Source organism: Nicotiana tabacum, chromosome 7 (genome assembly GCF_000715075.1).
Source record: "Nicotiana tabacum cultivar K326 chromosome 7, ASM71507v2, whole genome shotgun sequence".
In the NCBI taxonomy this organism is placed as follows: Eukaryota; Viridiplantae; Streptophyta; class Magnoliopsida; order Solanales; family Solanaceae; genus Nicotiana; species Nicotiana tabacum.
In genome coordinates, this window is record NC_134086.1 from 44,674,966 (window position 1) to 44,747,054 (window position 72,089).

Consider the following 72,089-nt stretch of genomic DNA (forward strand, 5'->3'; position numbering starts at 1 on the left):
CATGATTATTATTTTGTCTTTTTTCAGACTTATCGCGTCTAATTGACATATTCGCTTCAGGAAGCGGAGCTGACCCTGTGGGACGGGCTTCATGATTTTTCAGCAAAAGGGTATTATGTTGCTCAGCCACCAGAAGGCGTGAGATCAATTCAGAATACTTTTTAAAACCCCTTTCACGGTATTGCTACTGTAATACCATATTTGAGGCATAAAAATCGTAAGAGTCTTTTCCAATAAATCCTCATCATTCATAACATCCCCACATAATTTCAATTAGGAAGTTATAGGAAATACAATAGAGTTATACTCACTTACGGTCTTAAAATCTTGCAACCGTAAGTGCATCCACTCATATCGAGTCCTTGGCAATACCGTAGCCTTAAGATGATCATACCTTTCCTTCAGACCAGTCCACAATTCAAGTGGATCTTTCACTATTAAATATTCAACCTACAAACCTTCATTCAAATGACGACGAAGGAAAATCATGGCCTTCGCTTTGTCCTAGCTTGATGATGTCACGACCCTAACCCGGACCCGGTCATGGTGGCACCTCTTGTGAAGACAAGGCTATCCAACTATTCTCAATTAGACGTTAAACAATTAATCAACAATAAAATAGCTTAATCCATGATTAATAATACGAAGTAACAGATAATATCAATAAAATGCGGAAGTACAACCCAACACAGCCCTAACCGGGGTGTCACTAGGCATGAGCATCTATAAGTCATAATAAAAGTCTTTTAAGTCTGTAAGCTAGTACAGATGTCTGAAAAGAGATAGAAATGATAAAGGAGTAGAGACACGGGGCTGCAGACGCCAACAGCTACCTCTGAACTCCGAATGTCCGCCTGAAGCTGGAGGGATCAGCACTGGGGAGCGGGACTAGCTACACCTGAATCTGCACACAGGGTGCATGGAGTAAAGTGAATACTCCAACTCAGTGAGTAACAAGTGTAAATAACGACTGAAAGTAAGAAAACACGTAAGGCACAAGGCATTCTATAATGAAGCAGTAAAACCCTTTAAAAGCAGTAAACCAGTGAAAAGTTAAGTAAACAATCCTTTGTCAACAAGTAAACAGGTAATTGACAGGCAGTTAAGGTAAAGTAAACAAATAGAAGCTTGCCCTTCGGGCAACATATCAGAATAATACCAGCCCCTCGGGCTCAATCTCACATCACAATGGGTATCCGCGCTCACTGGGAGTGTGTAGACTCCTAGAGGGGCCCCTTACAGCCCAAGCGCAATATCAAGCCATCTCGTGGCATCATCACTAGGCTCTCGGCCTCACATCAATCAAGCCACCTCGTGGCGTACATATCTCAAGCCCCCGGCCTCATAATCAGTATCAAATGTTTCCTCACAACATAGGCCCTCGGCCTCACTCAGTCAAAAATCCTCACAAGCCACTCGGGCAATAGTAAAGCAGTGATTCTCAGCCCAAACATTATTTAAAAATATCATTTAAGTATTAAAACTGAGTGAACATGGCTGAGTACGAAAACAGTGGAAAATAACATGACTGAGTTCAAGTATAAAGTAAAAACAGTAAGGAAATACCAGTAAAAATCCCCGAAGGGTTCAAATAGTTGGCACAAGGCCCAAAGATGGAATTCAGCCCAAATAATGATGATAACAAATAGATTTCAGTCCAATACGCGGTAAAATCATCAGTCGGGACAGACCAAGTCACAATCCCTAAGAGTGCACGACCCCACGCTCATCATCGAGCGTGTGCCTCACCTCAATATAGCACTACGATGTGCAATCTGGGGTTTCAAACCCTCAAAACATCATTTACAAACATTACTCACCTCGAACCGGCTAAATCGCTAGCTCGCGATGCCTTTGCCCCTCGAATCGGCCTCCACGCACATCGAATCTATCCAAAATCAGAATGAGGACGTCAAAATATGCTAAGGGAATGAAGCCCAAGCGAAAACAATCAATAAAGGGCACAAATCCCGAAATTACCAAAACCCGACCCCCGAGCCCACGTCTTAAAATTCATAAATTTTTACACCAATAAATTCCTTATCCTCCACGAGTTCATACATATCAAAAGTTCTCAAATCCGACCGCAAATGGTCCTCCAAATCCCCAATCAAAAGTCCAAACTAAGCCCTAGTTCTTCAATTTTTTTAGCTTAATTTCCATGATTTTCTAAGTGTAATTCACATAAATAATCAAGTTTTTAGCCAAAATTCTTACCTCTAAACGTTTCCCCCTTGAATCCCTCTTCAATCTCCTTCAAATATCTCCAAAAATGACCAATTATGGAGGAAATAAGCCCCAAAATCGCGGACAAGACGAGTTTAAAAACCTTCTGCCCAGGCTTTATTCCTTCTTTGCGGACGCGGTCAAACCCTCGTGTTCGCGAAGCACAGATTTACTTTGACCAATTTTTCTCCTACGCGATCGCGACCAAGCCCTCGCGAACACGATGCTTTACCCAGACTAACCTTCGAGAACGCATTACCTCTCCCGCGAACGCGATGAACAACTTTACCTCTACCCAGCTGACCCAAATTCCTCTACGCGAACGCGAAGCCATTCTCGCGAACGCGATGCTTCACTTCCCAGCCCTCCGCGAATGCAAAGCCCTTCTCGCGAACGCGAAGGCCAAAAATCCACTAATTTCCACTTACTCTTCGCGAATGCGAGGGTAACTCGCGAACGCGTAGAGTAAAAACCTGCAACTTCTGCAATTTTCTAGACTCCAAAATGATCCGATTGACCACCCGAAACTCACCCGAGGCCCCCGGGACCTCAACCAAAGGCATGAACACATCCTAATACCTTATTGAAACTTGTTCCAATCATCCAAACACCTCAAATAACATCAAATCACCCAAAACACATCGGATTCAAGCCAAACTTTCTAAAATCTTCCAAATTACGCTTTCGATCAAAAACCCAACCAAACCACGTCTGAATGACCTGAAATTTTGCACACAACCCAAATGACACAACGGAGCTACTGCTACTCTCAAAATTCTATTCCGACCCCTATATCAAAATCTCGCCTACCAACCAGAAATCGCCAAAATATCAACTTCGCAAATTCAAGCCTAAAACTACTCCAAACCTCCAAAACCTATTCCGATCACACACCTAAGTCATAAATCACCTCCCAAAGCTAACCGAACCATCGGAACTCACATCCGAGCCCTCTAACACATAAGTCTACATCCGGTTGACTTTTCCAACCTAACTTTCCTTAAAAAAGACTAAGTGTCTCAGCCTTCACCAAAATCATTCCGGATTCGATCCGACCAACCCGATTCCACAAAACATGGATAACGAAGCATAAAGAAGCAGAAATGGGGAAAACGGAGCAGTAACTCATGAGACGACTGGTCGGGTCGTCACATCATCCCCAACTTAAACAAACGTTCGTCCTCGAACCTGTCAAGAAACATACCTGAAGCCTCAAACGGGTGAGGATATTTGCTCCGCATCTCCCGCTCAGTCTCCCAAGTAGCCTTCTCCACGGGCTGACCTCTCCACTGCACTTTCACTAAAGCTATATCCTTTGACCTCAACTTTCAAACCTGACGACCCAAAATAGCTAATGGCTTCATATCATAAGTCAACTCATCATCCAACTGAACCGTGATGAAATCCAAAACATGAGACGGATCTCCAATATACTTCCAGGGCATAGAAACATGAAATATCGGGTGCACACTCGACAAGCTGGGTGGCAAAGCAAGCTCATAAGCCACCTCCCCAATCCTCCGAAGCACCTTAAAAGGCCCAATGAACCGCAGACTCAGTTTCCCTTTCTTCCCAAATCTCATAACACCCTTCATGGGTGAAACCTTCAACAGAACCTTCTCACCGATCATGTAGGACACATCTCGAACCTTCCTGCTCTTTTGCCTTGACTGCGTTGTACGAAGTCTCTCCTGAATCACCTTCACTTTATCTAAAGTATCCTACACCAAATAAATCTCCAATAGCCTAACCTCGTCGGGCTCGAACCAACCAATTGGATATCTACACCGCCTCCCACATAAAGCCTCATATGAAGCCATCTGAATATTAGACTGGTAGTTGTTGTTATAAGCAAACTATGCAAGCGGTAGAAATTGATCCCATGACCCTCCAAAATCAATGACACAAGCACGCAACATGTCCTCCAATATCTGAATAGTGCACTCGGACTGCCCGTCCGTCTAAGGGTAAAAAGTTGTGCTCAACTCAACCTGAGTACCCAACTCTCGCTGCACAGACCTCCAAAACTGCAAAGTAAACTGAGTGCCCCTATCTGAAATGATGGAAATTGGGACACCATGCAAATGAACAATCTCCCGGATATAGATCTCTACCATCCGCTTTGAAGAATATGTAGTACACATAGGAATGAAGTGCGCATATTTGGTCAGCCGATCCACAATCACCCAAATAGCATCGAACTTTCTCAAAGTCCGTGGAAGTCCAAACAACAAAGTCCATAGTGATCCTTTCCCACTTCCACTCGGGAATATCCATCTGCTAAAGCAAGCCCCCGGTCTCTGATGCTCATATTTCACCTGCTGACAATTGAGACACCGAGCTACAAATCCCACAATGTCTTTCTTCTTTCTCTGCCACCAATAGTGTTGTCTCAGATCTTGATACATCTTCGCGGCACCCAAATGAATGGAATACCGCAAGCTATGGGCCTCCTCAAGAATCAACTCCCAAAGCCCATCCACATTGGGCACACAGATCTGGCCCTATGGTCACATCTCTAGCATCATCATGCTGAACTTTGTCCTTAAGGACAAGCAAGTGCGGATCATCATACTAGAGCTCTCTGATGCGATCATATGAGGAAGACCAAGAAACCACACAAGCCAATACCCGACTGGGCTCTGAAATATCTAGCCTCACGAACCGATTGTCCAAGGCCTGAACATCAACTGCAAGAGGTCTCTCCCCAACTGGAACATACGCCAAACTCCCCATACTCACTGCCTTTCAGCTCAAGGCATCGGCCACCACATTGGCCTTTCCCGGATGGTACAATATAGTGATATCATAATCCTTAAGCAACTCCAACCATCTCTGTTGCCTCAAATTAAGATCCTTCTGCTTGAACAAGTGCTGGAGGCTATGATGATCAGTAAACACTTTGCAAGACACACCATACAAGTAATGTCTCCAAATCTTCAGCGCATGAACTATGGCAGCCAACTCTAACTCATGAATGGCGTAGTTCTTCTCATGAGGCTTCAACTGACGAGAAGCATAAGCAATAACTCTATCCTCCTGCATCAATACACAACCAATCCCAACTCTCGAAGCATTACAATACACGGTATATGAACCTGAGGCTGATGGCAAAACCAACACTGGAGCTATGGTCAAAGCTTTCTTGAGCTTCTGAAAGTTCTCCTCACACTCGTTCGACCATACAAATGAAGCACCCTTCTGAGTCAACTTGGTCAAGGGCGATGTGATATATGAGAATCCCTGAACAAAATGACGATAATAACCCGCCAAACCGGGAAAGCTGTGAATCTTTGTGGCTGAGGATAGTCTGGGCCAACTCTGTACCACCTCTATATTCTTCGGATCAACCTGTATACCCTCGCTGGCCACCACGTTCCCCAAGAAAGCCAATGAACCGAGCCAAAACTCACACTTGGAGAATTATGCATAAAGCTTATCCTCCTTCAATCTCTGCAACACAACTCTCAAATGCTCTGCGTGCTCCTCCTAACTACGCGAGTACACCAGAATATCATCAATGAAGACTATGACAAACGAATCAAGATAAGGCCGGAACACGTTGTTCATCAAATGCATGAACACTGTTGGGGCATTGGTCTGCCCAAACGACATCACCAAGAACTCATAATGACCATATCGGGTCCTGAAAGCTGTCTTAAGAATATCCGAATCCTTGATCTTCAACTGGTGATAGCCTGAACGGTGATCAATCTTGGAGAACACTTTCGCTCCCTGAAGCTGGTCGAATAAATCATCAATGCAAGGCAATGGATACTTGTTCTAAATTGTTACTTTGTTCAATTGCCTATAATCAATACACATTCTCATTGTGCCATCCTTCTTTTTCACAAACAGAACCGGCGTACCCCAAGGTGACACACTAGGCCGAATGAACCCTTTATTAAGGAGTTCCTGAAGCTGTTCTTTTAATTCCTTCAGCTCTGCTAGTTCCATACGATACGATAGAATAGAAATGGGCTAAGTGACTGGCACCAGGTCAATACCAAAATCAATATCCCTATCCGAAGGCATGCCCGACAGGTATGCAGGAAACACATCAGGAAAATCCCTCACAACTGGAATAGAATCAATACTGGGAGTCTCAGTACCGACATCCCGCACAAAGGCTAGATACGAAAGACAATCCTTCCCAACCATACGTTGGGCTTTCAAGAATGAGATCACTCTACTGGGAACATAATCAGTCACACCTCATCACTCGATCCGTGGCACACCCGGTATAGCTAATGTAACTGTCTTAGCATGACAGTCCAGAATAGCACGACACGGAGATAACCAATCCATGCCCAAAATGACATCAAAATCCACCATTCTTAATAATAATAGATCCACTCGGGTCTCCAAACCCCCAATAGCCACCACACACGACCGGTACACATGGTCTACAACAACAGTATCGTCTACCGGGGTAGATACATGAACAGGTAAAGTAAGGAACTCACGGGGCGTACCCAAATAACAAGCAAAATACGAGGATACATAAGAAAAGGTAGAACCGGGATCAAATAATACAGAGGCATCTCTGCGGCAGACTGAAACAATATATGTAATGACAGCATCTGAAGCAATAGCATCGGGTCTACTTGGAAGTGCATAGAAACAGGCCTGACCGCCCCCTGATCGACCTTCCCCTCTGGGGCGACCCCTGGCTGACTGCCCCCACCCCTAGCTGATTGAGCGGGTAGTGGTAAAGAAACTGGCGCTGAAGCCGATGACTGGCCTCTCTGGTGAGATGAACTAGCAAAACGACGAGGACACTAGCTCCACATGTGACCCATCTCGCCATACTCATAACAACTCCCAGGTGCTGGAGAAGGGGACTGAAGGGAACCCCTCGCACCAGAGTGACTAGCAAATGCACTCGACATAGAAGAGCCTTGAACTGATGGAGCACGAGTCGAACTCTGAGCTGGAAGGGCACTAAGTGATGACTGGCCCTAATGAGAACTGTGAGAACCATGACCTGCCGATGCCCCACGATAACCTAGACGAGCTGGCTGAGTAGACCTGAATGGACGGCCTCTGCCGTGCTGAAACTGACTCCTCAAATGAGCACCACTATAGCTACCAGATCCTCGAGGCCTTTTGGCCTCCCTCTCCTCTCGCTCCTAGCGACGAACAGACTCAATCTCACAGGCGATATCCACAACCTCCTCGAAAGTAGCACCAGTCACCCTCTCCCTGGCCATGAGAATACGGAGTTGATAAGTAAGATCATCAACAAACCTCCTAATCCTCGCTCTATCTGTCGGGACCAACCAGATGGCATGACGAGCCAACTCAGAGAACCTCAACTCATACTGCGACACGGTCATCTCCCCCTGACGCAACCACTCAAACTACCTACGCAGCTCCTCTCTACGAGATTGCGGCACATACTTCTCCAGAAAGAGAACGGAGAACTGTTGGCAGGTAAGGGGTGTTGCACCAACAGGCCTACGCCTCTCAAAATCCTCCCACCAAGTGAAAGCAGCTCCTGAAAACTGGTAGGTGGTAAAAGCGACCCCGCTGGTCTCCAGAATACCCGTTGTACGAAGCATCCTCTGACACTTGTCCAAAAAGCCCTGGGCATCCTCGCCCTCTACACCGCTAAAGGTCGGAGTCTGAAGTCTACCAAATCTCTCCAACCTACGCTGCTCATCCTCCGGCATGGCAAGAACTACGTAGTCCTGAGTAGCTACAACCGGCTGGGTTAGATGTGCCCCCAGCGTCTGGAGTCCCTGCACGACCTACTCAGGTGTGCGAGCGGTAGGAGTCTGATTGCCTCCCCCAGCCTGAGAAGTAACTGCGGCTGTAGTGGATGAAATCGCCTGAGCTAGGCTAGTGCAAACTGATAAGATTTGAGCCAAGGCCTCCTAAAGACCCGGAATCACGATGGGTACAGCTGGTGCCTGAGCTGGTGCTGCTGGAGCATCCATAGCTGGAACCTGGTCCTGAGCTGGGGCAGCTGGTGGATCTGCAGGTGCTGCCCTAGCTGCTCTGCCTCTACCACGACTGCGTCCTCGGCCTCTGGTGGCCACAGCTAGTGGCACTAGTGGTCTTCCATCCTGTCCAGTAGCGCGTGTCCTCACCATCTATGAAAGAATAGAATAACAGAAGTTTAGTACTCGGATCAACAAGTTCGTACGACAAGAGTTTCAAGAATATGAAGTTTTTCCTAAAGATTCTGCAGCCTCTCGAGGATAAACACAGACGTCTCTGTACCGATCCGCGAGACTCTACTAAACCTGCTCATGAGTCGTGAGACCTATGTAACCTAGTCTCTGATACCAACTTGTCACGACCCTAACCCGGACCCGGTCGTGATGGCGCCTCTCGTGAAGACAAGGCCAACCAACTATTCCCAATTCGACGTTAAACAGTTAATCAACAATAAAATAGCCTAAACCATGATTAATAATACGAAGTAGAAGATAATATCAATAAAATACGGAAGTACAACCCAACACAGCCCTAACCAGGGTGTCATTAGTCATGAGCATCTATAAGTCATAATACAAGTCTGCTAAGTCTGTAAGCTAGTGCAGATGTCTGAAAAGAGATAGAAATGATAAAGGAGTAGAGACACGGGGCTGCGGACGCCAACAACTACCTCGTGAACTCCGAATGTCCGCCTGAAGCTGGAGGGATCAGCACTCGGGAGCGGGACCAGCTACGCCTGAATCTGCACACAAGGTGCAGGGAGTAAGTGAGTACTCCAACTTAGTGAGTAACAAATGTAAATAACGACTAAAAGTAAGAAAACACGTAAGGCACAAGGCATTCTAAAATGAAGCAGTAAAACCCTTTAAAAGCAGTAAACCAGTGAAAAGTTAAGTAAACAATCCTTTGTCAACAAGTAAACAGGTAATTGACAGGCAGTTAAGGTAAAGTAAATAAATAGAAGTTCACCCCTCGGGCACAGTATCAACAAATCTACCCCTCGGGCAACATCTCAGAACAGTACCAGCCCCTGGGGCTCAATCTCATATCACAATGGGTACCCGCGCTCACTGGGGTGTGCAGACTCCTAGAGGGGCCCCTTACGGCCCAAGCGCAATATCAAGCCATCTCGTGGCATCATCACTAGGCTCTCAGCCTCATATCAATCAAGCCACCTCGTGGCGTACATATCTCAGGCCCTCGGCCTCATAATCAGTATCAAATGTTTCCTCACAACATAGGCCCTCGGCCTCACTCAGTCAAAAATCCTCACAAGCCACTCGGGCAATAGTAAAGCAGTGTTTCTCAGCCCAAACATCATTTACAAATATCATTTAAATATTAAAACTGAGTGAACATGGCTGAGTACGAAAACAATGGAAAATAACATGACTGAGTTCAAGTATAAAGTCAAAACAGTGAGAAAATACCATTAAAAATTCTCAAAGGGTTCAAATAGTTGGCAAAAGGCCCAAAGATGGCATTCAGCCCAAATAATGATGATAACAAATAGATTCCAGTCCAATATGCGGTAAAATCATCAGTCGGGATGGACCAAGTCACAATCCCCAATAGTGCATGACCCCACGCTCGTCATCAAGCGTGTGCCTCACCTCAATATAGCACTACGATGTGAAATCCGGTGTTTCAAACCCTCAGAACATCATTTACAATTATTACTTACCTCGAACCGGCTAAATCTCTAGCTCGCGACGCCTTTGCCCCTCGAATCGGCCTCCACGCGCGTCGAATCTATCCAAAATCAGAACGAGGACATCAAAAAATGCTAAGCGAACGAAGCCCAAGCGAAAACAATCAATAAAGGGCACAAATCCCAAAATTACCAAAACCCGACCCCCGGACCCACGTCTCGAAATTTAGAAAATTTTACACCAATAGATTCTTTATCTTCCCACGAGTTCATACATATCAAAAGTTCTCAAATCCGACCCCAAATGATCCTCTTAATCCCCAATCAAAAGTCCAAATTTTCAAGCCCTAGTTCTTCAAAAAAAAATTAGCTTAATTTCCATGATTTTCTAGGTGGAATTCACATAATAATCGAGTTTTTAGCCAAAATTCTTACCTCCAAATGTTTCCCCCTTGAATCCCTCTTCAATCTCCTTCAAATATCTCCAAAAATGACCAACTATGGAGGAAATAAGCCCCAAAATCGCAGACAAGACGAGTTTAAAAACCTTCTGCCCAAGCATTTATTCCTTCTTCACGAACGCGGTCAAACCCTTGTGTTCGCGAAGCACAGATTTACTTTGACCAATTTTTCTCCTACGCGATCGCGACCAAGCCCTCGCGAACGCGATGCTTTACCCAGACAAACCTTCGCGAACGCATTACCTCTCCCGCGAACGCGATGAACAACTTGACCTCAACCCAGCTGACCCAAATTCCTCTACGCGAACGCGAAGCCATTCTCGCGAACGCAATGCTTCACTTCCCAGCCCTCCGCGAACGCGAAGGCCAAAATTCCACTGACTCTTCGCGAACGCGAGAGTCCACTCGCGAACGCGAAGAGTAAAAACTTGCAACAGCTGAACCTACAACTTTTGCAATTTTCTAAACTCCAAAATGATCTGATTGACCACCCGAAACTTACCCGAGGCCCCCGAGACCTTAACCAAAGGCACGAAATCATCCTAATACCTTATTAAAACTTGTTCCAACCATCCAAACACCTCAAATAATATCAAATCACCCAAAACACATCGGATTCAAGCCAAACTTTCTAAAATCTTCCAAATTACGCTTTCGATAAAAAACTCAACCAAACCGCGTCCGAATGACCTGAAATTTTGCACACACATCTCAAATGACACAACGAAGCTATTGCAACTCTCAGAATTCCATTCCGACCCCTATATCAAAATCTCGCCTACCAACCGGAAATCGCCAAAATATCAACTTTGTCAATTCAAGCCTAAAACTACTTCAAATCTCCAAAACCCATTCTGATCACACACCTAAGTCATAAATCACCTCTCGAAGCTAACGAACCATCGGAACTCACATCCGAGCCTTCTAATACATAAGTCAACATCCGGTTGACTTTTCCAATCTAACTTTCCTTAAAAGAGACTAAGTGTCTCAGCCTTCACCAAAATCATTCCGGATTCGATCTGACCAACCCGATACCACAAAACACGGATAATGAAGCATAAAGAAGCATAATTGGAAAAACGGAGCGGTAACTCATGAGACGACTGGCCGGGTCGTCACAGATGCGTCATTACCCTGAGTAATGGTGTCACTAAGGCCTTTAACGGCTAAGTGAATCTCAGCATCGAGAACAAAATGATAGGTAATTCTTTTTAGAAATGTCAAGTGCCACAAATTCAAGCTTTGACAAATTCGACATCATGAAAACTATCAAAGAAGATAAATAATTAGAAATCATTAGTATAATAGCGTAAAGAATCTTAAAAATTGACATAATATCAAATTTATGATCTATATACAGTAAAGTGATAATTCCATAAAAAAGAATGCTATTTTTTTCTTCAAATTATTATTATATCTTTGATGTTAACTAGAACAAAAATATTTTCTAACTTTAACACAATTTTAAAAGTCGAATAGCATAAAACAAGTATTCTTCTCTCAATTAATTCTATTAACATGAAAATTAGCATGACAATCATGCAAATATCTTAAAATAAAGAAACATAGAATTCTTTATTTTTACACATATCTAGAGATGAGAAATTATAAAACTGCATATTAAAGATACTAATCATGAAATCAAAATATACAACGAAGAAAACAAAATGAACAAATATATATGAACAACGAAAAGAGCTCGACTTCGTGCTGATAACGTATTAAGAAATGTAGCTCAAAGTAATAATATAAAACAAGAAGATAAGTAGATTAAGAGAAGAAGAGATAACTTTCTTATTTCATCAAATGTTCAAGTGTCTTCCATCTCACATTTCATGCCTCTATTTATACTATTACATATGAATGTAACAAAATGATTGTCTTAAACATGACATTAACAATTGAGATCATGGGGAAGATCATGGGGAGGGGTTATGGAGGTGTGAGAGTTACAATTATAATAGTAGTGAGAGGTTATTCACATCATGGGTGAAAATAGTAGGAGTAATGGATATCCACATTAAGTATAGGCTTTACAACATAATAAATTTTTTTTCCTTAAATAATTCAACTACCCCGTTAGGGTGTGTTTGGTATGAATGAAAACATTTTCCGGAAAATATTTTCCAATTTTCCCATGTTTGGTTGACTTAAATGTTTTGGAAAACATTTTCCTTATGAAGTCGAAAATATTTTCCTTATCAAGAGAAGGGAAAATATTTTCCAAAACTCCTTCTTAACCTTCCCCACCCTCACCAACCCACCCCACCCCCTCTCTCCAAAAAGGGCTTTTTTTTTAAAATTTCAGTTTTTCCGTTATCACCCACCCTACTACCCCTCCACCCCACCCCCACTCCCCCACCCGCAAAAAATTATTTTTTTAATCTTTTTTTTTGCAATTTCCAATTTCAAATTTCTGTTTTTTTCGTTTTTCTGTACCACCCACCCCAATCCCCCCTCCCCCCACAAAAAAAAATTTTACTTTTTTTTTGTAATTTAAATTTCTATTTTTTTTGTTTTACTGTCCCCCCCCTCCCCCCAGGTTCGCCCCCCACACCCCCTGCCCCCTCCCCGGAAAAAATATTTTTTAAATATATTTTTCAGTTTTAATTTTTTAATTTATCGGTTTAAAGGCTCAAAATTTTACAAGTTCCAAAATTATGAGTTCAGAGGTTTATGTGTTTGGAAGTTTACGGGTTTAGAAATTATAAAGTTTACGGGTTTAAAATTCCGCAATTTTGAAAGTTTAGCGGTTCGAAAGTTTATGAAATTTGTGGGTCAGGAAGGTTATTGGTTTGAAAGTTTATGACTTCATGTTTATTATATCTAAATTATTTATGAATACTCTTGAGAAATCATTTTCCTTAATTTGCGTACCAAACATCGAAAAATGAATAAGATTATACTTGTTTTCCATAAAAACATTTTCTTGGAAAACATTTTCCGTTATACCAAAGACACCCTTAAACACTAAATTTTTTTCCTTAAAACTGCTCTCGCTTATTCGTCGCTGCTTGGCTTCCTTGCTTGTCACCTCTTCTTTTATTTCCCCTTCACCCCTTTCATCGGTTACGTGAATTCTGCACTCAAATATGCCTACTTCGTTCAACGGAATTTTAGGGTTTCAATGATCAGCATTGCCATTTTTCTCCTCATTTATCCGTTCTTTTGCATTTTCAAACTGAATTTCCCGAATTTGCTCTACATTTCGCTCAATTCTCATCGTCTACCCACCGAATCCGCTCTCTCGAAATTCTAACTGATCGCCCAAGGTGAACTCTGGTAATGTCGTTATGCTATCCATTTCTTCAATTAATTTTATTTTTTTAACTTTTTAAATGATTTTAATTTTCTGAAAAGAAAATTTTATTTTTGAATTTTATTATAAGCGATTCATCGATGTATAACTCATCAATTGTTTCGTCAATTTCACAATTTATGTGTGACTTTAGTAGTGGCATTGTGCCAAATGTGCAGTTCATGATCAATGTACTTGACATACCAATTTTTCTGGGAACACTCACTGATTTTTATTTAGTTTTTTCATTCACGTATTGCTACATATCAAGACATGCATTATGGATTTCCTTTATAAAATATCACATTTTTTGTTGGATAAGTGAAACTTTTCATCATTGATATTCTTTTTTGCTGAGAACGGATACTTGTGGTATTTTATTCGACAAAATGTTGGGAATTTAATATGGATGTATTGTTCATACAGGATTAGATAAATAGAAATAATCACATCCGCAAGAAGGTTCAAGTAGCACACATCACGGGTAAAGTACGATAAGGTTCACTTGACATGGTTTGGTCATGTCCTGCGTCGACCTCCAGATACACCGGTTTATCGGTGTGAAACAATGATGAGTGAAGGTGTTAAAAGAAGATGACGTAGACTTAAAATTATGTGGAAGGAGGTTATCTCTAAGGGCCTGCAACTTCTTGGGATCCACATAGACTTAGCAAAAATAGGGTATAATATTGGCGATACATATTAGTTGTGGAAATGTTTAGACATTAGAACTTTTGTTGTAGGTTTTAAGCTTTCTAGAAGTGGTTTAACCTTTCAGAGATTTATACATTTACGAAATATGTAGAACTTCTAGTACTTTTATTTGTACTTGCATAATATTGGCATGAGATGATTTTAATGGAGTAACGTGGTCAGTGAGGATTCATATAGCTAACCCCAACTTGTTTGGGCTGAGGCATAGTTGCAGTAACATTTGTAGTAGTAGTAGTAGTAGTAATTGATGTTGTAAGTTCTAATTTTGCCTTACATTAGGTTTTCAAGAGTATTACTTGGGGTAGGGTTCCCATGGGTTGATAACCAACGTAACATGGTCTAACTATGATGAATCCTCCGAATACTCGACAGAGCAGAATGGACACAAAGAATTTTATAACCTATTCCAACTAATTTGGGACTAAGTTGTTGATTAACAGATTGATTGAATCCGGGAAACTTCCTCAATTTTATTTTACTTTTTTGGGTGACACTCTTATCAAAGTTTTTTCACTCATAAACCGATATTCTATTACATGTAATGCGCTTAACATTTAACAAAGCATTTGTAATATCCTCTTAGCAAAGGGGTCCACACTACACGAGTCTATGGGTCGAGGTTACTTCTACATTATTAGGAAAATTTTGATTTTCATAATCCAGAAGTTAGCTTGTTATCATGACCTTGCCACACTTGAGTCCTGACGACTTCCTTTTGTTACCCATTTCCTTCGTGTCTTACATTTCCGTGATGTTACAACTTTAAGGCTAGCGTTCTATAAAGAATAATGGACGTTAGGCTGCTAAGTTATATATGCTAATGAAGGACCAATCTTTTGTTCATGGTAAGTCTAGAAAAGAGCTTTAACTCTGATTTCTGTGAATGCAATATGAGCTTAATTGCAATCTTTTAGCTAGTAAGCTCTATCAAGTTCAGATCTGTTGATGCCAAAATTTTCTCAACTCATATACATGTACAAAATGCAACTATTAATGATGAAAGAAACGTGTAAATGGTCGCCCGTTCACTTTAATTATTTACTTATCCCATGAAAAGGGACTTGTAACTTGCAAGGCTAGGAGTGCTTACTGCAGCCATGAGGTGGAAGTCCCCTATTTTAAGTCTTATTATGCTCTTTATTCTGCATCTAGTATTTTTTGTCCTTCCTTTGCGTCAAGAATTATAGGTTGTTCACTTAGTACATAACTTAATCAAACATAGTTTTCTAGCATAAAATTTGAAAGTACATAACTTAATCAAACATAGTTTTCTAGCATAAAATTCGTCAAATTTACTGGAAAGTTATCTTTTTAAAATGCAGATTTTTAAAGCTCGATGGTATGTCCTCTTGGAAGTGGGAGAATGAAAGCCTTGGCAAGGCTTCTTGTAGCTAAAAATATCCAACAAGCAGCTTCAGGTGAATAATACAACTCAATTTAGATGGTTTTATGTGCTTCTATGTGCATTTAGTTGTGCCTATCATGTTCGCAATAAATCTTGACCTGGTCCAGTGTACTCCTCGTTGTCTTATATCCTTCTATTTGCTTTTCCCACTAAATCTTTTTTTCTTTTGTTTTTGAGATTATTTCCTCTATTTCTCACTGCCTTCTTTCCTTGGCAGACGAAGCAGGCCGCCTTAAATTTGCTGCTCAGTACATTCAAAGAGAATTGAGAGAGGCAGATGAATCAAATTTGATTGATGAAGAAGGTATCTATGTACTCTAGCTTTTGCACCTCTGGTCCAGATACTTGATGGGGAAGATGAGAAAAAGTTCATGGTGATCTTGGCTTGATTTACATGCTTTATTGATAAAGATATACCTTTTCATCTAGATTCACAATTTAACACTTAGGGGTAAATACTAGTTTAAGAAATCTCGGTGCAGCAAGCTTTGAAGTTTCAGGTGTATCATTTGGTTTACCATTTAACTCATCTACTGTTTGCTCTTATTCTTCAATTACATTGACATGCTCTTTTTGCAGATATGCACATTTTTGGTTTGAGGCCACTTACTGATCCTTTGCATTTGGTAAGGTCCAGAAAGTGCACCTGTTAGTTCTGGAATAAGATCACCGTACTTGTTGATATCATTGTAAAATTTTATTGCTAGACAAGTTCTCATCCCATAATTGCTTCACATTTGTGCGCACAGTTCAGAAGAGAGTACGGGTTTTTTTTTTTTTTTTTTTCTAAGTCAGTATTAAAAAAACATGAAAAATAGCATGATAACAATATAAAATGCAGTACCATACATGTTTTCTTTAACCTCGGATATAGCTAAATAAGCTTCATCTGCAGGGCTGTGCATGGACTGCCATATGTTTTAAGGCAGAAATTGGGTCACAAGTAGTTGTACCGCTACTTATAACACTCAGCTATGACTTTTGTCTGAATGTGTCTGAGGAGAAACTGCTGAAGAAACCACATCCTTCAGCATCTACTCTGATAAATTACCCATCTTATGTGGAATAAAAAATCAGAGAATCTTGGAGGAACTTCTGTTTCATGTTTTGCTTGAAAAGGTAGTAAAGGAAAAAAACAACAACTGCGCTTGCTCTGTTGATAAAATGTATTGATGGACTAAAGTAGAAAGGGCTGGTTTGGCAGGGTTATGCTACTTTGGCAAGTGATTACCCTAGGACTTGATGTGATGATATTCGTGGGAATAGTAGAACAAGTGAGTCCTTTGGACTTTGATATCTTGATTGAGTTCACACATATGAAGAGATATTAGTTACTGTATTACAACACCAACACCAACAACAAACCCAGTGAAATCCCACAAGTAGGGTCTGGGGAGGATAGTGTGTACGCTGACTTACCCTTACCTTGTGAAGATAGAGAGGCAGGTTCCGATAGACCCTCGGCTCAAGTGTTACTGTATTATAGAATTTTAAATTTAGAAATTGAAGATAGTATTTTAAAATTCTGAGAAGTTACGAATAAATTGAAGATATTCTTTTGGCTGCTGCGGTGCTGCCATTAGAAGAAATTAGACCTTTAAATTAAGGCGAGGGGCAAAGGTATATGTTAATATGAAGTTATAACAACAACTGTAAAAGGGAGACAAAATTCTTGTTCAGTCAATCAATTAGATTTCAATCCCAAAATAATTCGGGTTGACAATATAAATCCTCCACAACTATTCTGTTCTATTTGAGTCCACAATACAAAATGTATGGTACTTCTCAAAATTTACATTTATGTTGAAGTCTCTAACCAGAGTAAAAATGATGTTGGTAAGAACTTACTTTAATTTTAACAACTACTACGCCTGATTCCTACTTCTAGTATCGTATATATAGATCCTTTATGTCTATTTTATCTTCTACTCTTAACTAATCCGCCTTTTGAGAAAGTCATTTCTAACAATTCTCATCCATGTGCTTATTAAGTCTACCTTATTCAATGTTTGCGCCTTCAATCATCGTAATGGATTAGAAAAGTTAAATTTGGAAGGGGAGGAATGCAAGGTGTTTTGAAGATATAAGTAGCCCTGTACAGAAGATCAAAATGAATTGCATTCTTCTTTTTAGTTTTTGGTGTAAAGCAGAATGTATAGATTACCAGGATTCAATCATAGAAGTCTTAGGCTCCTTGTAAGAAGAACAAGGAAGTTTAATTTTTGTTTTTGTCTTAGCTCTTCTTGATGTAATCTTGGTTCCAGTACAAAATTTGTGCTGATGATTTATTAATATATCGGATCTCTTACCATCTAAAAAAAAGGTTAAATTATGGCTCCTAATCAATAATCCTATCAGCAAAGGTGAGCGGACTTTTTATTGCTAAAGACTTACTTGGAGTTCAAATTTGAGACTTTTGTTTTTTATTTCGGTTTTAGAAACCAAATTGTTTTGTTTTGTTGTTGGAGAACAATTAGCGCATTAGGATCTGAAAGAATTGGTTTTGTGTTTGTTTGGAGGAACTAGTGTTGGGTTTGTCTTTTGAATTTCTCATTAAAGCTATAAATCATGTTTGAGGTTTTCCTACGGATGAGATTAATTCATTGGAACCAACTAAATATCTTTCTGTTTTTTCTTTTCGTTAAGTGTGTGTATACACGGAGAGAGAGATATAGTATATATATATATATATATATATATATATGTTGAAAAAAGTTGTTCTTAAAAAGCAAAGATCATGAAGAAGTTGGGAGAGGGGTGATTGAAAAGCCAGAATGTGATGAAACACACACTCGTCAACACTTTGTGGTACCTTTTTTGTTCTACCCAACAGGTGGGTTCCACATCGTTTTGTTTGCTCAAAACATGATTGTTTAAGAATCAGATTTTGTTCAAATGGATCCTTGATGACGATGCTAGTAAAATGTTGTCTCTAGACATTGTTACTGGACGAGAATATCATTAATTCCAAACACTATTTTTGAATTTAATGCCACTCAGTTACCAATAGTCTATTTTTCAAAATTTATGATACCCCTTTTTTGGTAAAACCTAAGGGTTCCTCCACAAAGTTCGTTCACGGAGGGTGAGTCAGGGCCTAGGGTCAGGCCAAATGGCGTAGTCGATGGACAACATGTGAATATTCCTGTACTAACCTTTGTTGCTCGCGAGGGGCGGAGGAGGCTAGATTAGCCGAAAGATAGTTATCGGTTCAAGACCGTAAGGTGTCCCTGCTTTTTCAGGGTAAGACGGGGCAGAGAAAATGCCTCGAGCCAATGTTCGTATATCCGGCGCTACGACAACAGGTTGGTTTTGATGTCGAAATATTCAAAAAAGTAGTTGAAAAAATATTAAAAATGAAGTAGTTAGTTAAAATGTTGTTGCATCAAATTTAAAGTAATAGAGTTGTTATAGTTTATATTAGTTTGAATTCTTGGAGGGAAAAAGTTTTCCATTTCTGGAAATAGGAGAACCTTTTTTTAGGCAGAGTAAAAGTAGGCCAGTCCTCTTACTCAAAAAAAATAAAAATAAAATCTTATTGGAATGGAAAGAGTGCCCAATAACTCTCTCACTGCCCTTAACTTTGTTGCTTGTCCTCATAATGGCAGTATTTGCTTTAATTTTGGTCTCCTTCCGAACGTATTCTGTAAGTCTAGCAGCAAAGAGTTTACTCTCAACTCGTACAAGGACATATGGTTGACATCTGTTAGGAATTTTCTCCTATAATAGATTTAACACTGATAAAAAAGAATATTTGACATATATAACCAGGTGATGATAACCTCATGAGGACTTACATGATTGCTGCATGATGATAATTCCTAATGCACTGCATTTGTAGTCTCATGTATGTGGAGTAATTGATTCTTGAATATTTGTTTTAAAGGTATGCTGCAATGCTTGTAAGAAGCCAATAAAGGCCAGCCAATACGTTGCCCACACAGGTTTTTTCTGTTTTTAATAATTTAAAACATCTTGTGTTCTAGTGTTGCTATAGTTGTACATCAGTTGCTCTGCATAGTTTTATTTCTGCACTTTAATAGATGTTTTTTTCTTTCTATTTACATTTGCATGGACTTTAAATGTTTTATCTTTTAAAGTAACTCCAAAATGCTATTCTTAATGCCACAATTACAATGTAATGGATTTTATGGGATTCTTCATTTCTTTTATAGATCATATTCTCCTTTCATTGTATGTCGATGTCTGGAGCCCTTGGAGACCCTTACTTAGCCAATCTGGTATAAGTATATTCTCAAAATGCTTGTGTGACCAACCGTATTGAGTTCTTTAAGCATCTCATCTAGAAGTTTCAAACTGTCTGAGAAGATACTTTATTTGTTTAATCATTACTGTAACACTATCTCCAACAGTCCGACTTTTGTGCTTGGTTCCCTCTCTGGCATCCCTTGTTTGCTCTTGGATTGGAATAAGCGATAATCCTTGTTGTGGAAGCAGACCTTGTCATTCTTCTCCTTCAATCCCAGTGGATAAGTACACTAGGGCTGGAATACTCTTTTATCATGTCTGTGGATTACTTGGTCGATTGCCTGATTGCGCTAGTCTCATAGCCATCTCTTTCCATGAGGGGAATGCTTGGGACTGGATCAAGTGAGGTGCATCAAAGACGAGGAAGACAAGATATTGGTGGAGGAGGGAGTGGAGTACCCAGAAATTATAAACCCCTTTAGAGACTCTTCACAATTGTTATGTGCAAATGAATGCTCTAACTAATTACATCTTTTTTATGTTTCTACCATATCTTGTCTGGAATTTTGTTCCATTTCCTAAATGAATTACAGTAACTGTTCGTAATGACAAAAAAGAATGTCTCATCGTTGAAGCACATGCTAGCTAGGTCCTATGTTAGAAAGAGAGGGGAAGCATGATGATAACTGGGATATCCTAATTTGTCGACGTGATACAGAGAGTCAACATGAAATTAGTTTTTTTATTTATGGTAATGGGGCCAACTTACACGCACCTCAATTATTCCATCAGGTGCCTGCTATATCCCACCAACACATGTATCGGGTAACTATGCCCACCAAGGTTTAGGCAGATGCGAAGAAATCACCTGGTATTTTGTCTTTAGTGGGATTTTAATCCTAGCCTCTAAGGTTTGCACCCACTCCATTGATCACTTGCCTACAGCCCTGGATACATCAACATGTAAAGTTAATTTACTGGACGAGAAACCAAATGCCGTCATTGATAAGCAACAAGGTAGGGGTAAGGTTTGTGTACGCACTATCCTCCCCAAAAAAAGAACTATGTTCTCTGTTAAATGACAGTAGTTCATCCTTATTACCCTGTCCTTTTTTAACTAGTTACACAAGGTGGACTGTGTCCATCTCGCCTTACCATCTCAATCTTTTCTAGTTTTAACATAAATGTGTTCTGTTAGATTTTATCTTAAAACTCTTGCTGATGTGTTGATTTTCTATTTGAGCTTTCAAGCTTGACAAAAACCATCTTGACAGTTGCCTGTGTTTTGAGAATAATGTCACATTGTCCTTCCCTAGTAGATCATTAGAAAATGTGGAAGATCTCTAGGCTTAGAGATGTACCCTAAATTATTGAATATTGTAACAAAACGGGTTCAAACTAATGGTGGCGAAATGGTTAAAAGAAAACAGTTATCCACCCATATTATCCATTAACAAATGGGCTGGATAATGAACTTTTTAAAAACGGGTCAAATATGGATAAGAAACATATTATCCACTTAGAAAATGGATAACCAAACCAATGATAACTAGTGGGTTTAATTTTTACATTTGTAAAGCCTCAAATTGGGGTTCCTTGAGTTTGGGAGACTAGGAATTCTCTCAAAAGTAATCATATTTAATAAGCCATGGATATCCATATTATCCGCCGGTTAATCCGTTTTTTATCCGTATTAAATATGGGTCGGGTCGGATAATTTATCCGTTTTGTGTATTACTCGATTTCGAACCGCGCATATCCGACCGACTTGCCCGTTTTTCACACCTAGTTCAAACAGAGCCAAATTTATAATGAGGATTGCCAACCCTAAGTAACTTGTGGTTGAGACGTAGTAGTAGCTTCTCTCCGATGCTTCTCCTTACATTCTTTGATATATAAACAGTATCTTTTTATTCTCCTCGTGGACTAATCAACCTCAATATTTGGATGGTTGATGCACGCGGAAAGACCCTTAAATTGCCGAGTAGGCTGAGTCTTTGCACAATCCATATTAACTTCTCCAAAGTTAAAAAAAGATAATATCACCATGGCTGATTTTTGTCTTAACTTAGTCTGGAAAGTGATGACCAGCCTTAAACCTACTCTGTCTTTTGCCTTCTCTATCCTCCAATTTTTCAAATGAATATACCTCATTTTGTTTAATGCGTAAAGTTTTATCTTTTCAGAGCTTTGTAAGTCATTATACTCCGCAGAAGATATTGTTTTGGAGGTCAATGGTGGTGCAACACACAAGAAACGTCCAAGGAAAGAGAGAAAAAAGTCACTAACTGCATCTTCTAGTATCCTTTACCTATATGAGCATTGTCTTTTGTTGTCTCATGCTCTTGAAGAAAAGTTCATGATATCATCGCTGCAGTTTTCTGTAAGCTTAGATCTGATGGCATACTTAAAGTTGGTGTTAGGGTGTATAACTTCTCTTTTGCTGCTTAATAATGATTTGCTATCTTTAAATTCCTATAGACCAACCTAGATCAGTCAGAAAGCAAGCCAAACTTGAATTGTTAGAAAGTGATTTTGCTGCATTGCCATGCTGTTCAGAGGAGCATCTTTCAACTGTTTCCTTTCTTGAAGATAAAAGTATCATCCTCCTTTTGCTCATGTTCTTTGTTCTCCTTATGATCCTTATAGTTCCTTATTTTACTGACGATTCATAGGATTTAGCTTAGTTGTATTCTCGTTGGTTTTTTACTTTCAAACTTGATGCTTCTTTGGTACTGTTATTATGTTCCTCACTCTGTTCGATGAATTAAAATCATTTTTAGTGGAAGTTTATACTCCCTTATTTCATTTTATATGCCACTTTTTTCTTTTTAGTTTGTTCCAAAATAAGCTTTAACTTCCCATTTTACCGTTAATAACATTATCTTATAGCTATGGAAATATTGTGGAATCCTTTAAGACCACAAGTTCCAATGGTACTATTGATATGTGTCAGAAGTCTTTCTCTCTTTCATAAACTCCGTACCTTGTCAAACACCATCATATAAAGTGAAACGGAGGAAGAAGCTCTTTTTCAATGCTAGGAGAAAGTGTTCCCTTTTTTAATGCTACAATGTAGGTGGGAGAGGGTTGCGAAACTTTAATTCTAGGAGCTTCTATTTCTTAGGAGGTGCTTCACCAAATGAAAATGATTATGCAGTTCCAAGGAGCTTGATATTTAGCAATTTTGCAAAAACTACCTCTTGGTATGGTTCTTATGCTGGTTTCTGGTTCATTTCCCTACAACTGCAGGAATTTCATCACACTTAAATGTGGCCACCATGAGAAGTTGTTCCATGGTTACTCCTGGACTTGTAGATTGCTCAGAAGGTGTAATCTCACACCAGGAAAAACATTCCAAAATGTAGGCACTTATCCTTGGTGTAGGCAATCTCATGCATTTTCTTCTCCATCTTTCTGAATGCGTAATTCCAACTGTTTTTTGATGTTTAGTTATTACAATTATTTGGAATCAAACGGTTGTTAAAATTGGAGAATATTGTGTATTGACAGGAAAACCATTAAACCTATTGATGATGCCTCATATATGAAGAAAATTCAATATTATTATTTCATTTTAAAGATTGAGATATATGCTTGCTTTATAGGGTAGTTCAGGTCGTTTTAATTTACCAGTTGATTAGTTCCTAAACTGTAAATACATATATGCACTGGGAAAAGTCATATACAGGTCAAATTAAGTGCTTAATTTCTTTGAATTTTGTTGGGATATCCTTTTTCTTGATTTTAATGGCATTTTTCTTCATTTTGTAGTTTTGGTGCAGCAAATATTGTTACTAAGAGTTGGCCGGCAAATTCGGGAGAGGGTATTCCCTGTAAGGACAGATTTATATTTATTCATATATTTACTTCCTGTATAGTTGGAATGAAGATATTTGGTACTTCCATTTTTTGGCGTTAGCATAGGTAAAAATATCTGAAATCCGCCTCTATTCAACACTCACCTTCTTTTGTTGTACCAGGATATATCTTGTTAGGCTTTACTCCGTACATATTGTTTTGTACCAGGATATATCTTGTTAGGCTTTGCTCCGTACATATTGTGTGGAAATAAATGTCTTATTCAAGATTTCATTATCGAACTTTTTGAGTGGTAACAAGAGTACTTCCTGTAATAAATTCGGTGTTTTCTTTGGGTGCCTTATTCTTGGGGTGAAGGGTTGCAAAAGACAGATTTACCTCCTGAAGGCGGTTCACATAGTTAGCTAGCACATGGGAAAACTCTCTATACTCTTTTAGGAGAAAATAGAGGGCATTCGTGTTGGGGTCTGTTCTCATTGTTTAAAGTGGCTCATCTGTAGCTTATATTTTGAAGTTTCAGGTGAAGAGCATCAAGAAAGGTCAAGTGCAGGCAGTGACAATACTGGCAGTCCTGCTATCGCAGTTAAAATTCCCACTCAAGTCCAAAAATTTCGTTTGAAGGTTGAAGGTAGTATTCACATTTTTCCTTCAGTTACTCATAGCGACCCCAGATTCATATTAGAAAGACAAGCTCCTAAACTTCTGTAGTCAAAAGAATTTCCAAAGTCACTTTTTTTAATGCTCATGGTGATTTCTTCTTTTAGTAATTTTCTACAGTGTCTTTTTTCTTAACTTCTAATGCTAATGTTTACATGGTACTGCTTGTATGCTGTTGACCTCCAGATGTTCCAAATCCACTTGCAACTAAGATGTATTATTCTCAAAGACAACATCGTCTCAAATCAGCTCTCAGCTATCTGTATCGTGAGGGATCATGTAATGACAGTGGCAGCGAGTTTGCCTGTCCAAAAGTATTAAAAAGTAATGTTATGCCAGCTGACATATTGTATCATAGCAACAACTCCCATATACAAATTGATTACCAGCAAGAGAAGGTTTGACCTCTTTCTTTTTTCTTTCGGAAGAGGTAGTTATATTTGCTTCATCATTTCTATTTCGGATAATTACCATTCATCAAATTCATGCACCAAAATTTGTTGTAATTGGAAAAAGTGGTAAGTTACTAAGAAAACTTTCTTCCTATGTTTTATAGAAATCTTTGTCATGTGGAGCTTTATATGCCAATAGAAATTAAAGGGAACTTCAAGTAATTCTTATTTCCATTTTTATTCTTATGTTTTATTGGATAGAGATGACCTTACATGGTCGCTAAGGCTTCATATAGCCAACCCGAACTTGTTTGGGATTGAGGCATAGAAGTAGTTATTACTAGAGTTTACTTCCTATAGAAAATCCTGTAATATTGATAGAATATGAATGAAAACACACTGCTTATCATGAGAAACTAGTGCCTATAATTGCATTTCATATTCTAGTGCTTCTTTTCTCCTTCAGTGTTAAAAAGTTGCTAAGTTCTTAAGCTAGTTAAAGCCCAAGTGGAGCTTCTCCTTGCTTAGTTGGTGCTTTAGTGCTTTTGCATGCTCCTATTTGCCAGTGGGTTGTGAGTTTATCAGGGCGGCATTGGACAACTATATATATCTGGCAGTATGATGTATTAGTTTTTAACAAAGAGTTGTGAATGAATTATTTTGTGATTAGGTATATGGAATTAGAATTTAGTGTAAAAAAGAAACTAGTCACTAAAAACTTAAGCCGGTAATCTTTACATCTGGATGATAAATTTAAAATGTGTCGTGAACTTGATCTGCTTGATTTCTTTTTCATATATTTATTTTACTTAATTGTTGTTTTTACAATTAACTCAAAACAACAACAACAACATGCCTAGTGTTAATCCCACAAGTGAGACAATTAACTCAAAAGTAATAATTACTTGAGCAGAAGATTTTTTTTGGTTATCAAAAAATTCTTCTGTTCAAATAATTATTTACTTTTGTAGTTATTTTTTCTTGCATTCTTATTTCCATATTTTCTGTTCATCAGTGTTTTTCTTCACGGAAGCCCATTTAACTGTGGTTTGCACTCAAACACAAGCAAACTTTAGTTCTTTTTTGTGCTTTTCGCCTTTAAGAACTGTGATCTCCATTTGAAATTGCAACGACAGATGAACTTATCTTCATTTAGCATGCAACCAACAGTTTTTCATTGCAAGTGCTCCTTCAATGAACCCTCTTGATCTTTAGATGTCAGATTGTCTGCTAATTATTTCCTGGGGATGCAACAAGGAGGAAAACTGTAGAGTACTTAATTCACAAAAAAAGAGAGGAGGAAAACTATGGAATTTCGTTACCAAACTGGCTGTAAATATTTAGTTACAAAAAGCAAACGGGCCAGAAGGTAGTGTTGCCTTTTGCAGCGTGTTCTTGTCTTTTTCTCGTGGGTTTCAGTATAATAAATCCGTCCTCAGTTCTTTCTTCATCTATTAGGGTGTGAACCCTTCATTGAACCTGTTGAAAATGGTTACAGTTAAATCTTCTACTAATAGCTTTTCCGGGTTCTTTTAATTGCGGTGATGGCTGTTTTATCCTGATAACAAATTTTTGTCTTTGTCAATTACAGGATGTAAAACATTTATACTGCTTCTGATCCAGTTGACCTGGTCCTTGTTCTATCCCCTAGACCTAAAACCTTAATTCAATTCTATTTCCTAGTAGCTTGGCGTCTCAGGATGTTTGAGGTTGTTGTTGTTGCTCATCTTATGGGTGCGACGTCTTTTTTTCTTCCCTTTTCTGGTGTAGAATTTGTGGTTGAGTTGGGACTTATTCATATTCAATTCACAGTTGCAGAGATTCTTTTTCCATAGCCGAGATAATTTGTCCTGAAATCAGATACTGATTAAATCACATTGGTGAGGATAATCCCATACCCTTTGAAAATGTTGGTGTCAGTTACCTGGTTAGTACTCGAATGAGGCTTCCGTTCTTTTTCTTTTCAGTATGGTGAAGTTTAAAAGCTTAAATCACAAGAATGCTTTAGTGAATTTGAAACTTTCAAGCGTAAATAAAGGATTAATACACTTTCTTGAAGGAATCAAATTTCTTTAAATCCTTTATGCATGTAAAGGATTTAAATAAATGTTTCAATTCTTTAACTCTTTGGATTGAAGAGGATCAACATCTTTTCTTAGCCTATCGGATTCTTTTTTCTTTTTTCTTTTAGCTTTTCCGTATTTAAAATCTTTAAATTTTTTGGTTTTATGATCTTCCTTGTGTAAAGTCTTCCTTTTTTTCCGGTGTATATGTGAGTAAAATGCCTCAATCCTACATTTCTGGTGCTTGTCTGAATAATGAAGGATATCTTTTTTGAGATGTTACTGATCTTTGTATTTCTATGGTGGATTCATATAGCTCAGTAGTTTGGGATTATGGTGTAGTTGATTTGAATTGATTGATATTGATATTTGTATCTGACCCCAACTAGATGGTTATTGAAGCTTTGTTGATTTATATTGATCTTGGTCATTTTCTGGCGGCAAATGCTAGTGTTGGCTCGTGGGACAGGCACACGAGCATTCCCTTCCGCTGGTCCGAAAGCCGAATGTACTTCAAATGGTTGATTCCGGAGTATGTCCGCCACCTATGAACATCGCATCCCAGTTTCCTGTGAATAATATCCTAACAATCACCTCCATTGGCGTGACGAACAGCAACTATAATTCGATTTCTAATTCATTTGCAGGCCACTCAGGTATTGGTCTATCCAGGTCTGTTTGTTCTCTTTTTGATGGATGCTATATTCATATCCAGGTCTGTTTATTCAATAATTAGGTTTCAAAGATAACCAAGATAATAGAGTTTCTATTCCATCCACGATATACCTCTTAAATTGCGTGAAAAAGCGAAAAGTGGTGTTGCAGTTAAAGAGGAATATTGCTATGCAGTCGTAACTAGGTTGCTTGGTTAGATAACGAAGTTTGGCATTTATCTCTGAGATCTTAAAATGCTCTTGTATTCCCTCTGAAATTGTACTTTCTAGTTTGGACACCATTGTGTTAGGAGTTGCAATTTATTGCGGCTATCTGAAATGACTAGAGAAATCTATGGCCTCTATTTTGGCTTCACTAACAAATACCATGTTTCTGTAGGCAAGCAGCTACAACCTAAGCAGCAGGCTGAGGGAAATTCCGCAGTTGTACAGAATTATTAAGGGAACTTTGTAAGGTAGGATACATCCACTGACTGACTGTGCTAAATGGTAGAACTATTCCATCCTAAGCTTCTCCATTAGATTCGAGAGTTGACTCCCAAGCTTCTCCACTAGATTGGAGAGTTGACTCCCTTATGGAAGACGGTACAGTAGTTCTTCCTGTGGTTTAGACTCTGGTACATGAAGGTTCCTTTCTTCTCTGACTCACAAAGCTAACTGCCAATTGTACACAATCTTCCATACACAACGTCCTTGAGAAGGCAGACCCTAATGACTTTCAGATATCTTTTTGGATAATCTTTTTGTACAAAGAATGCCAATCACTAATGACACTCACTTTCGTTAATGTCCATAGTCTTGTTAAATCCTGGGAAGTATCATGATATCTCTTATAATTGCCTTGATATTTCATTATTGTTTTGGCTTTGTTTAGATGTTCTATGTATCATAATTTGGAAAAAGGAAATACGAACTCACTGATAGGGAATTTTTGGCTGACACTATTGGCAAGTTTGGTCTTTATGTTCCTAACTCCTAAGTAATCAATAAGTGGCAACCTATGAGTGCACCAATTTGGAATCCAGCTGCTAGGGATACTCATATTTTGTATTGCTATCAGATGTATGGTAGTAAGTGGCTTTGTGCTGCTAGTCAAAAACAAAAATTTGTTCTAGTGGAAGATTGCATTATAATAGGAGTTGCAAATACTAGTTGTTATGATAATAAAAGATATAGATGGGTTCATGCCCCCGGAGGTCCATTTCCAGGAATTGCATTTGTAGCCTGGTGAAAAGGATGTGAAACTGAAAAACTAGATACTTAAAAGAAAAACCTGTATTTTGAATAACTTCACTGGGTTTTTGAACAAAAATCTAGTCCTGTACACTCCTAAAAACAGATGATTCTTTCTATTTCTGTTTAGTTGCCTCAAAGGTTTATGACAAATCTTTGCTCTCAAGAGTGGTGGCATCTTTTTTTGACACGCTCACATTAACTGAGCTTTAATCAGCACTTTCAAAGTGTATTTTTATTATTATTATTTTATAAGGGGTATTACAATCTACAGGAATATCCAAAAATTAATTTGAAAAAACGAATTAGTTAGTCCAAGTTAGCTGTGAAGATTGATCGAATTAAGCTTGATAATGTCAAACAAAATTAAATTAGAGGGTGCACGCATCAAGATGTTTAAGATTCTTCTAGAAAGACACCACGATTCTCTACTTGCTAGAGCCTAGGAGTAGATATTTTGTATGGCCTCCTCTACACTACTGCCCGTAGATATTTAAGTAGATAATATTCAAAATATCTACTTGAAAACGCAAAGATATTATGGTAATGGGGAAATCAATACCCATTAAATACCTTAAACCACCCCTAAACTTGACTCATATTATTAGTATCCTCCTCGAACTATGCTCGGATGTGGCAAAAAGTGTGGGTGCACTCACCTGCCACGTGGATTTTTCTATCTATGTGGTATTTTTTTTAAAATAAAATATTTTTTACCTTTTTAAGAATATTACTTTTTACATAATTTTTTTCGAAATACAATTTATAATAAAACTTAGATAGAACTACATTATTTAGGCTAAATATTTTTATTTGGCAAAAAATAATAAAGTTTTAGTTAATCTTTTTTTGAATTTTACCTGAAAATAAAGATTTATACAATTAAAATAAATAGTCAAGGCATCTAAAAAGTTATAAAATACATAGTTTGAAAAAAATGCCACATAGACAGAAAAATCCACGTGGTAGGCGAGTGCACCCACACTTTTTGCCACATCAACGTTTAGGAGGTAATGGCCCTAAAAAGGCCAAGTTGAAGGGGTAATTAAAACCGAGCATAGTTCGGGAAGGATACTAATAATCTGAGCCAAGTTTAGGGGTGATTTAACGTATTTTGTCTTTCCCTTCTTCCAGGATCAAATGCGAAAATGAGACCTCCCTTTCGGTCCCCCCACAAAGGGGGAGGGAGTCGACTGAACATCTCAGCCATTGGCGGGAATTTCGCCCGCATCCGATCCCCAATTTCTCACATGTAGGCATACGAAAAGTTGAATTATATACGCATGATGAGAACGACCAAACAAGTAGAGACCTTAGGATAAGTCAAAATCCGTAATTATATTTACGTGCAGTTTATTTGATTTAGTACAATATTTATTTGATCATTATAACCAAATTTTGTATATTATTCTTTTCTTTATTTTTTTGGTTTTTCATCTTGTTTGGCCAAAAAAGTATGAGACCTTTTTTGCTAAACTAATTAAATAAGAAGATGGGGATAATATGAATAGAAAAATATAGCTGAGTATAAATGTTGGCAGTGATTATGACCAGATTTAATAGCATAAAAAAATATGCATTAAGTAACATTAAATGACAATAAAATATAAATAAAGGAAAAGATTCACTCAATCTTGAGCGAGACGAATCCTCTTTCATTTGATAAAGGTGAATGATAGACAAATACAAGAACCTTAGGACCCTTTTTGGATCTGATGAAGGTATGGGATCACAAATCTTCTCATCTCTTTAGAGATGTGTGTTTACATATTTTCTAGAGAGAGGGAGAGGGGGAGAGAGCCCCTTTTGGGGAAGTCCTCTATTTTTATTTATAAGGGGTATCCCTAGAAAACCCTAAAAACGGTACAATTAGAGGGAATATTCAGTAGAATATTCCCTTTGAAGATTCTAAAGCAAACTAGTTGTTTCATCACTATCCGACCTCGGCCAATTGATGACTGTACGACTTCGGCCTGTCCAACCTCGACCTTATTGATGATTGTCCGACTTCGTCATGTCCGACTTCAGCCTTATTGATGACTGTCCGACCTCGGCCAATTGATGATTGTCCGACTTCGACCTGTCCGACCTCGGTCTTAATTATGACTGTCCGACCTCGGTCAATTGCCTCCGCATGTCGAATTTCTCTGACCTAATTTTTACTCATACAGTTAGTCCCTCCGCTTATCGAGGTCGTCTTTTGGTCGAGCTCGGTGAGCGGACTTCATTAATCGTAGTTCGAGAAATTCGAATGGGGAGGTTGACTGGTGTGGATCGCGGCTGAGGGTGTCGCTCTTAGGTCAAAAGTGGTATCCCCTCTCACTTATCCAACACCAGAGATAGCAGCTGCAGCATATGATGTTGCTGCTTTGGCATTAAAAGGTCCTGATACCCCCATTGAATTTCCCGGACTCAATGTGTTCATATACTATGCCAGCTTCCCTAACAGCAGCAGACATTCGCGCCGCAGCTGCAAATGCTACTGCTGTTAGAGCACCGCAGCTGGAAAGCGGAGATGCGCGGCGTCAAGCAGAGTGCCAACCTGAAATTGGAGATGAAGGAGTAATGGGGCAAGAGTTTTTTGATGAAGAGGAAGCGTTTGGCATGCCAAGATTGTTGGTTGACATGGCAGAGGCAATGCTTATGAGCCTTCCTAGGATTAAGACAACGCCTTACGATGAGTTGCCTGAATATTCTGATGCATCATATACTCTCTGGAGTTACCCTTAATTATCAATAATCAAACATGTAACATGCATTAGCTTGAAAAAAAAGGTATCAATAATCAAGGCACTCTCTTGGTGTGCCATGTACATCAGTTGAATAGTGTGACCACTAAAATTATATAGGTGCGGTTGTGTCATGGACTCAAATCGTAGGGGAGACCAGAACTTCTCTCACTCTCATTTTCTTGTATTCCTAATATAATTCGGATGCTAACAGTGATTATCGTCTCATTTTCACGTTGCCCTATTCGAACGAGGTCTAGTTGTGAATCAAGTTCGACCTAGGTCGTATGAGAGTTAAATTCGAGTGAAGTCGAATTATTCCTTTTGGCGATGGCCTTTGGCCGTAGGGGTGTTATTTCGAGCTAAGGCCGAAATGTTAACTAGTTGTAATTCGAGCGAGGTCGAATTTTTTCTTTTGGCGATGGCCTTTGGCCGTAGGGGTGTTATTTCGAGCTATGACCGAAATGTTAATCCGTTGTAATTCGAGCGAGGTCGAATTCTTTTAGCGATGTCTCTTGGCCTTGGGGTATTATTTCGAGCTAAGGACGAAATGTTAACCCGTTGTAATTCGAGCGAGGTCGAATTCTTCTTTTTGGCGATGTCTCTTGGCTGTAGGGGTGTTACTTCGAGCTAAGGCCGAAATGTTAACCCGTTGTAATTTGAACGAAGTCGAATACTTCTTTTTTGCGATGCCCTTGGCCGTAGGGGATATGTAACGAAGGATAAGCCCGGCAATAGAAACATTAGTAAAACTCAAAATGCCCTCACTTTACAGCTTAGCTCAAGTGATCTTGTCATCATGATAGCATAAGCCACAGCAATAACCTGAGTTGAAATAACCTCAATGCAACACACATAAGTGAATATGTAATATAACAAATGGTGAAGGGATAATAAACTCGATCAGACTGTTAACATCAATACACTGTCCACACCATGTAAAAATATGTATTTTCATATGTGATATGTGGAATTTCAATATACTTTTCATACTTAAGTGTTGTTATAGACTCATGTACAGTTAACGGCACAAGCTGGGTTCTTCACCTCGCTTAGGTGCCGCTTAAATGTGTGCACTGAAGCCGTGCAATAAGGCACTACAATCTGCAGCTTGTAGCTAATAACCACTGTTTTGAAGAGGGCATCACCAAATGTACAAAATAATATTAATTGTTAAAGCAATAATCAGTTACTGGAGAATTTTGGGTGTTCCTGGGGGAGTCCCAGTTTTGCTTAGCTTTTGTGTTTCTTGGGTGAGTCCCAATTTACTAAATTTTGCTTGCATTGGAGAGTACGACGTGTTTTCTGGGTGATTGCTCCTGCTTCTATTCCACTTAAAAAAATAGTCAGTTAAAACAAAATGAAAGCGTCCGTTACCTCGATTTGATCAGTCGACGAGTGGAGAGGAGTCACCCCGTTCCCTTCTCCGGTTATGCTTTTAGTGACCGCTACCAATTATCCGTTTTAGCAAAGTTATATGTCTACTAATAAACTAATCTCACATTCGAGTCCCACAGCACGTGGGCGATAGTAGACTACACATGTGTCACCCGGTGTATGAGGGTTAATTCAATGAGTAGGTGGCCAAAAGTAATATTTCTTTCTGGAAGAGCTAGGATGACATAAAGTATTCAATCCATGTTAAGGTTCCCACGATTAGATATTTGCTCGGAAGTTCCCCAGCACATGGTGCAAGATATGTTATCTTTTTCCTATGCATGTCAACGTCTGTGACATAGATGAGACGCAAAAACAGGCTTTTCCGGGGAAGGACGGAATGAGATGGCAGGAATATAAATCACTATGCATAATACTTAACGAGGGGTCCGAACCCGACTGTCGTTGTTTTGGACTCAAAATACATAAATAAATGATAAAAAAAAGGTGACAATTTTATATATAGTGTCACAATACTTGGCGATATACATTAACGTTAACTGTGCCGTTAATGTATAGCGCCAAGTATTGTGGCACTATACTGAAAAAGCTGACACGCCCAGGTATAGCGCCAAAATACCTAGCGCTATACATAAATTTTTATATATAGCGCCTGGTATTTTGGCGCTATGCTCCTTTTTCCTGGCCCCACCAATAATTCCTGGCTTCAATGATTCAAAAGCGTATAGTGCCAACTTTTTGGGCGCTATATATATATATATATAAAAAAAAAATTCCGGCTAGCTATTCCCTATATAAAGAGGTTAGGATTGTATAGAAATTCATTCAAAAAAAATTTTAACTCCTGTTGAAATATTTGTTGTTGTTAAATTCTCCAGGATTTTTTTATTATGTCTGAAGAGCGTAGAATAAGAGTTTCATTATATTGGGGGTGAGGTTGTGATGGAGAATAACTCCGTGGGCTACAGTTTACCTGCTCAATGTCATGTTAAATTGCCACTTACAATGGAGTACGATGAATTGATATCGTTGTTATGCAAAAAAAATGAGTGTGAGGAAACGTTCAGTGATACTTAAAGTAACCGGAAGATATCCGTATTCCGTCACTCCGCAGGGGGTTGCTTTTTACTCGGAGTTTAACATCGACGATGAAGAAACTTTGAGTGATTTTCTGAGGACTCTGGACGAATGCGGGAATTTCTTGTAATCACAATGTTGGAGATGTACGTGAAGGTCGAAGACGTTCCAAAAAACGAGGTTGTGTGTAGTAGAGATAACCCCCAATCATCGGGTGGTTATTTTAGAGCAGTTTTTGCCGGACAGGTTCCGGATGAAAGAGTTTTCCTTGATTTAAACTTATCACCGCCAGCGAATGAGCAGCGAGAAAATAATTTATACCCTGCTTTCCATAATTCACAAGACGAGTAGTAAACTTCAATTTTCATTTGTGTTAATTATGTATATTTTTGGCGTATTGAATTTGTATTAACGCTCATATATTTAATAGGGGGTACCGGCCGGATATGAATTTTACAAGTGGCCCATCCGGTAGTCATCACCTAATTGAAAACGTCCATCATGGAATTTCATCACATTACGACTTGTAAGTGAAGTGATATAAAACCATATGGATATCATTTATTAATTCAGTAGCTTATATTTTTGTTGGTTGTGCAGTGAAAACGAGCAAGTTGAACCACCTGTACTCACTCAATTGACCAAAAATGATGTATTACATCGGGATATGGCAGATGCACAGAGTGAGGAACAGAACAGTAATTACGATAACAATGCCGATGAATCCGGAGACGAGACACCCTTTCCTTGTGAGGATGGTGATGAGCAGGATGAGGAGGAAGGACCTGATTTGAAGAGAGATCCCCCTAGACGAAGATTGTACGAGTTCGAAGTGTCGTTTCATTCAAGGGAGATTCCTTACATTGATAACTTGCCAACCGTGCCGGATGTGGAAGCTCTCACAAGGGATTTTGATGAAATCCGGACAGCAATGTGCGATGAGTCTAGACCAACGGTGCTTGCAAAGGGGGTGTTTTTTCCTGATAAAGTGCGCTTAAGCAGGGCTTGTAAAATGCACAACGTAAAAGAGTGTCGTGAGATGCAGGTACGGGAGTCAAGTACGATGGTATATAAGGCTGTTTGCCGCAGGTGGTTTTGGCCATGTAATTGAATGTTGCGTGCGACCAAGAAGAAGACAGGCATGTGGAAAGTGGGTAAATACATTTCCACCCACACATGCGAAATGGACACCTTCAACGGGAATCACTTCAACTTGGATATTGACTTGATTTCTCTTGTACTTATTCCGCACCTTGAAGCGTCCATAAGGTATACAATCAAATAGTGCATTACATCAGTCCACCAGGAATATGTCCATACCATTACGAAAAGAAAGGCATTTCTCGGGCGCAAACGAGCGTTTGAAATTGTCTACGGTAATTGGGATAAGTCATTTGCATCTCTGCCAAAGTACATGGCCGCAGTGCAGCACTTTAACCCCGGGACAGTTGTTGAATGGAAGCTTGAGCAGAGTCCGGGAACACCAGAATACACATTTAATTACGTGTTCTGGGCGTTTAAGCCAGCAATTGATGGTTTTTCGCATTGCCAGCCCGTAATATCCATAGATGGAACTCATGTCTATGGAAAGTACGATATCAAACTATTGATAGTCATGGCAGTGGATGCTAATGGACAGATATTTCCTCTAGCTTTTGATGTTTGTACCAATGAAAGCACAGAGACGTGGACGCTATTTTTGAACCACCTGAAAGAGCACGTTGTCAAACAGCGTTCAGGTATTTATCTAATATCTGATCGACACGGTGGTATATTAAGTTCTGTGGAGAACTTGCCTGCATGGAGGTGGGAGAAGAAAAATGGAAAACACAATGGAATTGTGAAGCACAAAAGGAACGTAAAAAAAATATAAACTGGAACTTGCGGAGGTGAAGGCTAAACTAAAAGAGGTAGAAGAAGAAAAAGAACAACTGGAAGAACGATATAAGTGGTTGGAGCGGAGAATAAATGGCAACCGGGGCTAAACATTGGCATGTATGTGTTTAGTGTATTTTTCATATTTCATGTATTTTTATTATGTTGGCCTGCTATATTTGTGTTTGTGCTGTAGTAATGTTTTCCTTGTTTGTTGTACGAAATTTTATTTTAATTGAAGTGGAAGTTAAGTTTAAGTGCTTATGTTGTACTAAATTTTATTTTAATTGAAGTGGAAGTTAAGTTTAAGTGCTTGTGTTGTTCTAAATTTTATTTTATGAAACTGTCAAACGAATGGAGAACTAAAAAAAGTAATGGGCATATTCGATTAAATAATGTTGTTAATGTAGTAAAAATATTATTTACACCATGTCAATGTGTCCCGCATCCGGTGTGTCTCAATGCAGCCGCTGGCCTGAGGCGCATCCCCTCCCGCCCGGATACGCTATCAGGATCATCATCATCAAGTCGTCTCCTTATAGCCGGATGCGGCGCAGGATGACATGTATCGGTGGTGCTGTCAGCTCCAGTAGAAGGCTACATAATAATATGAAACTTAGTATAGAAAACTACATAACAATTCACAATAATTTATATTGTCTTACCATCATCGTCTCTAGATCCTGAATGTAGTCATCTGTCGCTGCATCGCATGAAGCCTTAAAAAGGAAATTAATAAAGTTAAAGAAAATAAATAAGTTACAGTTAAAACAAATTCAAATTCAATACTAATAAACTCATACCTGCGCATGTGATGTGGAGCCATAACTCAGTCGGCACCCACTATAAAAATCACGGGTCGGTCGATCCTCAACAGTGGTAGACGGGCCTGGGAAGTATCTACCCCAATTCACTCCTTGAATATCTGAGCCCGTGATCAATAATTGACCTGATGGGGTCACCTGCGATGGCACTAGAGTGCGATAAATTGCAAGGCTGTAAGACGGCATGTCCGTCTCATGCATGCCACCTGCCATATCAGCAGCAACATCATCAGTAGGAGCCTCAACGCCCCCTTGCTGGGGACCACCTCCTCTCCGCCCACGACCACGTTGTCCGGCACCACCAGCTCATCGGGCACCACCAGCTCGTGGGATACCGCAACCTCGATAGTACTGCGTTGGGTCCATATAATCAGCCTCGTGTGCCAAACGTTGATCCGATTAGGATCGCTGCAGTGTCTGGGCAGCCACATCCATGAATCGATGACTATACTCTTGCATGGCCACAAGATCATGGACATGACTCTACATCTGCTGCCCCATATGATAGACGGTATGCAATCCAATCGCCTGCACAAAGTAAAAAATATAAACTACATATTTGGCACTAAATTACAGGTATATAATTAATAATAATAGAAAACATACCATGGCCTCGTGTCTCCCGGTGTATGGGACGTACCGACCGTGTGCCTGATGAACTGGGTTCCCGATAAAAAGTCGGGAAACAGTGTGGTACCATGCCATATAACGTTGAATAGGAAAGTGTTGCGGAGGTGGGGTCAAGTCCCCTCGCCTGTCCCAAGTACCCAACTGCTCGTTAAGCCATGCCATAAATGTGTCTTCCGCTCTGGACCGATCATCCCTCTCATAATGTAAAGCATGCCATGCAGGCGGAGTCGGTATAGGCTGCGGCAGGCCAAACTGATGAAATACCCGCTCGGAGGCATGATGCTCGACAATATCGAGGCATATGAGCGGGACAGAAGCCCTCCAAATATGTCGGCCAAACGTGCAATACGATGGCAGGGTACCTATCACCTCATCGTTGTATGGCGTCCAGATGAACTATCAAATAAGAACACAAACCGTTAGTATACGCAACACTAAGTTAATCTATAACAGGTAAGTTTAGTTAGATATTCACATGTGCGTCCTCTAGCATATCCAACACATCCAGAGGGGGAGATTATGATGGGCATCATACTCTCGTGTAAGAGTACGACGCATAACCCACCTACAGGCTAGAGGGAGTTGCGGAATTTTACATTAGCCGGTAGTTGTGGTAGAGGTGGCCGAAACTGCAGAAATCGCTCCCAGACCCAAACCTAACATACAAAGTTGACGTAAAGTATAAGATTAACTATAACTAGGTAGAATTGTAACTAATAGACATATTATTTGATTATGTTGTCACCTGTAGAAGCGGCAGAAAGCCACCAACGTCTCTCTATGTGCCGATGCAAGTCTGGCACATCTGCTTGTACAGATATGAGATGACAGCACCACCCCAACTGTAGATGGATGTATCCTCGAACCGGGCAATATGATGCAGAAAACGTAGGCTCACTAGGTTCCCCGAAGTGTTCGGGAGCAAGACCCCCCCCCCCCCCAAATAGAAGGAGCAACAACAACCTCGTATATCGTTGTACATCCACCTCCGCTGACTGTGATAGTATGGTGGATCCGCACCAGGTGGTCTCTAATGGGGACCAACTGTATACGACTGGACCCAGACGCTACCTCCTCGTCATCCGGCATGAAACCCGTGAGCATGTGCAACATATCCCAATATGCCTGTCGCGAATAATATCTCATGGTCGCAGGTAGTAAAACTGGCAAGCCATCAGCGGACAGGCCATATAAAATCTCAGCGTCCTGGAGTGTGATGGTGGCCTCGCTGATGGGCAAATGGAAAGTGTGTGTCTCCAGTCGCCACCGCTCAATCAAGGTCGTGATCAAAGCATAGTCGAGCTGTATCCGGCCAATCCTAATAATCCTATATAATCCCATCTCCTCCAGGTAATGGACCACGCGGGGATGTAGAACGCGGGGAGGACTCAAAAACTCTCACAATAGATCCATTCTCCTGGCCCGGAAAGTCTGCGTAAGCAACTGTCCGTCCCATATAATACTCGGATCTATGTTGGAGCTGTAGGGCTAATAGATCCAACGTCCGAGGGCCGGGTTGTATAGTCGCGTCCATGTCATCAACTGTAAATTCATATTTTTTAATAACTTAATTGTACAAATTATATATATATATATATATATATACCTATGGGTTCCGGGCTCGATATTTTGAGGCCCAGTGGCACCAAACTATCATTAATAATTATGTGTTTTTTTTATAATTTAAATTCGTATTTTTAATAACTTAATTGTACAAATTACTAATTATGTATGTTGATACAATTATTAACTTAATTGTACAAAGTTTGCATTTTCAACTACTAGTATAAGATACTTAAACAAAAAGATTCTAAGCTAAAATACTACACATTACTATGCTACAAGGCTCTAAATTTTACTATGCTAAAAGGGTCTACGTTTTGCTACGCTAAAAAGGTCTAGATTTTACTACGCTAAAAAATAATCTAAAATAAACATAAACAACAAATAAATTTAATTGCAAATAAAACACAAAACGACATGAAAACACATATATATAAATCAGGATATATTTTTATAAAACACTAATATGAAATTCGGATAAATTTAACATGCTAGTTTCGAAAAAAACACAAACCGAAATAAAACACATACAAATCAAATAATATGCACTATTATAAAAGTTTCAACTTAAAATAAACCGAAATACCTCGATTTAAAATTTTCGGAAAGCAAATAGATTGAAATTTTGACTTCGGAAGTGTGCATCAACAATAATACGAAGCTCTACTCGAATGTGGGACCTACGTTCTACAACTTTTATGCGACGGGGGGCCCAAATTTTTTTTTTTAAACTCGTGGCCAGCGGTATGGGGGGACCAAGAAGAAAGAAGAGTAAAATATTGAGGAAGAGAACTAGAACGACGATGAAGAAGACGATTCTGTTGTTAAAAATTTATGTATAGCGCCAGGTATTTTGGCGTTATACCTGGGCGTGTCAGGTTTTTCAGTATAGCGCCAGGTATTTTGGCGCTATACCTGGGCGTGTCATCTTTTTCAGTATAATGCCACAATACTTGGCGCTATACATTAACGACACAGTTAACGTTAATGTATAGCGCCAAGTATTGTGGCACTATATATAAAATTGTCACCCTTTTTTAATCATTTATTTATGTATTTTGAGTCCAAAAGAACCACAATTGGGTTCCGGACTCCTTAATGAGGTAGATGCTTCAAGAGTCCGAAACCTTTTTAATCATTTTTTGGACAAAAAACATTTTGTACTACTTTAAAAAAAAAAATTACATAAATAAATAAAACGCAGTATTATACTGCGAATTACTTTAACAGAAATTTTGCCGTTAAAGTAATTCGCAGTATAGTACTGCGTTTTACTTAAAAAATTATTTTTTTTGTAATTCGCAGTACTATACTGCGTTTTACTAAGATGATGGGCCCAGCTATATTTTATTAAAGCTGTTCGCAGTATTATACTGCGTTTTACTTAAAACGCAGTATAATACTGCGAACAGCTTCAATAAAATATAGCCCCTTCTTCTTCCTTGGACCACTGAACCGAAGGAAACCAAAAACCTTCGATTCTGCTGGTCCCCCCCCCCCCCCCCCCCCCGCGTCAAACTTCAAAAAAAGAAATTTGGGCCCCACCCGTCACCTAAAGAGCAAGGAGTGTAGGTCTCACATACAAGACAAGCTTTGGATTCCTTCTTTTGGGTGCAAAAATTCGATTTCAATCAAATTTAAAAAACTTAAATCGAGGTATTTCAATTTTGTTTATGCCGAAACTCGTATAGTACATGCATATTTGTATTGTTTAATGTGTTTCCATGTTAATTTGTGTTATGTTTGTGTTTAAATTTATATCTTATTTATACCCGGATTGATTTATTAGCTTTGGTACAAAAAATTGTTAAATTTGATAAATTATTTGTATTGTTAAAAAATTAATATTATTTATTTTGTTTGTTGTTCATATTTGTATTTTATGTTAGTTATTTTTATATGTAATAGTGACCTTTTAGCGTAGTAAAATAAATAACCTTTTAGCGTAGTAAAATATAGAGCCTTTTAGTGTAGTAAAATATAGAGCATGTTAGTGTTGTAAAATATAGAGCCTTTTAGCGTAGTAAAATGCAGAGCCTTTTAGCATAGAGTCTATGTAGTTTAAGTTTGTAGTAACTGCAAACTCTATCCAATTACACTTTACAAAATTAATTATTTAATTTATAACAATAAACTTACAAAAGTAACAAATTAATATATGTTGTAAGATTAACTCAAATATCGAGCCTGGAACTCATACATATTTATTCAGTCCAATTGTAAACATAATTAATTATTTAATTTATTAAGCTAGCACACACAATTGTAAAAATGTTAAAATTGACACGAATAATAATTAAGGATAACTCGGTGCTACCGGGCCTCAAAAAATGAGCCTGGAACCCATACATAATTATTCAGTCCAATTGTAAACATAATTAATTATTTAATCTATTAAGCTAGCACACACAATTTTAAAAATATTGAAATTGACACGCATAATAATTAAGGATAACTCGGTGCTACCGGGCCTTAAAAATCGAGCCTGGAACCCATACATAATTATTCAGTCCAATTGTAAACATAATTAATTATTTAATTTATTAAGCTAACACACACAATTCTAAAAATGTTGAAATTGACACGCATAATAATTAAGGATAACTCGGTGCTACCGGGCCTTAAAAATCGAGCCTGGAACCCATACATAATTATTCAGTAAAATTGTAAACATAATTAATTATTTAATTTATTAAGCTAACACACACAATTCTAAAAATGTTGAAATTGACACGCATAATAATTAAGGATAACTCGGTGCTATCGGGCCTCAAAAATCAAGCCTGGAATCCATACATAATTATTCAGTCCAATTTTAAATATAATTAATTATTTAATTTATTAAGCTAACACACACAATTCTAAAAATGTTGAAATTGACATGCATAATAATTAAGGATAACTCGGTGCTATCGGGTGTCACACCTCCTTTTTCCGCACCCGAGAGGGTACAAGGGAGTTTTTTCCAATTAAAGGACAATCGAAACGGTATTTGTTTATTTATTTCAGAGTCGCCACCTGGGAGATTTAGGGTGTCCCAAGTCACCAGTTTTAATCCCGAATCGAGGAAAAGAATGACTCCATATTACAGTCTGCGTACCAGAAATCCGGATAAGGAATTCTGTTAACCCGGGAGAAGGTGTTAGGCATTCCCGAGTTCCGTGGTTCTAGCACGGTCGCTCAACTGTTATATTTGGCTTGATTATCTGATTTTTTATATATTGAACTTATGTGCAAATTTTAATTTTTTACTGCTTTCATTACTATATTTTACGAGAATTGCAACGTCGTGAAAACATATCTCGAACCACGTTACATCAATGCACCCGTGGTTGTTTGACATATCTCGACTCGGTTGAGATTTGGATTTAGGTCACATAAATGTGCACCCGAGTTAAGGAAAATAAATTATTAAAGGCGTGCCTAACGTAACTAGCGTATTGTTATTTTGGGGAAGGCCGTAAAATTAGCTAAACGGCCTGTCCCGGATTCTAAGTGTTTTAATATATACGCATTTAGAGGGCCCCGCAGCTTGTGCATTTTTGTTCGTCGAGGCTCGTCTCATTCATTATTTAAAAAAAGATTTGCAACGTCATGGAAATGCATCTCAGACCACGTCACAATCAATGTACCCATGATTAGAGACACATTTCGATTCCGTTGAGATTTGGATTTGGGTCACATAAATGTGCACCCGAGTTTAGGGAGATAACATTATTAAATACGGGCCTAAAGCGACTAGCGTATCATTATTTTGGGTAGGGCCGTGAAATTTGCTAAACGGCCCATCCCGGAATCTAAGTATTTATTATGATATATATATCTATGAGGGCCCCGCAATTTGTCTCTTTTATTTGGCGAGGCTCGTCTCATTTTTATTTATTTATTGATAAGGCTAAGATAACCACATTTTTGCTACTTTGCGAGGTCGTGGGTTGTAGATTGAACTTATTTGAGGAAACGAGTATTTTTCCGCGGAATTAAAATTACTACTATAATTTTAACATTACTACTACATGTATAAACAATTATTAAGACAAACTAAGATAATTAACACCTTTCAGAATGTGTACAAACACCTATTGTGACAAATATTTGGATAACAACAATCTAAACATGAACAAGCAAAAATGTCAAATAACTACTCAAAGCGACTAACACAAAGGAAGAGACATTCAAGGCCAAATTTCAATACCATACGGAGTTAATTAACAAAATAGCCATTCGCAAACATCATGTATATATGTCTCGCTCAATTCGCGTACTATCCGCATGAACTAGGATGGTATTCCAAAACATCACATATACATATTACTAACAGCAAATATGAAGGACACGGACGACCTACTTGAGATTAACGTCCGATGCGTTGGTCTTGCGACGAAACCTCGGACAACGACCTCGACATACCGGACCTCGACGAACCAGAGACGACCTCGATGGAAACAGAAAGCTCGGACCCAAAGCTATCAACGACCAGAGATTGTTGGTTGCGACTGTATTTTTCAACGCGTCCGACTGATACGAGAAGATGGAGCAGAAGGGATCGTTTGGACAGTGACGACGCAGCAGGAGCTGGGCGTCGTTTGTGGTGGTGTTCGGACGTAGGCTGGGGAACAGTGACAACGAGGGGGGAAGCTGGTGGTCGACGGACATTGGTTATGGCGTTTGGACAGTAGGGTCGACTGGTTTGGGTTTAATGGCTGGAGCTCGGATGTGAGCTGGGGAACAGTGACAACGAAGGGGGGAAGCTGGTGGTCGACGGACGTTGGTGGTGGCGTTTTGGACGTGAGGGAGTAGAGGGCAGTGATTAATGGCTAGTGAGCTCGGACGTGAGCTGGGGAACAGCGACAACGAGGGGGGGAAGATGGTGGTTGGGACAGAGGGAGTGCGACTGGTTTGGGTTTGTTTGAGGACGGAGCAGCTGTGGAGGGTCGTTTGAGCAGTTGACGGAGGTGGTGTTTGGACGGTGTCGAGGGGTTGTTGATGGTGATTTTGGGGTAGTGTTCGTTAGGGTTTTGTTTGGACGGGAAAGGCGTCAGCTCCTGGGGTTCCGACGAGGGTCTTTTACAGTAGGGTTTTTCTTTGTTCTCCCTTTTGAGGAAAGGAGGAAGAAGATGAACAGTGTCCAGCATCCAAAAATCTGTCCACCTCCTCTTTGTGCCTTGTGTTTGCCCGTGCATTTGTAGCACTTGCCAAGGAAAATGAGCCCCACGCGTGGTGGGGTTCGAGACTTGTGTCCCCCACGCGTGGTGGGGTTCCCCGTGTGTCGTGTTCCGTCCGTGTTCCCCACGCGTGGTGGACTCGGATTATTATGGGCTAGGTCCGAAAATTAGGCCTAAAACCGGGTAGTTTGAACCCGAATATTATTCTTTTGCCCGGATCCGAGAAATAGGTACACGACGTTGCTCAACTGATTATGTAAGAAAAATAGCTACTAAAATAAGACTAATTATTTAAAACAAAACTATATTATTATTTTTTAATATTTTTTCGAGATTAAAATAGCTACGAAATATTAATAAAACTATTTTTTTGTAATTTTCGTTTTTATATAAAGATAAAATATAAAGTAATATTTTTGTATTTTTCAAAGTTTAAAATGACTACAAAACATTAATAGAACTATATTTTTTTAGTAATTTTTGAAATTATGTAAAGTACAAAATAAGGTACTACTTTTTTTTTGTATTTTTCAACTTTATGAGAAATACATAAACTAAAATTTATATATATATTTTTGTAATTTTTCTTTTGCGACGAAATAAAGTAAAAATGGTTAAAATGGCTATATTAGACCCAATTTCACATATTCATGCTAAAAATGTGAAAATTCTCGGGGAGGGTCAAAAATCAGGTGTCTACAACTGCCCCTCTTTGACTGGAAACACGAAGAGTTTTCCGACAAAGAACGACTAGACATGTTTTTGACCCGACCATTATTTGGACGGACTACACTAAGGAAAGGAAGGGAATGTGACCGAGCCCTGGTATCTGAGCAGCCTACATATCTTTGGTTATACAGGAATCAGGCCACGTGTAGTTCGGAAATGAGAGAGATGGTAAAGTGTACCGAGGTGGAGAGCCGATCGAGGTGCCGTTCCGTTGAGGTTCCGATCCGCGGTCCTGTCATTACAACAAAAATGAAAACTGAAAAAGACTAAGTTAGCCTATCAGCTACTAGTTACAAGGATTCCTTTCTTTAAGTCTTCTGAAACTTGATCTTGAGTCTTGAATGGTGCTTCATACAGACTTTGGATTTGAACCTTGATACTTGCTAGTTGTAGGTGCTAGTTCTTGAGCAGACCACATTTGTTCTCCACTTCCGTATTTTGGGTTCTTTTTTTTTCTTTTTTTGTTCTTTTTTTTTCTTTTTTTTTTCTTGTTTTTGTTTTTGTGACCAGCTTCTGTTGATCATCCCAGACTATTGACTCGCATTCTTGAGGCGAGCTTCTACTATTTCTAACTTGGATTGAATGCTGGGGATTTCTGTTGTAACCTTCTGCTTTCCAGTGGGTCACTGCTTGATCTTGAAAAATGTTCCTCTGTTCTACAGGCGGACTCCTGACTTCATCATCTTGAATTTAACCACCTCTGTTCTACAGGCGGGCTCCTGGATTCTTCAACTTAAATTTAACAACCTCCGTTCTCCAGGCGGGCTCCTGACAACCAAAACAAACAAAACAAACAAAATTTCCTAACCCAGTTTGTACTGGGAAGATTTGTGAGTCGTTAGCAAAATTGTAACTCACTTACACTACTGATGCAATGATGAGAGTAAACTAAAGACTAGGCTAGGATGTGCATCTCCTACGAGTAAAACCAAAACTCTTGCTAGCAAATGTGTCTGCTAAAATAAAAACCTCAATGACTCAAACTAGAAAGTGCTTCTTCTATGGTTGAATCGGAATGAGCTAAACTAGGAAGTGCGTCTCCTAAGGGTGAAAACTTCAGTGACTAGAACTAGGAAGTGCGTCTCCTATGAATAAAATCTCGATTTAGGAAGTGCGTCTCCTAAAAAACTTGAAAGACCTTGATTAGGAAGTGCGTCTCCTACGGGTAAACTTCAAAAAACCGGATTAGGAATTATGTCTCCTATGGTCGAACTTAAAATGAATCAAACTAGGAAGTGCATCTCCTAAGGGTGAAATCTCAATTCCGGAAGTGCGTCTCCTGAAATAAAGTATAACCTGAAAAAGCCAAACTAGGAAGTGCGTCTCCTAAAGCAAAAGTATAACCTGAGTGAACCAGACTAGGAAGTGTGTCTCCTAATAATGAAAACTTAATTCAGGAAGTGCGTTTCCTATGGGTGAAACCTTAATGATTTTGAACTAGGAAGTGCGTCTCCTATGAATGAAAATAATTTAGGAAGTGCGTCTCCTATGTGTGAAATCTTAATTTAGGAAGTGCGTCTCCTATGGGATAAAAGTAAACTTAGGAAGTGCGTCTCCTATGGGCAAAACTAAACTTTAAGGAAGTGTGTCTCCTATTGGGTACAATAAACTTAGGAAGTGCGTCTCCTGTGGGTACAATAAACTTAGGAAGTGCGTCTCCTATTGGGAAAAACTGTTCTTAGGAAGTGCGTCTCCTATTGGTAAAACTTGCTTAGGAAGTGCGTCTCCTTATGGGTGAAACTATTCTTAGGAAGTGCGTCTCCTTAGGTGAAACTATTCTTAGGAAGTGCGTCTCCTTAGGAAGCTATTCTTAGGAAGTGCGTCTCCTTAGGAAGTGCGTCTCCTATTGGTGAAACTTATCTTAGGAAGTGCGTTTCCTTAGGAACTTATCTTAGGAAGTGCGTCTCCTATTGGTGAAACTTGCTTAGGAAGTGCGTCTCCTATTGGTGAAACTTATCTTAGGAAGTGCGTCTCCTATTGGTGAAATTATTCTTAGGAAGTGCGTCTCCTATTGGTGAAACTTATCTTAGGAAGTGCGTCTCCTACTGGTGAAACTATTCTTAGGAAGTGCGTCTCCTACTGGTGAAACTATTCTTAGGAAGTGCGTCTCCTGTTGGTAAATCTTAACTTAGGATGTGCGTCTCCTCTTGGTGAATCTTATCTTAGGATGTGCGTCTCCTATTGGTGAAACTTACTTAGGAAGTGCGTCTCCTTAGGAAGTGCGTCTCCTATTGGTGAAACTTATCTTAGGAAGTGCGTCTCCTACTGGTGAAACTATTCTTAGAAAGTGCGCCTCCTATTGGTAAAACTTACTTAGGAAGTGCGTCTCCTCTGGGTGAAACTATCTTAGGAAGTGCGTCTCCTACTGGTGAAACTTATCTTAGGAAGTGCGTCTCCTGTTGGTAAATCTTAACTTAGGATGTGCGTCTCCTACTGGTGAAACTTATCTGAGGAAGTGCGTCTCCTATTGGTGAAACTTACTTAGAAAGTGCGTCTCCTTAGGAAGTGCGTCTCCTATTGGTGAAACTTATCTTAGGAAGTGCGTCTCCTACTGGTGAAACTATTCTTAGGAAGTGCGTCTCCTGTTGGTAAAACTTACTTAGGAAGTGCGTCTCCTTAGGAAGTGCGTCTCCTATTGGTGAAATTATTTTTAGGAAGTGCGTCTCCTCTGGGTGAAACTTATCTTAGGAAGTGCGTCTCCTACTGGTAAAACTTAACTTAGGATGTGCGTCTCCTCTTGGTGAATCTTATCTTAGGAAGTGCGTCTCCTACTGGTGAAACTTATCATAGGAAGTGCGTCTTCTATTGGTGAAACTTACTTAGGAAGTGCGTCTCCTTAGGAAGTGCGTCTCCTATTGGTGAAACTTATCTTAGGAAGTGCGTCTCCTACTGGTGAAACTATTCTTAGGAAGTGCGTCTCCTGTTGGTAAATCTTAACTTAGGAAGTGCGTCTCCTTAGGAAGTGCGTCTCCTATTGGTGAAATTATTTTTAGGAAGTGCGTCTCCTCTGGGTGAAACTTATCTTAGGAAGTGCGTCTCCTACTAGTGAAACTTAACTTAGGATTTGCGTCTCCTCTTCTGAAACCTGTTGGGAGCGACACTGGCCCTTTGCCTTTCCAAACATAAGTTTCAATCTTTTTGTTCGGTCTGCTGAGGATTCAGCTTCCCTTATTAAAACTTGGGGATAACACTGGTTCAAAGATCAGCTCCCTTGAGATTGGTGTTATCTTTCTTCTTCTCCAAATGGGTACCTGACTTCCAGAAAATTTTCTAAATGGAAGGAAAATTTTCTGCCCCAGTTTGACAATATCCTTTGTGGCATGCATTTTTGTCATCAATGCCATTTCATTTACCTGTTTCAAACAAAATTTGTTAGTTTAAAACATGGTGGTTGGTTGTGATACTCCTACTGGGATAGCTTTCCCTTTCTCCTTCCATTATGCTATCAAACTTGCTGGGGATGATATTAATTGCTGACACTGGCCCATCCCTTTTATCAATCTCATCTTGATGGGGATACCCTTCTTGACACGGGTTTTGCGCCTGTTCCTTGTACCACTTGGATGTACTAGTTGATGGCCTATTTTGAAGTCATTTCCCACTGGTTCTGACCAAACAGACTCTACTAGGGAATTTTTCTATGAAAGGAAAAAGATAAAAAGAAACAAAATAAAAGACAAAGGAAAAGATGACTCTTTAACTATAAATAAAAATCTATCAAACGCAGATACCGACTCTATTGGTCATGACATGCACATGTGGCCTATCCGCTGCCGTCAATCGTCTCTCAAGACCCTCCCTTGACGATTCCCCATCTGATTCCCAATCTTATTCGACTTGTAGTGCCCAAAGGGTTTTCACTATCAAGCCTCTCTCATTTTGGTTTTCTCTCAGCTTTCATCGCCTTATGGTGCCTGTGAAGGTTTTCACCAATAAGACTCTCTCATTTGTATCACTTTCCAGCTGGGGATTTGGAGTGTTGCCGGTATGACTCTTTTTGTTGGAGATTAGAGTCCTTTCTGCTGCGGAACATAATGTTATGTTCGCCGGTAAGACTCTTCATTTGTCTGACTTGGCATCTTTTGAAGACTGATCAGAAGGTCTTTCTTTGGACCGTAATGTGGGTTTTGGATAGGGCTAGAAAGAAAGGGTATTAAAGGCTCAAAAGTGCATCGATTCTGGGTTATTAATTACAACTTTCGGAACCAGATTTATTTACAACGAACGCAACCTCTGCCCCAGTTTCTTGCTTGGAGATATCTTAATTGAATTTTTTTTTTCATTTTTCAAAACTATGACCGAGCCGTGAAGCGCCTACGTATCCTCTTTGAGGAATCATGTCAAACGTAGTTCCCAATTCCTCTTTTTCATTTGACTTTCCTTTGTTTTTTTTGTTTTTTTTATCATTTTTCTTTTCTTTTCTTTTCTTTTTTTTCTCTTTTTTTTCGTTTTGTTGTTTTCTTTCTTTCTCTTTTTTTTTTCGTTGCTACTGATTCCGAACGAGGGGTATGAAAGAAAATAAATGAGGCTCAAAAGGGGTAACGAAGGATAAAGTGTTTAGGTAGCAGAACAAAATGCCTTCGTCATTCCAGTCTTCAAAACATGCCAAGTGCAAACAACACAATTAAACAATAGATTTATAGTCTCTTCCGATGGTGTTGTGCTTGACAATTATGTTAAATATTTGCTTTTCCCTTTTGTCATTTCTAAAGCACCGTTGGGCGACACTCTCATTATCATGAATGACCCTTATGCCAATTTGGCGAATCTTGCTTTTAACGATTTTCTTCATATTTTACTTGTCCCAGTTCCATATGACTCGAGCTCTGAATAATCTCAACCGTCCTTATTTCCTTTAAATGGTCTGATCACCTTTTCGGGGTTTTATGATTAACTTTAAGATTAGGCCCAAACTGTGTGCGCATGTCATGTCACTAGAATCGACGTTGAATAAAAATGATAAAAGGGCTAAACAAAAGAAAATTGGAAATAATAAAAGACCGGATTTTGCATTAGACTACCGGTGAAATGGTTTGAATAACAAAACAAAACAAACCAGAACAAAATCCTAAACAACCCTGACAAAACTTAAACAGACCGCTATGACAAAACGGAAAGATAAGCGGCAAGATATTGACACAAAACAATCCGAATTACAATCCTAATGATCCGAACAACAGAAATGACAACAGAATAAGCCACCACAAGCTTCTCTCTTGTTAACCAAGGAACAGAGCGTCCTTCCACTTTATCAAGATTGGCATCTTAGCCACCGAGCTTTGCATCGATACTACCAGGACCATTACCAGCTTCAATATCATCAACATCGGTCAACAAGTTCTCAAGAGGATTCGCGTGCTCCCTGTCACTGTCATCGATCACAATTGCCCCTTCCTGAATCATTCTTTCTATTTCCTTTTTCAAAGAACGACAGTCTTCAATGCTATGTCCTTGGACATTAGAGTGATACATGCATCGTACAGCAGGATCGAATCCTTTTGCATATGGGTCTGGAGTATAGCCAAGGAGCGGCTCAATCAGTCCTGAAAGCTTTAGCTTTTCAAACAAACTTGCGTAGGACTCCCCAATTGGCGTGAAATTGTTTCCTTGCCTTTGTTTTCCCCCATGCCCCTGTTTTCTAGGGTCGTTGGGTGCTTGGAAACGTTGTGAAGGCAAGAACGCATTACGTGGTATTGGCTCTCGCCAGCGGGGGTGACCTGATGGTTGACTCTGCGACCGAACCTTGTTCGGAGGATAATACTGAGGCGGATTATATGGAGCTCGGGGGAAGGCTTGGGCATGATGGTCTGAAAAGAGTGGCTCTGACGGTGGGTAGTAGGGTTGTGGAAGGTTGTATGGAGTGTGTGGATAATTTGGATGACTGGGCCTGGGCTGGTAGTGAGGGGAAGGACCTCTGAATTTGGACCCAGTACCTGCTTCGACTGATGCGACCTCGAGCGCACCTCCCGCGCCGCTCTGAATAGCCTGGGTCGTTGCCTTGAGCGCTGAGTAATTTAGGATTTTGTCAGACCTTAGGCCCTCCTCTATCATGACCCCTATCTTTACCACTTCATTGAAGGATTTCCCAACCGTTGTCACCAAGTGACCAAAGTAAGTTGGATCCAGTGTTTGCAAGAAATAGTCCACCATTTCTCCCTCTTTCATGGGAGGATCAACTCTGGCCGCTTGTTCTCTCCAGTGGAAACCAAACTCACGAAAACTTTCCCCAGGCTTCTTTCCAGTCCTCAGCAATGTGAGACGGTCAGGGACTATCTCGAGATTGTATTGAAAATGACCTGCGAAAGCCTGCGCCAGATCATCCCAAGTGTACCATCTGCTGGAATCCTGCCTGGTATACCATTCTAGTGCCGATCCACTCAGACTTTGGCCGAAATAAGCTATCAGCAGCTCATCTTTGCCACCTGCCCCTCTCATTTTGCTACAGAATCCCCGCAAATGCGCCATGGGATCACCGTGCCCTTCATATAAATCAAACTTAGGCATCTTGAACCCAGCCGGGAGTTGGACCTCCGGGAAAGGGCATAGATCCTTATAGGCCACGCTGACTTGGTTGCCCAATCCGTGCAGGTTCCTGAAGGACTGCTCCAGGCTCTTGAACTTCCTCGTCACCTCATCTTGTTCGGGGATTTTAACCGGCTTTTCAATCTCTGCCGGTACCTCTAAGTGCGGGTTGTAGGTATGGGGTTCTGGTGCATGAAATGTGGGCTCAGGGGGATAGTATTGTGTATCAGGAGACTGAAACAATGGCTCACTGGTCGTTCTTTGCAGGGTGGCTGATGTGGGTCCCACAAAAGTGGGAACATTTGGTGTTGGGAGAGGTTGATGGGGTGGTGGAGCTTGGGAATCATGGGGGCTTCTCTCCTGATGATAACGGTGATTCGGGAGGCTTGTTGTTGGGCCGGAGTGAGGGTATTCCGGCATGTGCCCCAATGGCTCAGGGCTCTTTTGTGCTTTGGCTAGAGCTAGCTGCATTGCATTCATCTCTAGTCCCATCCTTTCTATCTTTTCCATCGCTTCCTTTAACAATTGGCTCGTCGGCCTTTCTTCCTCGGTACTATTCTCTGAAGTAGTCATGTTTGTTGTTATCGGTCCTTTGGATCTAGTTTGGTAAGGGTGTGTTGCCAGAATTCTTTAACAACTAACTGTTTGAGATTCGGAAAACAACAAACTTGTTAGCATTTAGAGTTTAACAGATTTGATAACAACACATTGAGGATGCAATGCCCCTAGGCAGTTAACCGTTTCTAACATGCTTTGCTTCAAACAACATGCGTCATCCCAGCTTGCTTATTTGCCCCTTTGAAGTACTTTGGGAACCCCTGTATTTTATTCTATTTTGTATTTTCTTTTTCTTTATTAATGGCGGTCGAATCTTATGGAGATTGCCTACGTATCATGACCCCGCATGAATCAGACCTTGCGTAGTTCGGACCAAATGAAAGGTAACAACAATGAGACACATTTTTTCTTTATCAATTTTTACAATAAAACAAACTGGGTTTCAAAGGTTGGAAGATGACCAACAAACTCAAAAATAAAACAACCCACATATTCTAGTCAAAAGATTTATAACCTCAAAACAAAAAAGGCCAGCTTCCTTTCCTCGTTTGACAAATGCAACCAAACGGCTATTTTTGCAAATGTGGCCCCTTCCAAATCTCAAATGAATTTTGAGGCCGGGGAGGATTATTTTCTGACACTTTACCAACTTGTCCATTCTTTTACGAAAATAACCTTTCGACAACTGAAAGATACTCTAAGGCTATTTCGGCAAGAACGGTTTAAGACGCGGCCAAAGCTGGCTCGGCTTATTCAAACGGAATTCACCTGACCGCCGACTCTTTGTTTTTTTTTCTTTTCAAATTACAATAAAAACCTGGTGTTGCAAACACGACCCTTCAGCGCCTCGGGGACGAAGATTTATAGGGCTGTGTGGGTCAACTAAACCAAAAATCCTAAACATGACCCAAAGGTGGCTGTTTATGCGAAGTCAGCCTTCCGGCGTCCCCTTCGGGAACATTCGGCTATGTCTTGATAAAACAGCGTCACCCGACTTCTTAGAAATTTGACATATATGTTTTTGCTATTTTTTTGTAAAAGGGGAAGTTGGACATCACCCGACTTATTTATGACAAAATTAAAAATCTTGACATGTTTTTTTTGTTTTTTTTTATATATTTGTTTTTGGCTTTTTAGCAAAAGGGTGGTTGGACCCGATGAGGGTTGCCTACGTATCTCACATGCGGTGAGAATCAAACCCGCGTAGTTCGGGCAAATAAACTATTTTTGAGAAGACCCTTTTCCATTTTCTATTCTTTTTTTTATATATAACAAACAAACAAACTATTATTCTTCATTCATAACAAACAAACTAAATAACGTAAAACATAAAACATTCCTTCTTTTTTCATTTGTTTTTCTTATTCTAAAGAAAATGTTTTTTTTTTGGAATTTTTACCTTTAATAAAAGAAATGCTTAAAAAAAATATTTTTTGAATTTTGAATTTTCTTTCAATCTTGAAGGAAGAAGGAATTTTCTTTTCAATCTTGAAGAAAGAAGGAAAGTATTTTCGGATTTATATATATATATATTTTAAATAATTAAAAAGACTTTCTGAAGAAGTTAATAATAGAAAATATTTTTGGATTTTTTGTTTTAAAAATTGGGGGTCTAAAAACTTTCTAGACTTTTGGCAAAACAAATATTTTTGCAACAAGTAAAGACATATATATATTGTTTTGAAAAAAAAAGAAAAACTTTTGGATTTATATATATATACTTGCGACAAATAATGAAAGACTCTTTTTATTTTTTTTTATTTTTTTGCAAATAATGAAAGACTCTTTTTATTTTTTTTTATTTTTTGCATTTTCATAAGCAAATAAATAATAAAAAAATCATTTTTAAAAATAAGACTCTTTTTCATTTTCATTTGCTTTAAATAAAACAGAACGACGACTCTTTTTTTTCCTTTGCTTTTAATAAAACAAACTAATAAGACATTTTTTCCATTTTCTCAAAATTTCGGCAGAGTTTTGATACTACTCGGACATTGGTTTTTTTTTTATTCTAAAAGTAAGTAGTTATATCTCTACACTGTCATTTTCTCATCTTTTCACGATTTTCTAATTTGTGGAAAATGATGACAACATACAAAATCTTTTTGAATTTTCCAATGCTCTTTTTTATTTATTATTATTTTGTTATTATTTTTAAAAATGTGGCATAGGGGACATAGGGAATTCCAAGACTTCTTGGATTCCACAAATGTTCCCCATGTGCTTTTTCCCCAAAATGAAGCGTGAGGGACATAGAGGATTCCAAGTCTTCTTGGATTCCACAATGTTCCCCATGTGCTTAATTAATATAATAGCATGTTTACCTAAAAAATCGTGCAACTTTCTTATTTAACGTGATCAGCATGATAAAGAGTGTCATTTGTCCGCAAATATCATTGGTCCGCCAAATGACCCATTTACCCTTAAATAAATACAAAATGTAGCACACAGGATGCCAAAAGATGGTCTATTATTTTCAGGTTGCTTGTCCTAAACGGACCCAACCCCTGTGTTGAGTCCCCTAAGTCAAATGCACGTGATGCAAATAAACGTTCCTACTAGGGATCCGGCATGAAGTCACGTTATTCTATGTTCAAAAACCTGGGTCAGTGTTCTAGACAGTATACCCGAGCGGACAACTCGAGCTGAGGAAGGAGCTCCTTTCCGGGAACCAAAAGGCCAGCCGGCTTAGAAACTTTCCGAGCCTCTTTTATTTAGGGTACGACACTAACAGAATAGGGAGTCTCAACCAGTAAGCACATCCCCAGAAGGTAAGAAGAGAAGGGTTTCGGCACAGTTTATATACAGTTCAAATAATATCAAAGCGGTAAAAACATCATTTAGCACATTGAGTCCAAACATGTAACAAAATCAGATAAAACCAAATATAACAATTCATCTAAGCTCGAATTTCTAACCCCGAACCAGTGGTTCTGGGTAAATAATCCCCAGCAGAGTCGCCAGAGCTGTCACACCTCCTTTTTCTGCACCCGAGAGGGTACAAGGGAGTTTTTTCCAATTAAAGGACAATCGAAACGGGATTTGTTTATTTATTTCAGAGTCGCCACCTGGGAGATTTAGGGTGTCCCAAGTCACCAGTTTTAATCCCGAATCGAGGAAAAGAATGACTCCATATTATAGTCTGCGTACCAGAAATCCGGATAAGGAATTCTGTTAACCCGGGAGAAGGTGTTAGGCATTCCCGAGTTCTGTGGTTCTAGCACGGTCGCTCAACTGTTATATTTGGCTTGATTATCTGATTTTTTATATATTGAACTTATGTGCAAATTTTAATTTTTTACTGCTTTCATTACTATATTTTACGAGAATTGCAACGTCGTGAAAACATATCTCGAACCACGTTACATCAATGCACCCGTGGTTGTTTGACATATCTCGACTCGATTGAGATTTGGATTAAGGTCACATAAATGTGCACCCGAGTTAAGGAAAATAAATTATTAAAGGCGTGCCTAACGTAACTAGCGTATTGTTATTTTGGGGAAGGCCGTAAAATTAGCTAAACGGCCTGTCCCGGATTCTAAGTGTTTTAATATATACGCATTTAGAGGGCCCCGCAGCTTGTGCATTTTTGTTCGTCGAGGCTCGTCTCATTCATTATTTAAAAAAAGATTTGCAACGTCATGGAAATGCATCTCAGACCACGTCACAATCAATGTACCCGTGATTAGAGACACATTTCGATTCCGTTGAGATTTGGATTTGGGTCACATAAATGTGCACCCGAGTTTAGGGAGATAACATTATTAAATACGGGCCTAAAGCGACTAGCGTATCATTATTTTGGGTAGGGCCGTGAAATTTGCTAAACGGCCCGTCCCGGAATCTAAGTATTTATTATGATATATATATCTATGAGGGCCCCGCAATTTGTCTCTTTTATTTGGCGAGGCTCGTCTCATTTTTATTTATTTATTGATAAGGCTAAGATAAGCACATTTTTGCTACTTTGCGAGGTCGTGGGTTGTAGATTGAACTTATTTGAGGAAACGAGTATTTTTCCGCGGAATTAAAATTACTACTATAATTTTAACATTACTACTACATGTATAAACAATTATTAAGACAAACTAAGATAATTAACACCTTTCAGAATGTGTACAAACACCTATTGTGACAAATATTTGGATAACAACAATCTAAACATGAACAAGCAAAAATGTCAAATAACTACTCAAAGCGACTAACACAAAGGAAGAGACATTCAAGGCCAAATTTCAATACCATACGGAGTTAATTAACAAAATAGCCATTCGCAAACATCATGTATATATGTCTCGCTCAATTCGCGTACTATCCGCATGAACTAGGATGGTATTCCAAAACATCACATACACATATTACTAACAGCAAATATGAAGGACACGAACAGAGATGACCTACTTGAGATTAACGTCCGATGCGTTGGTCCTGCGACGAAACCTCGGACAACGACCTCGACGTACCGGACCTTGACGAACCAGAGACGACCTCGATGGAAACAGAAAGCTCGGACCCAAAGCTATCAACGACCAGAGATTGTTGGTTGCGGCTGTATTTTTCAACGCGTCCGACTGATACGAGAAGATGGAGCAGAAGGGATCGTTTGGACAGTGACGACGCAGCAGGAGCTGGGCGTCGTTTGTGGTGGTGTTCGGACGTAGGCTGGGGAACAGTGACAACGAGGGGGGGAAGCTGTTGGTCGACGGACATTGGTGGTGGTGTTTTGGACGTGAGGGAGTAGGGGCAATGATTAATGGCTGGAGCTCGGACGTGAGCTGGGGAACAGTGACAACGAAGGGGGGAAGCTGGTGGTCGACGGACGTTGGTGGTGGCGTTTTGGACGTGAGGGAGTAGAGGGGCAGTGATTAATGGCTGGAGCTCGGACGTGAGCTGGGGAACAGTGACAACGAGGGGGGGAAGCTGGTGGTTGGGACAGAGGGAGTGCGACTGGTTTGGGTTTGTTTGAGGACGGAGCAGCTGTGGATGGTCGTTTGAGCAGTTGACGGAGGTGGTGTTTGGACGGTGTCGAGGGGTTGTTGATGGTGGTTTTGGGGTAGTGTTCGTTAGGGTTTTTGTTTGGACGGGAAAGGCGTCGGCTCCTGGGGTTCCGACGAGGGTCTTTTACAGTAGGGTTTTTCTTTGTTCTCCCTTTTGAGGAAAGGAGGAAGAAGATGAACAGTGTCCAGCATCCAAAAATATGTCCACCTCCTCTTTGTGCCTTGTGTTTGCCCGTGCATTTGTAGCACTTGCCAAGGAAAATGAGCCCCACGCGTGGTGGGGTTCGAGACTTGTGTCCCCCACGCGTGGTGGGGTTCCCCATGTGTCGTGTTCCGTCCGTGTTCCCCACGCGTGGTGGACTCGGATTATTATGGGCTAGGTCCGAAAATTAGGCCTAAAACCGGGTAGTTTGAACCCGAATATTATTCTTTTGCCCGGATCCGAGAAATAGGTACACGACGTTGCTCAACTGATTATGTAAGAAAAATAGCTACTAAAATAAGACTAATTATTTAAAACAAAACTATATTATTATTTTTTAATATTTTTTCGAGATTAAAATAGCTACGAAATATTAATAAAACTATTTTTTTGTAATTTTCGTTTTTATATAAAGATAAAATATAAAGTAATATTTTTGTATTTTTCAAAGTTTAAAATGACTACAAAACATTAATAGAACTATATTTTTTTAGTAATTTTCGAAATTATGTAAAGTACAAAATAAGGTACTACTTTTTTTTTATATTTTTCAACTTTATGAGAAATACATAAACTAAAATTTATATATATATTTTCGTAATTTTTCTTTTGCGACGAAATAAAGTAAAAATGGTTAAAATGGCTATATTAGACCCAATTTCACATATTCACGCTAAAAATGTGAAAATTCTCGGGGAGGGTCAAAAATCAGGTGTCTACATCGGGCCTCAAATATCGAGCCCGGAACCCATACATAATTAATCAGTCCAATTTTAAACATAATTAATTATTTAATTTATTAAGCTAACACACACAATTAATTTTGTTTAAATTATAGTAGACGACATACACTTTCCTCCGCCTGCGCATCCCGGACCTGCCGAGGATCAGCTACTAGCATTGCAGGGCGACCATAGGTCCTCATTTGTATGGGAGGGACAGCTATCGATGCAGCCTCTCCGCCCCAGGAGACCTGACAATTTATGGGAGTTCATCGGGGAGCATCCTTTCCATGCCGGCGTAGTCGCGCGCCTACAGGCTACGGGCTTCTATACGATTTTTGAGCTTGGACGGATGCAGGTTGATTGGTCTCTCATCACGGCCTTTGTAAAGCGGTGGCGACCGGAGACGCACACTTTTCACTTGCCCACTGGAGAGGCCACCATCACGCTGGAGGATGTTCAGGTTTTGTACGGGCTGTGCATAGATGGACGGGCCGTAGCACTGCCCCAGTACATTAGATCCATGACGCGTGCACAATTTTTGGATATGATGATGCATTTTACTGGTTATAGACCTCAGGGTGACGCTGGGGGCAGTCGCGTTGCTTTGTCAGCCATTAGAGATCATATGGCGTTTTTGCACCCAGACATTACCGGCGAGACGGAGGATCTCCATATTGAGAGGTACATGCGGTTGGCGCTGCTCCTGCTTTTCGGGTGTGTCTTGTTCCCGAACACTTCGGGGAGTAAAGTGAGTATGCGCTTTCTCTATCATCTTCAGGAGTTGGATGGTTTACCCTAGTACAGTTGGGGTACTGCTGTTCTCGCATGCCTGTATAGGAGCATGTGCCAGGCGAGCATGGGCCCAGCGGTGGACATATGTGGGTTTCTGCCCCTCCTACAGGTGACAACATTTTTGAATACTCTGTTCATTTCTCCGAATTCTATATGGTTGAAATGACTCATAAATTTTACATCAACCTTTTATCTTAGGTTTGGGCTTGGCAGTGGATCATGCCGTTGCAGCCACCTCTTCCAACACTTGCGCCTGGTGAGGCTTATCCGTTTCTCCCTCTAGCTTCTAGGTGGATTCTCCGGCGTGGGAACTACCGAGGGACCGATGCTCATCATAATCTCCCCCTTATCAGGGATGTGCTAGATATGCTGGTGGACAGACAGGTAGATATGTACCTACACTTACTTGTTTAAATTGAGTTATGTTGCGCATACTCACTTTTATGTTATTATTTGGCAGTTCATCTGGACGCCATACAGTGACGAGTTGGTAGCTCAGCTGCCCTTTTATTGCTCAGTCAATCGAATGCTTTGGAGCACCTCCATCCCGATGATCTTCTTCGATATTGTTGAGTATCATGCCACAGAGCGTGTGTTTCGCCAGTTTCACCGTCCCCAACCTATACCTAGGGATCCTGGATGGGTGGCTATACACTATCAGCGGGATGACCGTGCCAGGCTGGACGATATATAAGTGGGATGGTTGGAGCAGCAAGTCCTTATTTGGGAGGAGCACCGAGCTGACCGTATTCTGCCAGCACCTACATTTACCCCGGAGGCCACTATTCATATGTATGCATCATGGTACCGCCGTCACACCCAACTGATCATCGGGAACCCCATTCATGTACTTGGCGAGCTCTACAGACCATACGCCGGGAGATACGAGGCACTGGTTTTTGGCTTATTAATATCGTATAATTGTTATATTGTGTTATTTAATTAATGTTTTAAATATTTCACAGGCTATTGGGCATCATCACCTCTACCAGTTGGGATAGGAGATGCAACAGCATACCGACATCCCTGCAGTCATTGACTATGGTCGGCGGGTGGCACAGTTGGCTCGTCGGACCCTGTTTCAGGCGAGAGATGCCGTGAGGTTGGACCACGAGGCTCAGTATGCGGCGCCAGAGGACTACCATCGGGGTAGGGGTGTCCCACAAGGCAGGGGTAGGGCACGAGGGAGGGGTGCCCCACGAGGTAGGGGTGCTCCACGGGGTCGCGGGGGACGGCGAGGAGGTGGTCCCCAGCAAGGGGGCTTTGAGGCACCTGTCGACCCACCTGTTGAGGGACATGATGATGACTTTGGAGTTTTGGCGCTTGGAGATGATCAGCCGGGTTATATACCTCGGCAAGATGAGCCTTCCAGCAGCATGCCTTCGTACAGCCTTCAGCTATCTCTGCCAGCATCGCAGGTCACCCCATCAGGAGCATTGTCGATCACAGGTACATTCGACGGGGATGTAGACCAGTACTTTGCATGCCCATCTATCGCAGCTGAGGATCGGCCCACCCGGGACATGGATGGCGGGCGCAGGTTGAGTTATGCCTCATCCCCGGTGGTTGATGCGGATTTATCACAGGCGCAGGTATGTTTGTATTACTTTAAAATTTCAATTTGTTTTTTTTCCTTAATGAGCTGCCATTAATTAATTTTTAACTTTCTTATGAAGGCATCTTCCCAGCCCATCTTTGAGGCCACTACATGTTTTGATGAGGACACCACTGATGCGTATATTCAGGAGGCCGACGAGACCACGGTGGGAATATATTTTTTGACTTAACACGTACAATACAAATATATTTTGTCACATGCTAAGTTTAGTACTTGTTTTGTAGGTTGCTGACGGCGCGACGGCCTATCCTTCCGATCCTGCCAGTTTGGTGTCGATGCTGCTGCACATCCTCACATAAAGAGGCGGCTTGATGATGATGATCCAGATAGTGTACCCGGGCGACAGGGGATGCGACTTTGGCCAGCAGCAGCACTGAAGCACACAGGCTGCGGGACTCACTGATTTACTTAGGTTTTTAGTTTGTGTAAATAGTGCATTATGTATATAATGATAACAATTATCGTTTAACAACATTTATATTTTAATTGCATTTGAACAACAGTTTTACTTAAACAGTACACAAGAAACACAAACATTGCAAAACGTAGTACTATACTAGAACTAAAACCATCACTGCACAAAGGATAGCAGTACACAGAAAAACAAACAATAGAACTAAAACCATCACTGCACAAAGGATAACTAAAACCAGCTTTTTTCACATGGTTTTCATCTTTTTCAGAACGACAAGACAACTCCATAAAACGTAGTACTATACTACGCTTTATGTGTTAAATTTTTCTGCAATAAACCAGCTTTTTTCACATGGTTTTCATCTTTTTCAGAACGAGAAGACAACTCCATAAAACGTAGTACTATACTACGCTTTATGTGTTAAATTTTTCTTCGATAAACCAGCTTTTTCACATGGTTTTCATCTTTTTCAGAACGACAAGACAACTCCATAAAATGTAGTACTATACTACACTTTATGTATTTTGTCTCGCCTATAAATAACGGCATCATTATAGTTATTTTGTGTGCTCAAAAATTAGTAAAAGCAAATATTTCATTAAAAGTAAGGTTTTTTTTACTAAAAGCAAATATTTCATCAAATGGCTCAACCTCTTCGTGCACCAAAGTGCAACTGTGGAAAAGAATGCTCGATGCAAAATTGTTGGGACGATGGTGAAGTTGGACGCCGCTACTGGTGTTGTATGAACCAGTTATACAAGGTTTTCGGCGAACCTATTTGTGATTTTCAGGAATGGGTTGATGAACCATGTTATTAGGAATGCTACAGAGAACAACTGCAGTTTCTTCATTATATGTGTTTATGCCAACGGGAAATACAAAGAGAAAGTGATAGAATTATTGTAGAAATGAGGGCGAAACTGAAGGAGGTGGGAGAAGAAAAATGGAAAGCACAATGGAATTGTGAAGCACAAAAGGGACGAAAAGAAAAATATAAACGAGAACTTGCGGAGGTGAAGGCGAAACTGAAAGAGGTAGAAGAAGAAAAAGAACGAATCGAAGAACGATTTAAGTGGTTGGAGCGGAGAATAAATGGCAACCGGGACTAAACTTTTGCTTGTATGTGTTTAGTGTATTTTTCATATTTCATGTATTTTTATTATGTTGGCCTGTTATGTTTGTGTTTGTGTTGTAGTAATGCTTTATTTTAATTGAAGTGCAAGTTAAGTTTAAGTGCTTGTGTTGCGCATATGAAACTATCAACCCACGCTTTACATATTACATTTCCTACAATTAAACAGCTTTTTCTTCACTCATTTCAAATTGTGGAACATAATTTTATTTGATATATATTGCAACATACACAAGTAAAAACATGTATTACAAAAAACAATACCAAAATAAAAGACTAGGGGTATCCTTGATAGTTGGGTACATTCGACGAACTTGCACCAGGAGCCGGATTACCACCGCCACGCACACCACCTAAAGGACATTTACGACGGTCGTGTCCTGTTTGCGAGCATATGCCACATTTACGCGCATAAACGGTGTCACCAACATCCATTTAGTTCCGTATACGCGTTCTCTTTTGCACTTGCAGCTTGCGCAAATAGTCCTTGTTACATACCATCTTAAAAGGTTCCGGCGGCCAATAATGCTCAGCACCTAATGGCTGCAACTTCCCACTATACGTGTCTATGTATGCAGCAACACTGTATTGCCTATCAATATAGTTTGTTGCCCCATATCCAACTTGTTGAAAGCACTTCAACGCATGTGCACACGACATGTGGTAGATGGTCCATTTCCCACATGAACATAACCTTCTATTTTCATTCACAATCTGTAGATTATTCCCACGGTGTCCGCGGATAGTGGTCTTAACTTCAAAAACACCCCGTTCATGATCGTACTGAAGAAATGAATGCCACTGTGCTCGCCTCTTGGACCTTTCAAATCTTCTCATGGGTATTGGCATAAATTGAACACCCCTGTCCATCAATGCTGATGCAGCTGCATGCCTTTCAACAAACCTCTCTGCACTCTGTTTGAATGTCATGCGGCCCATGGCAGTGACAGGCAGTCCACGAGCAGACTTCAATAAGCCGTTGAATGACTCTGACATGTTTGTAGTGAGGGCTCCCCATCGTCTGCCGCCATCAGCATGCAATATCCACTTGTGAAGCTCATGCCCCATCAACCAAGTATAGGCTCATGGTTCTAACTGCCGGATCGCTTCCATGCGCTTCGTGAATGCACTGTTGGTGCTCAGTTGTAGCCAGCCACATTAAGTCATGCAATGCCTTGTCAAGATATTTTTTCTGGAAATTGGCCTTCAGGTGACGCACACAGTAACGGTGGTATGCATATGGTTCCTGCCATTCAGGCAAGTGACGTACAGAACTTAAAATACCACCATGCCGATCAGATATTAGACAAATACCTGAACGTTGTTTGACAACGTGCTGCTTCAAGTGGTTCAAAAAAAGCGTCCATGTCTCTTTACTTTTGTTGGCACATATGGCAAAAGCTAGTGGAAATATTTGCCCGTTGGCATCTACTGCAACTGCAATCAAAAGCTTAATATCATACTTTCCATAGACATGAGTACTGTCTATGGAAATAATAGGACGACAATGCACAAAACCATCAATTGCTGGTTTAAATGACCAGAACACATAGTTGAAAATATATTCGGGTATGTCCGGACTCCGCTCACGCCTCCATTCAACAACAGTCCTGGGGTTAAAGTGTTGCAGTGTGGCCATGTACCTGGGCAGATTTGAAAAAGACTTATCCCAGTCGCCATAAATAAGTTCAAAGGTACGTTTGCGACCGAGATATGCCTTTCTTTTGGTTATAGTACAACCATACTCCTGGTGGACGGCTATAATACACTCTTTAATCTTGAACCTAATGGACACTTCCAAATATGGAATCAAGACAAGAGAAATCAAGTCCACATCCAAGTTGAAGTGATTCTCATTGTATGTGTCCATTTCACATCTGTGCTCGCTAATAAATTTACCCACTTTCCACAAACCTGATTTCTTCTCGGTGGCACGCAACATCCAGTGACAACCCATAAAGTCTCTACGGCATACAGCCTTGTATTTCTCCCTAGTTGATTCACTTACCGTCATCTCACGACACTCTCTTATACTGTAGATTTTTACGCCCTAATTAGCGAGCTTTATCGGGGAAATACATGCCCTTTGTCAGAACAGCTGGTCTAGACTCATCCCACATCACTGACCGAAATTCATCATCATCCCTACTGAGGGCATCCACGTTCGGCATGTTTGGCAAATTATCAAGGTAGGGAATATTCCACTCATGAAATGGCACGTGGGACTCGTACACTCTTGGTCTAGCTGGAGGTGGAGGAACATGCTCCTTAGTCAACTCAGGTTCAACATTCACTTCCTCCTCCTCATCACCCTCATCATGGAAGGTTGTGTCATCCCTAGACTCATCCGCATTGTTGTCATAATCACTATCATCTTCCTGACTCTGCGTATCTGCTAAATCACGAGTAAATACGTCGTCTATGGGCAATTGTGTGAGGTCAGGAGCTTCAAGAAGCTCGTTTTCACTGCACATAAAGAACAAAATGATAAGTTACCCAACTAGATAAATACTTTAGATATAGCTATATCACTTTACTTACAAGTCATATTGTCTTGACGTTTCATGATGGATATTTTCTTGTTGGTGATGACTCCCAGATGGACCACCATGGTCCAATACTCCAGAACTATGCATATTCCAACTAGGGACAGGGTCATAACTTATAAAATTAATATTTGGACGGTACCCCCTATGAAAAATATGAGTGTTAATACAAATCCAATTAAAACATAAATTAAACATCGCTAAAGCGTAGTAAAATTGAAGTTTACCAGTCGTCTTGTTGATTATCTAAAGTCAAAAAATTATTTTGCGGCTGCTCATTCGCCGGTGGTGACAAGTTAAAATCAAGGCAAGCTCTTTCATCACCAATCTGTCCGGCAAAAACTGCTCCAAAATAACCACCTGATGACTGGGGGTTATCCTTACTATGCATGCCCTCATTATTGGGAACGTCTTCCACCTTGACGCACATTTTCAATAATTTTATTACAATAAATTCCCTATATTCAGCCGGAATCAGCAAAAAATCTCTAAGAGTTTCATCATCCTTGATGTTAAACTCAGAATAATAAGCAAACCCCTGCGTAGTCACTGAATACGGAAATCTACTGGTTATTTTAAGATTAACCGAACGCCTCCTCTCATTCATTTTTTTACGTAACAACGATATCAATTTATCGTACTCCATAGTAAGCGGCAATTTAACATGACATTGTGGAGGTGAGCTATACCTCACAGAGTTATTCTCCAACACAACCTCACCCCCCCCAATATAGTGAAACCCTTATTTTTGCCACTTCAGACATTGTAAAAAAATAATTGATAAGAAGAAGAGAGAAGTATGAACGTAAGTTTGAAATAAAGTATTGAATGAATTTTTATAAAATTGAAACGCCTTTAAATAAGGCAAGTCCGACGTTGGGGTGTAGAATTTTTCTATGTAAAACGCAGTACAATACTACGTTTTATGTATTGAATTATTGTTATGTCAGTTCATTATTGGTGGGGGCAAAAACCAGAGTACAACGCAATTATTTAATGTAAAACGCATTATTATACTGCGTTTTTACAAATATATCTTAGTAAAACGCAGTATAGTACTGCGATTTACAAAAAAAAAAAATTAAACAAAAACGCAGTACTATACTGCGAATTACTTTAATAGAAATTTTGCCGTTAAAGTAATTCGCAGTATAATACTGCGTTTTACTCATTTATGTAACTTTTTTTTAAGTAGTACAAAAGTGTTTTTTGTCCAGAAAATGATTAAAATCGATGCTTCAATATCAGTGAAATATATTTTGTGAGAAACAGTGAAGGAAATGAAATAGTAGTTACCTCGCCAGCGAATTTTACAAATTTTAGATTACGATACTATAATTGTTAAAGGATCCAAAAAGAACAAAGAGAAAAACGCCAAATTGCCAGGCAACGTCACTAATGGATGAAACTGAGGCTCCACATGCAATTACACGAGACTACTTTGCATTTCGTACAATTTTCACTCACCCAAGCACTGTTATGTTAAACTTGTGTTATACATGATTTAAGCTTTTTGCAGAGAGGAGTGCGGCAAATGGTATCATGAAGGCATTAACCGCTCACTGCCAATAGCAAAAACAGGTATCCTTTGGCAAACAATTAAAGCATAAATTCAGAAATGACAATCACTCCTATTAGGCTTTCCGAATAAGTTACTATTTATTGTCATAAATTTTAATAGTAGTCATGTATTACATGCTGACTTATCTTGTCATTCTAATAATAAACAGGGGTTCCTTTTACAGCTAGGTCTCACAAATTGAGAACAGTAAGTCTAAAAATGAACAAAATAGAGGATATGGAAACATCATAGCTGTTTCTGTTATGGGGCTGTTAAAAGGTTGAGAAATGCACAACCATATTTTGGACCTATTAAGTCACGTAGCACTTAAGGGAGGAGAATTGAAAAATATGAATGATTAGGTTGAAGATATCACTCATCCGGGTTGGATATCTTATCCATATTTTTTTTATTAGAAAAAGTAACCTTGATCAATTTTTAGAGATCCAGAGAAAACTAGAACTTTAACTAGAAAATTCCCACCGACGGCGCCAAATTATTTGGCCAAAAAAGTATGAGACCTTTTTTGCTAAACTAATTAAATAAGAAGATGGGGGTAAATCCTAATTAAGAATAATTAATTCTAGATCTGAGATGAATAATATGAATAAAAAAACATAGCTGAGTATAAATGTTGGCAGTGATTATGGCCAGATTTAATAGCATAAAGAAATATGCATTAAGTAACATTAAATGGCAATAAAATGTAAATAAAGGAAAAAGATTCACCCAATCTTGAGTGAGACGGATCCTCTTTCATTTGTTAAATACGAATGATAGACAAATACAAGAACCTTATGACCCTTTTTGGATATGATGAAGGTATGGTATCACAGATCCTCACATCTCTCTAGAGAGGTGTGTTTACATATTTTCTATAGAGAGTGAGAGGGAGAGAGAGAGAGCCCCTTTTTGGGAAGTCCCCTATTCCTATTTATAAAGGGTATCTCTAGAAAACCTTAAAAATTGTACAATTAGAAGGAATATTCAGTAGAATATTCCATTTGAGGATTTCAATGCAAACTAGCTGTTTCATGACTTTCCGACCTCGGTCAATTGATGACCGTCCGACCTCGGTCAATTGATGATTGTCCGACTTCGGCCTGTCCGACCTCGGCCTTATTGATGACTATCCGATCTCGGCCAATTAATGATTGTCCGATTTCGACCTGTCCGACCTCGGCCAATTGCCTCCGCATATCAAATTTCTCTGACCTGATTTTAACCCATACACATCTAGTGTTCGATATTCGTGTTCGGGCTGCGGTTAATTCAAATTTGCCCCATGTAAAGGGAAAAGCGAGCGTACATATCATTCTTCACCTAGCCAACAAAAAGCAACAGCCATTAATGCTGGTATGGTCCTCACAATTACCCTTAATTTCGTATCTGGAAAGAACAGACAAAAGTTATAAATGGACAGTACAGTACGAGTATATATCAAAACCACATATACACACGAATTCTGAGTCCCGAATCCAATTGTAATCTTTTTGGACAAGTGTGACATAAATATGTATAAAAAAAAGAGTGGTCATTCTATATATAATGCGGTTTTATACCGCGCTATACTTTAACAGTGTTGTAGCCGTTAAAATATAGCGCGATAAATAACCGCGCTATAGCTGGTGTTAGCATTTTCACGCATAGCGCTTTAAAATAGTGCGCTATACATATGTACGGTCTTTATCTCTTTTCAGTTGTATATCTGTCCTTCTCTCTTTTTCAGATGGATCGTCTTTTTCCTTTTGTTAAATATTGCAGAGATCGAGTTCTATTTATTCTTTCCTTTTTACAACTTTTACCATATTTGAAGTGTTAAATTCTGTTCATAATGTTCGCAAATGGAAACAAACGAAGTTTCATTTGCTTATTTGGTCTCACATTCAGAGGTTATTAACTAAACTTGTAACCATGCCATTATCATAGTTAGAATGATAGTTAGTGATTACAAACAAAGGTGGAGCCTGTTGGGATCAAAATTGAAAAGAGAAGGAAACTGAGATGGCATCTGAAAAGAAAGAGAAGGATAGATATACAATTGAAAACCGATAAGACCGGGCATATGTATAGCGCAGTATTTTAAAGCGTTATGCGTAAAAATGCTAACACCAACTATAGCGCGGTATAAAATCGCGTTATATATAGAATGATTACTCTTTTTTTTACATATATTTATCTCATACTTGTTTAAAAAAATCATAATTGAGTTTCGGACTCCACGAACTCCTGGTGTCTATTAATTTTATACTAGTTATTATTCTAGTGGTTTGTCCAAATAAAAGTTTAAAGGAATAAGGCAAAGATGGAGTAGGAAATGTCTGAGACACATCGTGCCACCTATAAATTTGATGGATTTGGCTAAAAAGAAAAATACTCCTATAAAATACTTCAACCTGAAAAAGAATAAAGTGCAGAATCTAATGCCAATGACATAGTTCTGATATCATCACCCACTTGAAAAGTGAAAATTCCAGCAATCCCTTTTTGGAGAATCTCTCTTTCTTTACGTTTCTTGTTTTTACTTTTTTGGAGATTGTAAAGGTGGAAAGATCCGTCTCTTTTCTGATTAAAAAAAAATGTTTTCCTTTATTCAGTTGAAGTGCACTTCACTTTCCTCACTCTTTTTTAATTTTTTAACCTTGGAGTATCATAATAAGACAATGATAATCGATATTTAACTGTTGAAAGAAGTTTTGTTTCGTTTGCATATGTTCTTCTGAATTCAAAGATTTTAGGCATCAAATTACCACTCTCAACATATTATCGTAAACTTAGGCGAAGCTTAAATTTCCTCTGCTTTGGTTATTTTTAGTATTTTTGCTATTAATATTTTGTTTTTATAGTATTTTTCATCTTACATTTTTTACTTTGGTATTTTTCTTCCAAATTTATTTTGAAAATACTTTTCTTGAGCCAAGGATCTATCGGAAACAACTTCTCTATCTCACACAAGGTACGGGATAAGATCTGGATACACCTCACCCTCGCTAATTGCGAGCACCTAATTTTGACAATATTTAATTTTTTTTTGTCACTTCTTCTATGTAAATATTTTAGGGGGTTTTAACATACAAATTTTTAGCTTTGTTATACTTTTTATTATAGGTTAAAAATACAAAATTTTAGAAGGTGAATTATTACTATTAATATTATTTTATTTTTATTCTTATTTTTAAATAATAATAAAAAATCCGAAAAATATTAAATTTTTTTTAAAAATTTCGGGAGAGATTTAAAAAAAATAAGAAAAAGAGAAGTATGGAATTAAATAAAAAAAGTAAAAGTAGGTGGAATTCTCTTTTAAAAAGTAAAAGAAAGTGAAAAATTAAAAAAATAAAAGTAAAGTTTTGTGGAAATTTTTAAAAATAAAAAGTAAAAGAAAGTTGGAATTAAAAAATAATATAAAGGTAGCTAAAAATTTAAATTTTTTTAAATAAAATAAAGTAGAATTTTTATAAGAAAAGTAAAAGAAAGTGGATTGTTTTTTTAAGAAAAGTAAAATAAGTGGAATTCTCTTTCAAAAAAGTAAAAAAAGTGGGATTTTAAATATAAGATAAAAGTAATTAAAGTTGGAATTTAAAAAATAAAAGTAAAGAAAGGTGGTAATTCTTTTTATAAAAAAAAAAAAGAAAAGCAAAATGTAAGCGGGATTTCTTTTAAATAAAAAATTAAAAAAATTAAAAAAAAAATCTGAATTTTTTTGAAAATTCTTCTATAAATAGAAGAGAAATATTTGAAGAAAAGAAGAGAAGAGAAGAGGGAAGAATATTGAGAGAAAACAAATTTTCTTCTTCTATGCTAAAGAGAATTTCTACTAGTTTTATTCTTTCTACCTATTTCTTTCAACAACAAAAAAAAACATATAGTCATTCATTACCTTGTTTAAAAAAAAATACCTCAAAAACAGGAGCTAAATCACACCAAAAATCAAATCCAAAAGCTTCAAACTCAATTTAAAAGATAGCCCAAAATACTAGCCCGAAGAGATCGAAGTCGAGTTCGGTTCGAAAGGTTTCCGCTCGTTGCCTCTGATTGTGGTTCATTTTCACATTAAATTTGATGGTTGTTTGCTCCATATGTATTGAATAAGATCTTCATCTATAAAAGGTTCATTCTTTTCTTAACCAATGTTTCCATTATTTTTCTTTCACCGCATTTTCTTTTGATTTATATATTATATTTTGGTTATCTACCAACTTGAAAGATATGAACAAAAAAAATGAAGGAAGAGCATCAAGAAATAGAATTCATAAAAGACAGAATGAGTTTCTTCAATGAGATTGTAGTTCATAGGGAAAGATAGGAAAATGTATTCAAAATGGAGAGAGAACGATGTAATAGCTTGGATCCAAATTAAAGGATGTTAAGTCAATAGCAAATTTGATACCGACATGGGTGATTAGGTCCATAATAACTCAAATCATATATTTCTTCAATAATAATTCTATATTCATAAATCATGACCTTGCAATAATCTCAAAGTAGTTTTAGGAAGAAACATAATCATGAATATTTGTAGTTTGCTTTAAATTGAATACAATCGAGGCGCGCCATGCCAAATAAAATCTCAAAACTCATGGGCCTCATTTAATTAATTTTAATCCTTAGAAATCGAGGCATGCCATTTAGTTGAATTTTCCATGGCCCTTACAAACTTGAAAGTGCGTAGTTGCTTTAGGCGCTCTATTTTTTTTAAAAAAAATAATTTCCTAAACTCGGGTGTGCATTTTATGTGACCCAAATCCAAATCTCAACAACGTTAGATAAAATGTGTCGTGGACCGCGGGTGCATTTCATGTGACGTGGTTCAATACGTGTTTTATATGACGTTGAATTTTTCCAAATTTTTTTTTAATTAAAAGCGGCTAATAAGTTAAAATATACCATAGGCTGAAACATGTTTTAAAAATCAGATAATAGGCCAATTGTAATAGTTTAAGCGACCGTGCTAGAACCACGGAATTCGGGAATGCCTAACACCTTCTCCCGGGTTAACAGAATTCCCTACTCAGAATTTCTGGTTCGCAGACTTCAAAAGGAAAGTCGAAATTTCCTCGATTTGGGATTTAAAATAAATCGGTGACTTGGGACACCAAATAAACTATTCCAAGTGGCGACTCTGAATTGAATAATTAATCCCATTTCGAATAATGTCACTTAAATTGGAAAAACTTCCTTATATACCTTCGAGTGTGTAAAAAGGAGGTGTGACAGCTCTGGCGACTCTGCTGGGGATCCAAACCCAGAACTTCGGTTCAGGGTTCAAGAATTCGAGCTTAGAATAACTGTTATAGTTGGCTTGTTTTATCTGATTTTTACATGTTGAGCCTAATGTGCTAAATGCCTCTTTTACCGCTTTGATATTGTTTGGACTGTATATAAATTTCTACGAAACCCTCCTCTCTCTGAGTCTTCTAAATCATCTGGGAAGTGTGCACTTCGTGTGACTTCTTTTCTATTAGAGTCTTATCCCAATTTTAGAACCAGGTTCGGACAAGTTGCAAAGCCGGTGAAGCTTCTGTATTCCCGGTACGCCTGTCCGCTCGGGTAAGCCAGGTCTAGAACAATAAACCCAGGTTTTTAAACCTGGTATAACAAGCCTCATGCCGGATCCCTAATAGGAACGTTTGTTTGCATCATGTGCATTTGACCTTGGAGACTCAACACAGGGGTTGGGTCTGTCTAGGACATGTGTACCCAAATGAAAAAGATCATCCTGATGCATCTTACGTGCTACTTGCACATCTGTTTGTTTCGGCTTGCATGTTGACCGGCTTCTAGAACAGAGGAAGAAAATCAAAAATAATAATAATAATAATAATAATATAGGAGTGAGAGGTAGGTATTTAGAAAATTTTGAAACTCTGCCGAAATTCCGGAAAAAAAAAAGTCATCTCCAAATGAGCCAAAGTTTTCAACTGCCATGTTCCGTCAAAACTGGCGAACTACACGGGTCTGATTCTCACCGGATGTGAGATACATAGGCAAACCTCATCGGTTCCGGCCCATAATTTTCAAAAAAAAAAATTCCAAAAATATTTTCCTTTACTTCCTCTCTAGAAAAGTCTTTTTTAAACCCCAATTTTCAAAAAATCCAAAAAAAAAATATTTTCCATTACTTGCTTCTTTAGAAACTAATTGTTTTTTAAAAAAAATATATACAAAAATATTTTCTTTTACTGCTTCTTTAGACCCTAATTGTTTTAAAAAAAAATATATATATACAAAAATATTTTCTTTTAATTTCTTCCAAAAATCCAAAAATATTTTC

The 72,089-nt window shown here is 39.2% G+C and overlaps 1 protein-coding gene and 1 pseudogene across 6 annotated transcripts; both read left to right on the forward strand.

The window, feature by feature from the left end:
- The first annotated feature begins 13,279 nt into the window (after positions 1 to 13,279).
- LOC107819966 (uncharacterized) lies at positions 13,280 to 28,314 on the forward strand. Of its 6 annotated transcripts, XR_012711608.1 has the most exons (14): positions 13,280 to 13,569; positions 15,622 to 15,717; positions 15,922 to 16,008; positions 16,284 to 16,330; positions 19,591 to 19,648; positions 22,100 to 22,213; positions 22,395 to 22,511; positions 23,166 to 23,277; positions 23,688 to 23,749; positions 24,250 to 24,363; positions 24,579 to 24,790; positions 26,376 to 26,518; positions 26,597 to 26,711; positions 27,299 to 27,435. XR_012711608.1 is itself a non-coding variant. In XM_016646166.2 (13 exons), the coding sequence occupies exons 2-13, from the start codon at positions 15,636 to 15,638 to the stop codon at positions 27,960 to 27,962; spliced, it is 1,272 nt and encodes a 423-aa protein (XP_016501652.1). In that variant the 5' UTR covers positions 13,285 to 13,569; positions 15,622 to 15,635; the 3' UTR covers positions 27,963 to 28,314. The 6 variants fall into 6 exon arrangements, 4 of the variants coding, with proteins under 4 accessions (XP_016501652.1, XP_016501658.1, XP_075113284.1 ...); XR_001655826.2 differs by having other exon boundaries at positions 26,376 to 26,711; XM_016646166.2 differs by lacking the exons at positions 26,376 to 26,518; positions 26,597 to 26,711 and adding an exon at positions 27,901 to 28,314 and having other exon boundaries at positions 13,285 to 13,569; positions 27,299 to 27,503.
- Positions 28,315 to 28,521: 207 nt separating this feature from the next.
- LOC107819957 (ethylene-responsive transcription factor ERF027-like) lies at positions 28,522 to 31,617 on the forward strand (annotated as a pseudogene).
- Positions 31,618 to 72,089: the final 40,472 nt, after the last annotated feature.

Coding starts and splice junctions, on each gene's coding strand:
- LOC107819966 (XM_016646166.2), top strand. CDS start 15,636: ATGGTATGTCCTCTTGGAAGTGGGAGAATGAAAGCCTTGGCAAGGCTT. Junction 24,364..24,578: donor ATTTCGTTTGAAGGTTGAAG/GTAGTATTCACA, acceptor GTTGACCTCCAG/ATGTTCCAAATCCACTTGCA. Junction 24,791..27,298: donor TTGATTACCAGCAAGAGAAG/GTTTGACCTCTT, acceptor GGCAAATGCTAG/TGTTGGCTCGTGGGACAGGC.